The following is a 68,586-nucleotide window of genomic DNA, read 5'->3' on the forward strand; positions in this document are numbered from 1 at the left end:
AAGTGTGAAAATGTCATTTCAATTGGAATTTCTCTCAGAGCTGCTAAAAATGTTGTTGACCAGGCTTGTAGGGATTTTCACCTAACCCTTGAAGAACAACTATATTGCAACTATATTTTAGATTTGTCAATAATATTTAAATTTGAATTAATAGAAATATTTATATAAATAGCAGATTTATTTTTTCAGTCTGTCTTCTCTGCACTTTGTGTTTTGTATTTTGCTGCTGTTAACAGTGAAACTTCCCCATAGTGGGATCAATAAATAAATAAAGTCTTATCTAATCTTATCTGGTGTGATTTGATCTGATCTGATCTGATCTGGTCTGGTCTGATCTGATCTAATCTAATCTGATCTGGTCTTGTCTTATCTTAACAAGGTGAAATATGCTGAGGTTACTTTATTTTCTTTACCACAAACTGAAAAATCTTAACTTTTAAAATGATCAAATATCATATGTGTAAAACGTGGCACAATTCAGTTGGCTTTTCCATTCATATTTTTTCCTATGTTAGGTTATATGGGGCAGAGCAGAAGGGGCAGAAGGGGCAGGACTACAGATGATGGTTCAGTGGATCGTGTCCAAATTGCCCTTAAGCGCACATGCAGACACAAATCTTATGAATTGAATCTTCAAAGATGCCAACAGACCACATTACAGTATTTTCCAAGTTGTTTTGTTGTAAAAACAATGGGACATTTTGTCATTTCATCTTCTTCCCCTTTGATTCATAGAACATTGTTTGTCCATATATTCATAGCATCTGTATGAAGTTTACACAAGAGCCTGCAGTCATTCTGTACAAGCAGGTGTCTTGATTTTACAAATGGAGGACATCTTTCTCAAACCGCTTGACTGGGTTTAGTCATAACAATGAAAATTGGGAGCTATATATATTCTCTGTTGAGTCCTAACTGTTTTTTCTCGTGGCTCATTTATTTTCAAATCGACTGCAAAATCTATTTCGTTGGTTGATGGGTGTGCATTCAAATGATTCACTGCTGATCCTATCTCATTCTCTTCCTTTGCCTTTTCAGTGCTTGGACCTGGACTGGAATGTCTTGTGTAATGTGTGAGCCATATGACAGTTATTTATCAAATAGCAGAACACTCATCCCACTATCTGGGCTTTGAATCAGACCACAGAGACCAGACAAAATCCAGCTCCTGGTTCCTCCCTGATGCTACAGCCCAGATTTTCTGTTTATGTCTTGGAATTGCAGCACCATTAAAAGTTTCCCAAGACTTTTATCAGTACATTAACAACAAAAAAAACATATTATGAAAAGTATTTTTTTTATTAAACATATAAAATAATCACTTCTTAAATGACCAAACTAACTACAAATTTAGACCAACATTCTCTTCTCATCAGGACATACAGCATAAATGGTTAAAATAAATATTTATCTGACTTGTTTAGTTTGACTGCTGATAAAAAAGGCACACTAATGTGAAGGATGTATAACAGGATAAAGACACTTTTCACACTACAGTGGCATAACAGACTAGTGAGGATGATAACTAGAAAGATTACAGATTTTCTACTTTCCAGTACGTAGACAAAACAATGGCCTGTACAAAGTGCATTAGTTATACTTTTGGCATTTGGCTGGATAAGCTCACATATAACGTCTGCTGGAATGAAAATGGCTTACATTTGGATGCAGAAATAATGCTGCTACTTTACAATAAATTTAATGATTCATAATTAGGATATTAATCATCACACTTTACCAATCATTACTAAGCTTTTATAACACATTAAAAAATAAGGCAAATAAAAATCTGTAGCTTATCAATTTGTGAGCCCCATACACCTTTACAATTAAGCGTTAGCTCTAATTGGATATTTTGCTTTGTCCTCATCAGCAAGCATTTATACCTGTCAGCTTCATCTGATCTGGTAATAACAACCAGCACATACACTACAACACTGGCAATACTAGGTTTTATACCTCACAATAAGACTCCCCTTTGCAACTTACAGAGAAATTATTCAATTTTACATTTTAAACAGTGCAATTAGGTTCACTTTTGCTGTTTATAAAGATTAGTAATTCACAAACAAATGTTTTATCATGCTGAGGGACAAGGCAAAATAAGGTAAGGAATAATAATTCTTGATTACACTGTTCAAACTTAATCAATAACCTAATTATGAAGCATTTATAATATTTATGGTAGACTTGTTGCAAAGTTGCATTGAAATAACTGATCCACATTTCAACACTGTGACTTTTCTTTGCAAGCAGGTAGCATGAGAAAACACCAAGAAATGGAGTGAAACATATTCTTGAACATTATACAAATACAACAGGCTTAAAATAATATATTTTTACATAATGAAACCATGACATTTGTATATGTTGGTTGTTTATATACAGATTAGTTTTAGGTAGCAATAAAGCATACAACGCTGAAGTTTTGAGTCATTAAAGTGAATCTACAGGCAGCACCTGAACGCCAGTTGGCAATCCAACAGAGCACGAAGATATAAAAATCATTCAGCTCTCCTGAAAGTCTCATGAATTCTTTTGACCATCACACATGTGGCCAACATCATATGGAGGGAGAGTGAAGGAAAGCTGCCAGAAAAACAATGTCCTTCAACACTTCAGCTGTGGGAACAGGTACGATTGTTATAGTCTTTAATAAACACAGAAGCAGCTGTACAGTGCAGATCCCAGCACCAGTAACACCAGCTGTACAAGCTGCTCTGTCCCGCTCACTGCTAACTGGACTTGCTTGCTGTTAAAACCTGAGCGATAGCGGTGTGAGGGCTGTGACTCCCCCCCACTGCAAAGCACCAAGGGGGCCTGAAAGGAAGTAGGCCTCCTCTGCGGTCGGTCAGGGCTGGAACCATCAGTCGGCCTCTCTCCGATGAGCAGCAGCGGGTGTTTCCTGTGGTTCAGCTCAGTCTTGAAGAGCTCATATTCTTTATGCGGCAGCTTGATGCCCAATACCGTGCACCCATCTGTGGGAGTCAGGTCCTGTTCCACCCCGACCTCCCAGCCCCCTGCCCGCCCACACTTTCCTGGCCTCGTCCCATTCAGCAGCTTTACTGTGGGCTGGTCCAAAGCTGTGACTCCCACCTGGGTGACCTTGAAAACAAACTCAGTGGCTCCTGAAACCTTGGCGGAGGGGTTTCCCTGAGCGTAGTGTCCAGATGCTCTCAAGGTGAAAGTGGGCTGAGAACAGGCAGCGTCCAAGTAGTGGTGGTAGACGCCCTCCCACGAGTGTTGATCAGGGTCGAAGGTGAAGTCTCGGGTGAGGAAGAGGATTGTTGGACGAGTTTCACAGCGTTGACTGACCCAGCGGCCAGCCAGAGCCAGAGAGGGTACAGGTCCACGGGGCAACACAGGGGGGCGCTGCTCTGATGACCGGTACACCAGGGCACACACTGGACAAGGGTGGATATGATGCTGTAAAGAACAACAGACAGGTAGTATTAACTCGCTTACTTTACAAAACCAGTAGTCCAAGAAGATCTGCTGTTATAAAGATGTAATATACAAAAACAGTTTTCTTAGGTGAAGTACTATTTCATGAACATATTAGTAAATTTTTTTTGGGAAATTTTAACTCACTCAAGGTACATTTTTAAAGAAATATTAAATGCAAACTAAGCAGAAATGGAGACACTATTCTAGATTTGTTGTGGCAGATCAGCTGCATCAGTATCTTCCTAGATACTACGATAAAGTGCTAAAACTTGGCAGGAAGTACAACCAAGTGTGGATTGATGAGGATATCAAATATCTTGACTTCATCCATAATCACTCTATATCTTCTTTATCAGACACAACCTTCTACAACTGTTCTTGTAGCCTCTGACAACATTATGCAACCTAGTTTTTTTTTTTTTTTTTTTGCCCCACACCAGTTTATTGAAATGCATATAATTGTCATTTTATTTTACTGAGCCCTAAAATCCCCCACAAGACAATATGATGAATATGTCAGGACGAACTACTCAAAACATAGCATTAACAGTGTTCATGTTTTTAAAAGTAAACTCAAATCCTATTTTTTTTAGTTGAGCTTTTAATTAAACTCTTACTTTTTAACATTGTTTTACTCTGTTGCTTTTATTTTTATTTCTATTGGCAACTGTGGGACAGTGGGGGGTTTGATGTAAAGGACTTTCCATACATCTAACATGTATGAAAAGTGCTATACAAATAAAGTTTGATTGATTGATTGATTGATTGATTGATTATTTCAGGCCTGTTAACTAATGCACTGGTTGATTGAATTCCACACATTTTGATGGAGGAGTTCAGGACTAATGTGAGGTTAGAGCCTTCTACTTTACATCAATGCAAAAGCAGCAGGAAGGTGATTGCAAAAGGACTGAAAGACTCACAACAACCAATAGTACTGACATGTGCAGAAGCAGTGGGGGTCCCCAAACTCAAATTCTACTTAGGGTCCTGTAAAGGCTTAAATTGGTTCTGGAAGGAAAACTAATGCTCGGTTATTCTCTGTTATTGTAATATCTTTCAACCTATTTTCAGAAGGTTGGGATGAAACAGACACTGAGCAACAACTGTTTAAATCAGGAGTGTCAAACTCATTTTAGTTCAGGGGCCACATTCGCCCCAATTTGATCTCAAGTGGGCCAGACCAGTAAAATAGTAACAGTGAAAAAAGCAAAATTATATTATGATCAGGTTTACATCTACAAAGTTTTATTAAAAATCTGAATAACATGAACAACTTGAATTGTCTTAAGAAAAACAAGTGCAATTTCAACAATATTATGCCTCAGTTTATCAGTTTATCATTTACACGCGTTCATTACAATTGCACAAAACATTGAGTAACAGGCAGAATATTGGTAAAATTGCATTTACTTTTCTTAACACATTTCCATTTGTTCATATTTGTTTAGATTATTCACATTTTTTGTAAAAATATAGTTTGGTAATGTAAACATTTTCATGCAATTTTACTTTTTTTTACACTGAAAAAAACCAGAGAAAATTTGGGGTTGTCATTATTTATAGGTTATAATGATAATATTTTACTGGTTCTGATCCACTTGAAATCTAATTGGACTGTATGTGTCTGTATGAGGAACCTGAATTAAAATGATTTTGACACCACTGATTGTTAATATCTTCAGTGTAATTTTTGCATTTCACAAATTCATTCTATGGGCCAGATTGGACCCTTTGGCAGGCCAGATTTGGCCCCCGGGCCACATATTTGACACTTGTGGTTTAAATATTACTGTGTACAGTGCTCATTACTGTAGATCGAACTTCTAACTTCCTTACCCTAAGTATTTTAAACTTTCACTGTTATTTTTGTCTCAGTTCTGGTTAATGAAATGTATATTTGTAAAATGTCTCACCATGGCGTTCTGCAGTGGCTGCTGGTATCCTGTAGGTCTGTGGTGAGTCCTCTGTGTCCACTCAGTGTGAATGTCCCCTAAGAATAACTCTTGGACCTTCCCTTCATGGCCACGATGTTGTGTCTCCACTCGTATTAGACCCATTTCCATCATAGAGAATCCCAGTGCTGCCAGACACCCCCTCCCCGCCCTGGTGTTGTACAGCTCATACAGCTTTCCCGGCACCATTCGGCCCAAGGTCAGACCCACGCAGGACGGAGGCAGCCGGGAAACCAACCTCTGCTTGGCTGCCAAACTGTGGACCACAATGCCCACCTTGCTGATGTGGTGTTCCGCCTCAGTACCACCACGAGTGATCCAGGAGGCTTGGCGAAGGCGAAGCTTCCCTCTGGTCATCAGGGAGTAGGCTGGGTCCTCGCAGCCGCTGTCGGTGTAGTAGTGTTGCAAGGCCTGGAAGTGACGGGTGGGGTGGAACGTGTAGGAACGAGTGAGGAACTCTGGACCGGGCCGAACTTCACATCTAAACACAGATAGAGAGGATGAAGTGGTTAATATCTTGTAGAAGTAGGGATAGATGCCGTATTCCTATGTAATAGTTATGTCAGGGGTGCCAAAACCGGCCCACCAAAGGTTCCAACCCAGTCAGTGGGATGAATTTACAAAGTGCAAAAATTACACTGAAGATAATAACGGTCAAGGACAGGGGTGTCAAACTCATTTTAGTTCACGGGCCAGATTCAGCTAAATTTGAACTGCAGTGAGCTGAACCAGTAAAATAACATAATAATATATAAATAATGTCAACTCCAAACTTTTCTCTATGTTTTAGAGTGAAAAAAGTTCATTTACATTATGAAAAGTTCATTTACAAACTATCCTTTCAAACAATGTGAATGACATGAACAAACTGAAAAAATAAGTGTAATTTTAACAATATTCTGCCTCAGTTTATCATTTACACATGTACATTGTAACTTACAGATCACAGTGGATCTACAAATACACACAACATTTAATAACAGACAGAATACTGGTAAAATTGCACTTACTTCGCTTAAGACATTTCGGGTTATTCACATTTTTTGCAAAATTATACTTTGTTTTAGTGTAAATACATGAAAATATTTACATTTGCAAAGAGGAACATTTGGAGTTGTCATTATTTATACGTTATTAGGAGAGTATTTGACTGGTCCCATCCACTTGAGATTGAATTGGTCTGAATGTGGGACCTGAACTAAAAGGATTGTTAAAATATTCAGTGTAATTTTTGCATTTCACAAATTCATCCCAAGGGCCGGACTGGACCCTTTGGCGGGCTGGATTTGGCCCCCGGGCCGCATGTTTGACACCTGTGGTCAAGGATGTCAGACTCGTTTTAGTTCAGGTTCCACATATTGACCAATTGTGATCTTAAGTAAAATAATAGTACAATAACCTATAAATACCGACTCCAGATTTTGTACTTGGTTTAACCCATAAAGACCCGAAGAGCCACTGACGACCAAAACCATCTACTAATGTAAAATATTTAATACCTGTTTATCCACTAATTCTGTCAATTCATATAAATAATTGGAGCAAAATGCAGTTTGTAATCTTTTCATGGTCATCAGATATAACCCATTTGGACGTTTAGAGGCTCTGTAGTGAACGTGGAAACACTGTCATCTTCTACAGCATTGATTCACCAGTAAAACCTACGGAGTTTGATAAATGACAGTGGTTGTGGACACTAGTTTTTACATTCAGTTGTTGATATCTTTGCTGAAAAAGTCAGGAAAATACCTGATTTTCATGGGAAAAAAAAAGCAAAACACAGAGGATAATATAATAAATGGTGATAAATAACTTTAAAAAAAGGTTAGATAGAGAGAAAAATTTATTTGGGAAGTGGCATAAAAGTAGCACTGGGTCTTTATGAGTTAATGTGAAAAAAAATAACAAAAATAAGTTATGCCTATAAATAATGACAACTCCAAATTTTTCTCTTTGTTTTAGTGCCAAAAATAAGGATAAATTATGAAAATACTGACATTAACAAACTATCCTTTAGCAATATATTGTGAAAAACCTGAACAAATATTAACAACCTGAAATGTCTGAAGAAAAGTAAGTGCAATTTTAACAATATTCTGCCTGTTATTAAATTTTTTGTGCCTTTGGAGATCTGATCCATGATAAATGATATAAATGGTAAGTTGAGTCATAATAGTGTTAAAATTGCACTAATGTTTTAAAAAAGAAATTTCATTTTTTTCAGGTTATTCCCATTCTTTTTTCTTTGGATAGTTCGTAAGCGGAAATATTTTCATAATTTAATGTTACTAAATTAGACCATTTTGAAATTGTCATTATTTTTTAGGTTATTATACTTTTATTTTACTGGTCTGGCTCACTTGAGATCCAATTGGGCTGAATGTGGCCTCAGAACTAAAATGAGTTTGACACCTCTGGTATAAGTTAAGGCACAATTTAGTTTCCTACCATAAACAGAGTTGTGTTTAGGTCTAGTGGGCCTCAGATCTATAGAGGCAGGTTGGAATCGAAGTCCATTGAACACTGACCATTTCAAACATACTGGAGCCAAGTGCTTTATTGGACCAGAGTGTGACATTCAATGGAATCTATTTGAAGACCTGCTGTTGCTTTTGGCTGCTCCCTTTATTAGTCAAATTTTTTTTTTTTTTTATTTATTTATTTATTTATTTTTACACGTTTTTTGTTTATTTATTTTTTTTGTATGTTTTTTTATTTTTTATTTTTGTATGCTTTTTTTTATTTTTTTTTATTTTTTTTGTTTGATTTTTTGTTTTTTTCTCTTTTTTTTTTTTTTTTTTTACTTTTTTTTAAAAAAAAATTTGTATGTTTTTTATTTTTTATTTTTTAGTCTTTTTCGTTTGTTTTTGCTTTTTAAATTGTGTTTCATTTTCTACATTTTTTTTAATGTTTTTTTTTTAATTTTTTGTATTTTTTTTATTCTTTTTGTTTGTTTTTTGTTTTAATTTTTTAAATTGTTTTTCATTTTCTAATTTTTTTTCTTTTTTCTTTTCTTTTTTTTTTTTAAATTTTCTATGTTTTTTATTATTATTATTATTATTATTTTTTTTTTTTTTTAATTTTTTGTATGTTTTTTTTCTACTTTTTCCCACCACCACCCCCAAATCATCTACTTCCATCTGACCCTGTCCCCTGAATCTTCCCCTTGCACATCAACTACCTACATGTCCTTCTAATTGCAGACACAGACTATAATATTCATAACTATGTTTTCATTCACTGCTGTGCTCCAGACTAGTACATGTCCAAATGTTAAGTCTCTACCTCTGGCTGCATCTGCTTTGGTTTAAATTGCATGACAGTTACCGAGATCATATCATGAACATGTGCAAATGTCTGAGCAGGAGATTAATTGAAGTTACAGAACAGAACTAGAAGCACTCGGAGAGCGCAGACCTCCGCCAAGGCTGATCAGTGGCCCCCCCCGTGGGCCCCCCCACCCCTGATCACCACCAAAATTTAATCATTTCTTCCTTATCCCATTTCCAACAAACCCTGAAAATTTCATCCAAATCTGTCCATAACTTTTTGAGTTATGTTGCACACTAACGGACAGACAAACAAACAAACAAACAAACAAACAAACAAACAAACAAACAGACAGACAGACAGACAGACAGACAGACAGACAAACAAACAAGCAAACAAACAAACAAACAAACAAACCCTGGCAAAAACATAACCTCCCTGGCGGAGGTAATTACATGACTTGATTTCCATATTATTGGGATCCTTATAACAGTCAGCCATGTGTTAACTTTGTTTATCTTTGTTGACATCGTTTTTGTCAAATCGAAGTGAATGGATGTATGATTATTAGTTTGCCGGTTGTGTTACTCTTACAGTTACACAGTCAGTAATTGTTAATTGCAAACTCCAATATATATAATGTAAGATGGATTTGGAGTCGAAGTCTGCATCACTGGAGTCAAAGATGTCAGCCTACGAGAAGCAGACGGAGATGTTGATTGAGTACTTGAGTACTGGGCAGTATCCCGCTGGACTCGACAAAGCTCAGAAATGGAATATTAGAAACCAAGTCAAGAACTGTTTCCTGGACAGCTGCTACAATAGTAATCGCCATTACTAGAGTACTACTACAACTGCAAGTACTACAGTAACTACTGTAGTGAATTTCACTTTATTTGGATATTCAAAACTACATTGTTAATGGGGGTAAATATGATACGGGTGTAAAACCAGCACACTGCGCGGTGTACCAAATTTACCCACGTACTGCACATGTGCCAAAATACCAGAAGTACAAAAATAATACAGGGGTAAAATTGTATGTGACACCAGTTTTCTGACTGCGACTGTGTCCAGGCAGGTTGAAGCATAGTAGCTAATGCACATGGTCACATGATCAGGTCAATCAAGATATGCCCTAACAGATATTATATCCTGCATTTTATATGAACGTGAGTTTTATTAGGAAAAGTGTATAGTGTTCTAATTATGATGAAATATATTGAAGCATTAAAAATATTTTTTATAAGTAATTTTTTTTTTTTTTATCAATTACTAGAAATTTCAGGCGATCCCATTTGAATTCCAGGTGACCCCAAAACACTGGATTAAACTGTTCTGTTAAGGTTCTACATGTGTAGACAAAGACAATAGTTTTAACCGTATTTTACTTCATGTTGTGTTTTCACAATGTTGGTGTGGACATACTGGACTAAAATGTTCCAAATAGCATTCAATAATAAAATTTAAATCACTGACTTTAATATCAACTATATCTAAGTATTATTTGTGTTTCAACCACCTAATGAAGCGCTTTTCTGAACTGAGTATTTACAGTACTTTTCATGGCATGGTTTGCAGTAGAATAACATCAAACCATTTGCAGCATGAGAGCCATATAAAAAAAGAAGGAAATACATAAGACCAGGATAAAATTAACCCTTTCATGCATAGTGGTCACCACAGTGGACAGTTATTCTACAGCTGTTCTCTTATCGTATTTTCAAGGATTTTATTGTTTTAGTTCCCTATCAACCAACACAGTGGATGTTTATGCATCATCCCATACACTGCAATTCATACCATTACTGTAGCTTTGCTGTTCTTGATAAACCTGATCTGCACTAACATATTTGAGTGTAAATCAGGTGCTTGTTATTGTTGTTAGACTGTCATTAACATTAAGTTTTTATGTTTTTTTTTTTTTTTGTATATAATCTCCATAAAGTGATTAATAACTAGTATTAGAGTTTGTTAAAATGTGACAAAACATCAGATTAACAACATTTTAAAAATTATTTCATAGTTTTCACACAGTTTATCAATAAATACATGTTTCTTTGCTTAAAAAGATTAAACACATGGTGTCCAGCTGAGTAGACATTTTTGCAACTCCATGAAAAATTGGTTCATAAAAAACAATTTCAATTTCATTATTTTTTTCATGCCTAAAGAGGAATAAAAACTCAGGAAAAAAAAAAAAATCAATTAAGGTTCTCATATTTCATGCATGAAAGGGTTAAAGTTCAGGCAGATTCCAGACTCTTCTGATGGGTAAAAGCTGACCTTGTTGACACCCAGGTGCCGTCCAGCGTTGGGGGGAGATCTGCTGTGATTCTTGCTCTGTCCTGTAGGTGGCTGTACTGACAGTGAGGCTCCCACTGCAGACTCTCACTGAGGTTGGAGGAGGAAGTGAAGGGGCCTGTGGGCACTTCCCATAGTTTACTACCAGTCCCAGCTGCAAACACAGCTAAAGAGGAGGGAAAAGTTGAAAACCAGTGAGAAGATAATCACAGTTATGCATACTTAGTTTTAAACAAAGAAGCTCCATTACATTTAATTTATATTTCCAGGCTCTGGACCCGATAAATACAGATTATACTCTCTTCTGGGATGATTATTGGCCTCCTTCATCAGAAAATGAAGGGAATAACACAGCCATGAGGGAACAGTCACATCGTCTCACTGTTACATCTAAACACAATTCTGGTTGACTGCAAGCTGTTTCAGGGCTGTAATTTTGGTAAATTTTCCATGTAATGAGTGGTGAGACGGTGCTATAGAAACCATACATAGCTGTGAATCAGGACATTGGCCACGATGCAGACAGTTTTGGCTTGTCGCTCCTGCAGCTGCAGCACAATGCTTTTGTTTTGCTTAAAGGCAGGAGGTGTGTGTGTTGGCGATGTTGTGTTTGTGTGCACATCATCACCTGCACAAGTGGATTTACTTTGTGTATATACAGTTCTGTCATTGTGATAAAGCAAACAGTGGGTCAGTGACAGCAGCAGGCCCAATGAGCCAAAAACATCTGTAGATAATATGATTCAAAAAACACTTATGATGATAAATGGACCTGCTTGTATTTTCCCCAAACGCTGACAGTTAAATTAATCTAAATGAAAGCATTATTCATTCTATAACATTTATTGATCTGACATATGCACACCTGTAGCCTTTCTGCCTGTCATTGATCATAACTGCTTTTTTTTTTTTTTTGCTTTATCTACGTGTTGCCACAAACATGTGTGTTATTGAGAAGGAAAGGCTAAGTGTGCTGATCTGGTTTCAACTGAGACAAAGGCGAGAGAAATTTTCTGATTGCACCCTCATGGTTGCAATGTGAGGAAGGCCACTGGGGTCTGAGCAATGTGTGTGTATGTGGATTATTTTGTGCATGAAAATTATAGCTTCACTTTCCTCCTCCCAAAACAAATGTCAAAAAGCAAGAAGGGTGAGTTCTCACAGACTCCTTCATATCCTTTTCACTCGGTGAATCCAACTTGTTTTTGCCTCAGTTTCTTTTTTCTCTTTCCTGTATTCCCTCTTGCTCTTCTTTATCCCTGAGCTCTCACATTCTTCCTTGTACTTTCTCAACTTTCACAGGGTCATCTGTGTTAGACAGCTTTATGTTTGTAGTCCCAGTCCACTTTTTCTCCTCTGACTTTAGATGCACATGGGGAGCTCATCACCTGTTGAGCCTTCAGCTGAACTGGGAGTTTGCTGTGGAGGCATTGACTTTTAAGACCCCAGTTGAGCCACAGTTGAGTTTGTTCACTCAAAGCTGAGCAGTTGCAGGAAAATGGGGACTTTGTGTGGAAAGAGTGTGACGTTAAGTTGCCAGTGGATTTTTCTGTTTAAGGGTCCAACATGGAGCTTGAATGATCAGGGTTTATTAACCTTGTTAGTGTCAGATGGAGGATATTTTTTGTTCCCTTTTTTCTTGGAATGCTTCCCATATGCTGACCACAACCACAGACATGTGTTCAGCGCAGTCATTTCCTAGCATCCTTTCACCTGATGTACACACAGACACAAACACACACATCTGTAGAGCTTGGACAGCCTCAGACCACAAAACCAGATTAAAGCTCAATGCACATTTCTCCTTCTTGGAGCAGTCTGTCAGTTTGTTGATATGATTAATACTTCTTTTTCCTGTCACAGGCTTTGAAACATGTTTGCAATTTTCCCCATGCGGTGATGTGTTTGTTTATGCTTTGTGTCACTGCAGCTGGCGAGGGAACCCGGTCAGTCCAACCCAGCTGTGCTCCCACGGGAGAACACGAAGCAGAAATACTAATCAGGATTAATTAATTTCCACTGCTTCTTGCGAGTCATCCAATAGGTCTGTTTTATGTTAGTCGCCCTTTGTAGCTGCATGCAACATGTTGCCTAAGTGGTTCCTCACATACGGCACACGGTGAATGGACAGAGAGTCCCAGTATGTGATGTGGAGTCATTTGGGTTTCTATATTTGAGTTACTGTTTTTGCCAAAGCCTTTCTATAGAGTGTTTCTTGAGGTCACTTGTCATTCAGCCCCTTTCCCTCTCTCGGATCTCATTCCAGTCGGGCATATGGTTGCATTTACTGAAAGAGTACTCATAAAAGCAGAGCTTAGTAAAACAAAATTGCTCATCGTGGGGTTTTAAGTATTCTTCTACAAAAGAACCTATTCCAACCACAATTGAGGCGATGTTGTAATACATATGATAATATCCAACCCCCATCTCAATTTGGGGGAGATGGGGGACTATTTTAGTTGATTCATTTCCTACACAGGCAGTCAAATATCATTAGTTTTACCTTGCAATAGGTCCCATTGATTTATTTTTTTCCGCTGCACTCTTTAAAACTCCCCCTTTATGCAGCCCACACCTCCCTGTTACAGTATATTTCTTCATGCATCTTTCAAAACAGATTCCACGTATTTTTACCCATAAAACTGTGTTTAAAATGATTTAAAGCCCTTTTTTTCTCCTCTCATTCTCACAGTCGGTCTGCTCTGGTACGGTGAGACTAATGTTAGCATCAAGCACTGGCTGAAAGCAACTTTTTTTTTTTTTGCTTAACTACTGTCCTTAAGAACAAAATTTGAGAAAATTGACCTTTTCCTTTTCTGATACTTGATACTCCAACTTTATTGCATATCAGTGGGGAATATTAAACTTTTTTTTCTACACTTGTCCAGTAGCTTTTGTTCCTTCATACTTTCTTTTTACACACTCGTTCATTAGTTAATAAGTATTTACCTAATTCAATCTAAGTAAAGTAGTGTATCAAGTAAAATGAAATGTAACTTTAACTTAATGGATACTTTTCATCAGAAATGATGGCAACATCAGGTCCTACAAATTATTGTTTTTTTTGTTTTTTGTTTTTTTTAAAGAGTGATATAGGGTATCCATATTCCTAAACAGAGAACTTTCGGCCCTGCATCAGGATACTTAAATGGTACTCGAAGTTTACTCAAAGATGCCTTTGAACTTTAATATATTTAAAGCAGGTCTCCTCTGTATGGACAGAACATTCAGGTATATAACAAAACAAACCCCTGAAAGCTCCAGACAGGATGTGAAAAGAGGACCTGTCCAGGCAAAAGAGGATGTTCAGTTACCCTGTGATAATATAACAAACCATTTGAATACATCACATTGTTGTGAAGCCAGTGGATTCCACCCTTTTCAGCTTCTGACATCTTACAAAAATCCTCTGACTCACAGTGCAGAGTTTAGGTTTTTGAGATGTTAACACCTCCACAAAATAGTTATTTTTTCCCTTCCCACATGATTTCACTTCAATAAATATTTGAATCTTCCAGCATCTCACCATGAATCAGAGATTTCAGAGAAAAACTCAGTAAACAAAACTTCGATTTCTCTTATTTCCTATTAATCACTTGATGAGACTTCAGATTTATTTGGTGTCCCTCTAGTACACAGGTGTCAAACATGTGACCCAGGGGCCAAAACCGGCCCGTCAAAGGGTCCAATTTGGTCCCTGGGATGAATTTGTGAAATGCAGAAATTACACTGACGATATTAACAATCAAGGATGTTAGAATCATTTTAGGTCAATTCAATCTCAAGTGGGTCAGACCAGTAAAATACTATCATAATAACCTATAAATGATGAAAATTACAAATTTTTCTCTTTGTTGTAGTGTAAAAAAAAAAAAAAATTACACAAAAATGTTTACATTTACAGACTAGCCTTTACCCAAACATGTGAATAACCTGAAATTTCTTAAGAGAAGTATGTGGAATTTTAAAAATATTCTCCCTGTTATTAAATGTTTTGTGTATTTGTAGATCCACTGTGATCTGTAAGTTGTGATTCACATGTATAAATGATAAACTAAGGCGTAATATTGTTAAAATTGCACTTGTTCATGTTGTGTTCGAGTACGGTTTGTAGATATAAACATTTTCTTTACGGAATTTAACTTTTTTCACTCAAAAACAGAGAAAAAAAACTTTGGAGTTGACATTATTTATAAGTTCTTATCCTATTATTTATATTATTTTACTGGTCCGGCCCACTTTAGATCATATTAGGCTGAATGTGGACCCTGAACTAAAATGAGTTTGACACCCCTGCTCTAGTAAAAGTGGATATAAATGAGTTTAAACTAACTCCATCTGCCTCATCTCCAAAAGTAAAATACTGTGTCAACACTGATGCTTTACTATTAATGATATAATGATGCCACATATCAGTCAGAGGGACCAGACCAGGGCTTTTATAGAAAATACATTAATTTCACTTTGCTGCAAATGCTTATTTACTTGAATAGAATTTTCCATGCAGGTGAGTAGTATATTTCCATTGCTGTGCTGACCAGCTGAACTAAACATGGCCAGATCTTGACTTAGAAGCCCACAGAGACTACACTCATCCCATTTATCCTCATGCAGTGTCATCATTCTACCACAAGAGGTCAGCGCCGCAGCCTGTGACCTGTGTGTGGTCTGGATGGTCAGTTTGTCATCAGCACCGACACACCACTGCCACCAGGCCTCACTTCAACTGACTGATGGCCGGCCAAAGTAATCTACCTGGCTTTGAGCTCCTATATTCATCCTGTATCCGCACGCAAACATGCATGCACGCACACGCTCACAGAAACACACTGCACACATTGATTTTCAAGGCAGAAGGGATACCATTTATAAAGGACCTCCGGGCTTCACTCTGTTTGTTTGTTTGCATTTGTGATTACGGTTTGGCAGCCTTCACTCTCGTCTCTCATGTCTCATCCACAGAGCCAAAGTCAAAATACAGTTTTATGTACTTCTTTATTTAGAGCTATCCTGCAAAAACAAAAATCAGATCCAGGCACTTTTGATTCAGGGTTTGCTGGGGGATTCAAGCGCTTACATTTAAGTCAATCCTCTTTCATTACAGAGAGAGGTCTTTGTTAGGCTCTATTACCTCTTTTATTAAGGATTTTAAGGAGAATCACTAAAGCTGCCAAAGAGGAAGGTGTAAGAAAATACCAGTTTTTCCTCAGGGAAAATGTTGCCGGTCCAAAATTAATCTGTCCATGTTCCAGTGTTTTCAGTTCCTACTCATATGTTTCCCTTTTTTTAACTGCACCCTAGCCACATTTTTTTTTTCAGTGTGACACTCCATCACCCTCTCACCTCTCTTTGCCTCAACGCCACAGAACAAAACCCTCCAAACTGTCCCTGAAGTGCCAATGCCCCGCTGCCCTTCCTCCTGATTACCGCTCCCCTCCCCTCATGAAAAAGCCACAATGTTAACGGCTCATTTCTCCTGGATAGATTTTAGATTCCTTCCTTCTTTCTGTCTTTGTTTCATTTTTTTCCCCTTATGACTCAATGGTTGATGAGGTGAATCAAGTTGGTCAAAAGATGAGGGGTTAGAGGAGGATGGGGAGACTCTCCCTCCTATACTGGATGATAAGATTACTGACATGACCTGAGCATGTGTGTGTGTTTTGTTTTTTTTTTGCTGTATTTAACAGGTGTGAGCAGAAATATTCCTCATATTTAACAGACTGCACAACATTACTCATAGATATCAGCTGCTTTGTCCAGTTGAATTGTGCTGCAGATCTTAACCAGGCATCCTGAAACAGATACCTGCTACATTTTTGACTGCTGTGATGCAACAACTATGTATCTGCATTACCTGCGTCTGATTGGCAGATTCAGTAAAATGTCATATAGCTCCCTTGTTTTTGTTTTATTATCAACAGGTATTTTAGAGAATTGTTTAGTTTAATTCCGCAAATGAGGGAAAACGCTAGCGTGGCTCCGTTCAATATGACCAAGTCTGCATAACAAGTTTAAAGCTCACTAGTTAACACATTTGCTCTAGTATTTATTAATTTTCTTTCAGGTCAAAACTTTAAATTGGAGTTTTATGTCTACACTGTAAAAAAAATCCTGTTGTTTTTACGGAAAAAAACTGGTAGCTATGGTTACCAGAACAATACTGTAAAAAACACATCCAATTGTAAACATATTTACGGAGTAACATGTAGATTTAACATTTTAAATATGTATATTTAACACTGGATTTAAATGGTAAATGGACTGCACTTATTTAGCACATTTTCTACACCTTCATGGTGTCCAAAGCACTTTCCAAAGCCACCAGGCCCTACTGGGAGCAATTTAGGGTTCAATGTCTTCCATGGACACTTTAACATATGGACAGTCTGAGCCAGGATTTGAACCACCAACCCTTTGGTTATTGGCCGCTCTACCAACTCTACCAACCCATTTATTTACAAGTTTAAATGTTAAATTGTTAAATGTTTACTTTTTAAATAACTTTTTTTATTAAAAACAAAAAAACAAATAGGCCATTATTTCATCATTATGGTCTTGCAATTTAAACGGCATCACATTGTTTTTCAATTTAGTTTTATTTTCTAAAAACAATAGAAATACATCATTTCTACATATAAATCTGGTTTTGTTCACATACTCTTCCTGTAAGAACCACAGCTATATTTGATTTAATTGTTAACACAAAAATCTTTTCAAATAAACAACTTTGCATTGTATTGTCATTTACAGTTTTTTTATGTTGCAATTTTGTAACTTTTTAGTGTTTATTCTACGGTCATTTTTTACAGTGTAAGTATTCTATGAGTTGGATAAGCACTGTTACCTATGACAAAAGTTTGCTAAATAGCTGATGCTTTAAATTATCATATTTTGAGGAAAATTATAATCAACCAGTTTGCATTGCCTTAAACATAGTAAGTTAATGTATTTAAAATGAAATCCTGAAAATTTCTTTATTCGTAATAATGACTAAAGTTAAGAACAATTATATCCTCAATCATCATCATCATCATCATCATCATCATCATCATCATCATCATCATCAATTATGATAAGATTTAGGACCAATATTTTACTGTCATGTTGGGAAAGGAAATAAAGCGGCCAACTCTGATCACAACTATTAATTAGTACAAAAGCATCGCAGAGTGATCCAGTTCTTTTATATTTGGTGTTATATTGGTGTTAAATTGGTTCTATAGTGTAGAATTGTCAAAATGATCAAATTCTTTTACATCTTGGAGTTCTGGACAGCTGTGGCATTGTGAATGCCCAGTGGTCATCTGATAACTTTGTGGTAACTTCAGAAAACACAGCCTCCTGCCAAATAAAGTCTGGAATGTAAACATAAAGAAAAAAAAAAAAGTGACATGTCATGCAAGATAAATTTTGGTTTTTGTTTCCATGATCAGATATGACATGGTACAGATACTGAGCCATGAAGGTGATGGGAGGCAGATTTTCTTACATTGGGACAGTGTCGGCCAGGTCTTATCTTCTTGATTTCAGTGTCTGAACTAAGTCGAACTTCATATTTTATCCATAAAAACCCAGTGCTACTTTTATGTCAGTTCCCAATTTTTTTTCTCTCTATTTAACCTTTCCTAATTGATCTATTACCATTTATTGCAATATTATTTTCTTTATTTTGCATTTTTTCAGTGTAAGTCAGGTATTTTCCTTTATTGAATTCATTGATCATGTAGATTTTCATTAAAGCTCAGATTAAAGTTGAGGTTTATTTTATTAGAAACAGAGAAAACTGAGGGAAAAGTGACTTTTTCAGTCAAATCTTTCATTAAGTGAACATAAACCAAGTGTCTCCATCCACTGCCATTTGTCAAACTCCATGGGTTTTACTGGTGAATCGTTGTTGTAGAAGATGACAGTGTTTCCATGTTCACTACGAAGCCTCTGAACGTCCAAATGGGTCATATCTGATGACCATGAACAGATGGTAAACTGTATTTTACACCAATTATTTACATATATTGATAGGATTAGTGGATCAACAGGTATTAAATAGTTTAGATCAGTAGATGCTTTTGGTCGCCAGTGGATCTTTGGGTCTTTATGGGTTAACAGATGTTAGATTTATTTAACGCTTAGCAGGAAATTTCAGATTTCCCAAAGTACTCATCTAATATGCAAAGCTGTAGGACTTTTACATTCACTAAGTATCAATGCATGTATTGTTTTTAATCCTCTTTAATGTTTGTGGACCAGTAGTGGACCAGAACTATTATTCTTTACAGTATAAAAAAACATGCATTACCAACTGTGAAAGGCAAAATGCAAACAGTTTAGAACACGGGTGTCAAACATGCGGCCCGGGGGCCAAAACTGGCCCGCCAAAAGGTCCAATCTGGCCCCCAGCATGATTTTATGGAGTGCAAAAATTACACTGAAGATATTAACAGTCAAGGGTGTTGAACTTGTTTTAGCCCAATGTGATCTAAAGTAAAATAATAGTCTAGTAACCCTTACAATAAAATGTGAACAACCTGAAAATTAAGTACAATTTTAATGTCCACATGTACTGTGTGAAAACTGTATGATGTCTTATATTTGGGCTGTGCATTATCTTGTTCTTCACTGCAAATTTCGAAGAAAAGGGTTCTATGGTGGCGCACCAGTTGCAGCGGCCCAATGTCCCTTGAAATCTCGTTTGATGTACTCTGTGCTGTATGTACACTGTGCTGTCAAACGACAATAAAGAAATCTGCAATCTGTAATTAAGTACAATTTTAATAATATTCTGTCTGTTACTAAATGTTTTGTGGATTTGTAGATCCAATTTGTGAGTTGTGTTAATAAGTTGATACACAATATTGTAAACATTCTTATTTTAGTTACACATTCCAAACTTCAAAATTTCAGCAATATTATGTTTGTGTAACATTGTGTGTAATGCATATGTACAAGTAAGACTGTTAAAATTTAGCTTATTTTTCTTAACAAATTAACATTTTTTCTGATTTTTCACATCTTTTTTGTTAAAAGATAGTTTGTAAATGTAAATATTTTCATAATTTAATGTTTTTTATTGCACAAAAAAGGAAGAGAAAAACTTGGAGTTGTCATTATTTATAGGTTTTTATGCTATTATTTTAATGGTTTGGCCCACTTGATATCAAATTGGGCTGAATGTGGCCCCTGAACTAAAATGAGTTTGACACCCCTGGTTTAGAACTTGGTTTAGCCCAGATCTGCCTCCTGCCTCTGCTTCCCCCTCTCCTCCATCCTTGTCACTAAAGTCAGGTGAAGGTCAGGCTGATGTAGAGGTTTTTTCAAAGAACACAAAGTTTGTTGTGTTATTCTAACCCTTAGTCCCCCTTCCTTTTTGGGGCTTTAACCCCATCTCATAGCAGTCTCCCGGACCTCTGTCCCCAGGGCAGCGCATGGACAACCACTGTTGTCTTTTCATCATTGTGTAAACTGGTTAATCCAGCGGCCTCGTTTATTTAGACAAGGGATCTGCAGGGGTTTGCCCAGTGGATGTTACCGCCAGTTCGACTGTAGTTAGCGTTAGCGCAGAGCAACAACTCACAGACTGTTCCACTGCAGCGCTCACCTTCATTATAAAAAGCAGTCGTCACATCACACCAAACCTCTCTTCCTCTCGCTGAATTTTACAAGTTTACGTACCACATAAACAAATTAAACCGTTGTATTTTGAGTTGTAAGACAGTAGACAGTAAAGATTAAAGAGGATCCCTGATTATAATAACACCTGACATGCATTGTGGTGTCTCTCCTCAGTGGACAGCCAAGGCAGTCATGATGTACGTAGATAGCACACAAGGGAAGTTGATGGTCCGTTGATGTTTTAGAGCTGAGATTACATCGGTTTCACCTTTATCCAAAAACTTGGTTTGGAGACGCTTTGGGAGATCCGGTCGGTGGCTGTTTCACATACTTTGAGAGAGTTTCAAGTTGGAAAGAGACAATTTCAGACTGAAACTGCATCCAGGATTTTAATTTAAATAAATACTATCTTGGTTTTTTCTGTTTTGACAGAACAGTCAAATGCAGAAATAGGATTTCAAATGTTTCCGTCCAGTGATCCAAACTGGGTGTTCTGCAGATATTAATTGCGGTACACAACAAATCAGTCATTTTTTATTTTTCCTGAAAAAGAATTTGGAGTTTTAAAGTTGCAATTTTGGTTTGATACTGCTTTTTTGCTTTATCAATGTATTATTTTGAGAGTTTTTCCTCTGGCATGTATGTGTGGAATTGGTTCAGAATAAAGCCAGTTTTAACCTCTCTGAAAAGAAACTGATTTTGGAAATTCCACCTCACAGAATTGACATTACATCTGTTTAAATATGTCTGACTACACATTTCATTTTCCAAAAGAATGTCTCCTTAGTACATTAATTTCTAATTTGTCTTCTGTTCCGTCTGAAAGCAGCTCTGCCCCTTATGGCATCAGTTTAGGGCCAGCGACTCAACCTCGCCTGTCTCCTCCACTAGACTTGAGAAGTGCAAAAGAAAAACAGTTCACAGATACCAGTCTACCATTAAAGCGTCTGAAAATGGGAGGGGTGGGGGGTTAGTGCTGAGGTGTTGGATGATGATAATTACAAGCAGGCAGATGCCCCCTCCTGTCTGCGTCCCAACACCCGTCACCCTAACCAGCACTGATGGTCAAAACCTAGCGCTTCCGCCGGCGAGGCTGTGCCTGCTGGACAATCAGCTCTGCTCAGCAGCCTGAGGTAAGGTTGGTAATGGCTGTCTCCTGTTATTCTAACCATTAACATAATGGCAACATTAGTTCCAGGGCCACGCTTCCCTGCTCCTAGGGAACCATTGTTTAAAGGCACCAGCCAGAGCCCTGTTTAAGACTCCTCCAGCGGCCATGGATCCGTCTGATGCTTTGAAGACCCACATAGCAGGACAGAGCGAACACAGACCACCTATTCATGAACCTAATATCAGCATAGGTTGTGTTTTTACTTTTCCAAAGTGCTGATATAAATGTTGAACTTTGCAAATCACTTGAATTGTGACAAATTGCTTAAGAACTTCCATATAATTAGCAGTTTGTCTGATCTAATCCTTTCCTTTTTGTTTCTGAGGCCTGCTACACGTTGTTTAAGCTAAATCCCCAAGTGTTCAGCTGATTTCTCACGAGAGCGAATTTATTTGATTGCTTTATTGCCCATAAAGCTTTACATTGAAGGAGAACATCCTCTGAAATCTTTTGAGATTACATTTCAACTGCTTACATGCCAACAAGTTATAATAAGTTCAAATGTTTAATTCCTCCACAGACCATGTGATTAACCCCCTCTGTAATCAGTTTAAGGGTTTAATCATTTCAATCAAAATTAATCTTTTTTCAAGAGTTTCATTATACTTAGCTTTAGGCTTTAATTCTGAATTTATTTAAGGGGGAGTGTGTTCCATCTCATGGCACACAAATCTATAAAATTCTGAGAGTATCCTTGAAGGCAAACTACAAAATCTAAAAATAGATGGATAGAAAAACACACTGGCATCCTGCAGACACTGCGTAAACCCACCTTGCCAGAACCACAGCAACCAGACTCCCCTCAACAGGTGACTGAGAGGTCCGCTTGACATGTTTCCTGCTTCCGCACACTTCATTCACACACTGTGCTCAGAAAACAAACTTTGATCCTTGGGAAATCCAAGAAACAGAGAGGCTTCTGTCAACGGGAGGCGATCATGTAGGATATCACCATGACACGAGCGCATATAAAATGTCCAGTAATCCCTCAGAAGAAATCTCCTGTATGGCCACTTTTTTTTTTTCTTTCTTTCTTTCCCCTCTCTTCTTATACTTCTACCTCCTCTGCTTTGCTTCCATGGTCTGATAGGAAAAGTCCTCAGCTGGAGCACTCACTTCAAGCAACTTCTCCACACTGGTGCTTCCCTTTAGTTGGTGAGAGACAGAAAGTACTCTCTCTCTCTTTCTCTCTGTTGCTGTCTCTCTCCACCCCCCTCTCTCTCTCTCTCAATCACACACCGTTGCCTCAGTGCTGTGGAGAGCTGCTGCTTCCACTCTATGCATATGTGCATGCAAGTATTTTGTGAGTGTGTGTGTGCACTTCAGTCCGGCTCTTATAGTTTTTAGCCGAGAGGAGGGAGGAAAAAAAAAAGGGGGATGGAGGGAGGGCAGAGATAGAGAAAGTTTTAAGTCTAAGTGTATGTGCGTGAGAGAGTGAGTGAGTGGGTGGAGGAGGGGATTTGAGCTCCAAACTTCCTAAAGTAAAAGCTCTTGGGAGCTTTTAGAGTAAGGTGCAAAAGGGCAGTGATGAATAGGAGCTGGAGCCGCAAAGTTACCCCACATGTAAATAAAACATCCACAATGGATCATGTTTAAGAATTTTCAAAACATTACGAATGGTAACAGTGGGATAGAAGTATTCACATCCTTTACTTCAGAAAAAGCACAAGTAAATTAATGTAAAAAAAATAAAATAAAATAATGCATTGTAGAAGTAGAAGTAAAAGTACTGTTCTGGTTCCTCTGACTGATATATTTTTTATAAACAACGTTGGATTATTAATACTGGAGCATCATTGTAGTTGCAGCATGTTTTTGTTGTAGCTACAAAAAGGTGGAGCTACTTTATATCCAGTTTTATAAACGGGGATCCCAGATATATCTGAATGTTTGTCACATGATTCATGGGAGAAAAGGGAAGAAAAAACAAACTCCTGATACAGATATTTGTCTTTAGATTTGGACTTAGACATAAATTGGTATTCAGTGAAGCTCTTAGAGATACATAGATGAACTGTGAACTGACTACACACTGATCTTTGTAAGATGTTATGAGACAAAAAGATTGCAAACTAAAGTTGTCAAATAAATACAACGGAGTGAAGAGTGAAAATACAAAGTAGCAGAAAATGAAAATACTTGGTCTACAAAGTTAGTACTTAAGCAAAGTATAAATGTGCATATTTGTGGTAGATTCTGAGCTGAGAAACTTCTCAGGAGTTTCTTTCCAATGTTATTATTTTCTTTAATCAGTAACTTCCATGAAAACACGCACGCCTAAATTCACCCCAGTTTGCCCGCTGACCACCGTGTCAGGCAAACTGGTAAATGAAATCCCCAAATTTACATTAAGTTGTGATTTTAGCGCTATAGAAATATCTCTTTTTATGGTCTTCACTGAAGCTCCATACATTATGTTTACACTGGGTGAAATATTCTTGCTCAGGACTCATGTTTTCATAGCTGCACCAGTCCTTCAAACAGAAACATGTCTGCGTTTCATGTGCATCATTTTCTTCACGTTATGAACATCCTGACATATTTGACAAGCATTTATTAAAAGAAGTTTCTGTGGTTTTGAACAATGTTTGCCTGCACAGTGTGACTTTGCGTTGATGGTCGCAGGACAGTAGGATTAAGGAGGTTCAGAATGTCAACAGCAACATGTCTAAATGTTCCCGTTCCTCTGGATAATTCACAGACCTTACTTTGTACAGTTTTCATTGGAACAACATTGTACCAAAGAAATATTCCCAATGAAAACTGTTGACAGTGAGCCCTGTGGCTTATTGACAGTAATAGGAACACTGTTTCTGGGAAAAGATGCTCTATTAAGATGTGTAAATGCATTTTTTATGCTGTGAGCCCAACAAACACATTTACCATTTCACTCCATTTTATTTGGAACAAAGCCAATAGACAAACACCATCTTAGAGACAAAACGTCAACACTTTTGTATATAAAACCAGATGCGTATAACATCTTTAAATGCCACAAAAGGTCAGTGAGAAAGAAGAAACATATTTTTGCCATTTGTGTCAACTGACCTGCTAAACTGACATGAATTTCCTCGTTGAACAGCATGAAATGTTCAAACCCGTAGCAGCTACACAAACCCATATCACACCCCATTAGAAAGGCACATGAACACACAAACGCTCCAGTCACACTGATTCATAGGCTCTGCGTACACTGTACATGTGGTTTGAGTGCACTGTTGACACTGTTGACCGCTGCAGAGGTAAAGAAGGGTTTCAAAGCGCCTGCCAAGACAGAGTTGGCAGCACATCTACGACGGGTGGGCTGACCAGAGCCCTGGCACGCAGATGGGGTGCGTACACTCCCGACACCATCACACACAGTCAGTAGCCAATACAGTTGGGCTGAGCAATTTTACCACCAGTGCTGTGTTTTATATGGCAGATTTGTAATGCATCATCTTGCTTATATTAACATTTTCTTGCCAATTGTCAGTTCGCCTAAATCTGTTTTCTTTAGCCGTGCAGTATGTTCAAAGCATCTGCCTACATTTACTCACAAGAGGCTCGGTTTGCCATGTTCCCAAGATCACAAAGCACTACACAGATGAATAATCCTATCCTTCCTACTATATATAGCACATTCTGTGTCCGTCCGCCTGATCGATGTCTGATCAATGTTGCAGCACAGGAGGGTGTTTGTAGATAGATAGATAGATAGATAGATAGATAGATAGATAGATAGATAGATAGATAGATAGATAGATAGATAGATAGATAGATAGATAGATAGATAGATAGATAGATAGATAGATAGATTTACTTTATTAATCCCCTAGGGGAAATTCAGAATACAAAATGCGGTCACCGCTCCACAAACACAGCCATTACACATCAACACGCAATAAATAAATAAATGCAGAGTATAAGTAGCTGTGAATAACTTAGATTAAAAAAAAGTAGACTTAAAAGACAAGATGTACGGGTTTTCCTCAGCCTTCACCGGCCCGATCGCTGCCAAACTCGTCAAATGAATAGAAACATTACCTGACTATCTACTATTCACAATTTTATGTCCATATTCAAATGTTGTGAGGTATGCTGGGTGATTTTAACAGGGTCCCAGCTCACCGCAGAACGGGTCCCAGCTAACCTCGGACCGGGTCCCAGCTCACCACAGACAGGGTCTGAGCTCACCTCGGACTGGGTCCCAGCTCACCGCGGACCAAGTCTGAGCTCACCACAGACCCGATTGCCACCAAACTCGCCAAATGAATAGAAACATTACGTGACTATCTACTATTCACAATTTTATGTCCATATTCAAATGTTGTGAGGTATGCTGGGCGATTTTAGCCTCTCATGCTACTGTACAATGACAGCACAGGTACAATGCCGCTAGTGGAAGTACAATTCAAGTTTTTATAACAGTTTTCAATAATAATAATAACATTACTTATTGGGTAAATTGCTGATATCCAGGAAGTGGGAAGCAGGTGATATTTAAAAAAGAATTATTTTTGGGCGAGAAATATTAGCAGCTGTATCAGATATATCAGAACAATATCAGAACAATTGCCCAACAATACGAGCACAATGTACTTTAATGATAAGCTGTATAGTTCTGTCTCTGCCTCTATAAAAGATTTAGTGTGAATTGATGTCATTGTGTCTTGTTTGGTCACGTTTACCTTCATGAAAAACATTCCAGCTTTGGCTTTAAAATGGACAACATTCTAACATGGCTAGTGAAAATGAATATTCTGCTAAAATTCTCATTTACACGCAGCCATGTATTATTGTGATTAACAGCAGGATTTCCTCACTGCCAACTTGTTTGACTGTATAAATGTAGCCTTCATCTTCTTGAACTAGTTGACACTGCTATATTTGCACAAATCCAGACACCTTTCACTGTGCTTAAAAGTTGGTGTGTTTCTCTTTCTGACCAGAAATGTATGCTTTTTATTGCATGCATCTCTATATGGCACTCTTGCAAATTGTTGGTTAGTTGGTGTACAACAGGAAAGATGTTGCAAAAAGGTGCAAAAACCTCATCTCAAATGCATCCTATGACACTGCTGTTTACCTGTCCAAAAATGTTCCCTAAAGGTGGAATAATATTCCATGTGTCTTATTCAGAAAATGCTACATTCAGAGTAAGGATGCTTCTTACATAACCTGTGCCAAATTCAGGATATTGTTATATTCAAAGTTAAGTATGTCTTTAAACGTTAAATACAAGCAACAGCAGCACCTCTGGCTACTTTATCAGATCTCGGCCACAACACAAGTTTCATTGGACAGTCCCATTCTCGCCATTGCGCATCACAGCTATTATTTCAGGAAGGCCTAATCCCACTGTTGATCAATGCCTCTGGCAAAGTGCTAACTTGCTGTGACAGACCCCACAGAGAGCACAGAGGAGGGAGGACAGACACCGGCCATCTCTTATCCCAGATCTGACAGCTGGCTCCCTCAGGAAGACACTGCCTGGGGTGTCAGCAGCTTTGATCCACTCAGGGTCCTGTCTGGAATGCGTGCGCACACACACACACACACACACACACACACACACACACACACACACACACACACACACACACACGAACTGACTATCACTGACTGCACTCTGATGTACGTGCATGTATACATTTTCTCACCCTCACTCCCTTTTTAGTCTTTCCTGTCTCTAATAAACAGAGTCTTACATCCACACACTCAGACTCAGACTCACACACATGCACAAACACAAACTGCTGAGCTTGGCCCGCTGGCACACAACTGCAGGAGCTGGCATCAGTGCTTAAAAACACACAGTCATCGTTATTTTATAATCAAATAATTTCTCAATCCTGTAACTAATACCTTTCCACCGACCATAAGCTATCAACCTCGGTGGGCTATGTGTGTGGTGTGTGTTTGCTTGGGCACATATCCTACACGTCAACACACACATATGCTTAGAGTACACGCACAGACACACACACATATGCTTTTTTTATTAATCACATATACATTCACATGGATTGCATTTTCACACATCACTTTAGACTGAGTTCATTTTTACTGGTCATTTCGTCAGGAGTGAGGCAGCGTCTCCATGAGCTAACAGCTCCCCCAGTAGGACTAAAGTACATTTGCATCAAATACTCTGCTCCTCTGAAGTCTAGCAGTCACATGTTTACTTTGTCGTCTGGTCTGTAAAACCAGTCCCTGTAAAGGAAATCTGTGCTTGGATGTCTGCTGCAGTGTGTGTCTTCCTGACATGCAGTAACACACAGGGTGAAGCTACTGCAGATAGCACCCTGCTCTTTAATCATCACACATTCACATCACTCCCTCTTATCTACAAGATGTACAACTCTTAACACACAGCCAGAAAAATAAAGATACCCACATCAGTTGCACAGTATCCACTGCCCTTTTCTCTTGAAGTTTGACTGTGTTGAATGGTAAAAACCTGAGTGCACCAGCGCCAGCGTTGCTCCATCTGTCACCCGAAGCCAAACAATATAGATCACACTTAAGAGACTTTGGGTGTGTTGACAGTGCTGGGTGGTGCAACCAGGTGAGGTCTGTTAAACTGTGTTTTGATGTTTCCTAAATGTGCTGATGAGAAGATAGGCACAGTCTTTGAATCTTATGCTGTAATCCCAACCCGCTGCAGATGTTTAAACATGTTACAGAGTAAGCAAAAGGAGGAATGTCATCACGTCTGCCATCAGTATTGTGACTTGAATATGAAACACATACTGTATTTCATACTTTTGTGTACAGCCACCAAGTACAACAGTAGTTTTTTAAAGAACTTGAACTGGGTTCACCCAAAGTCCTCGCAGCACAGGTGTGAGCAAATACAGTCAGTGGATCAAACTGGAGTCAGAACATGGCACAGGTGCTGCAGCTTGAGTTATAACTTATCCTGTGCTTTATAATGAACAAACATTGCTCTATTTTGGTGACAAGTTTCAATGAATTCATTTTTAGTTTATGTTTTTTATGTTAGTGATTTGTCACAATGTATCATATGATTACCTTTCATTTTCAGTGGAAAGCAGCAAAAACGAAAATACATAAATTAATAATAATAATAATAATAATAATAATAATAATAATAATAATAATAATATTTAAAAATCTAGATTTAAATTAAGCAAAGCTCTTATGACACTTATGTCTGTTTAGTAAATGCAAGTTTCAGTTGCAAACTGAAAATGCAAGAACAATTGATACTGACAAAGTTGTTGAATTATGGTATCATCAAGTTTTCTTCTTCAAACAGAAACTCATATCTTATTTTGGCTGTCAAATACCACAGTGTCTTACAATTTTCACATGCTGCATCATCTGATAGCTTACATTATAGCTCTGTTTGATTAGCTCTATTTTTAGACATATAACAGCCGCAGTAAAACCACAAATCACTTCTGGTTTTTGCATGGTTTGTTTTGTCAAAATCTGCATGAAAGATCTGTTTGGAATTGTCAAAACAAGATCAAAACTGTCACAGTTTAGTCTGAATAGTGAATCAACAAATGGTAACTTAACAAAGATAATAATATCACATAATAACTTTATACCTTTATAAGTACTGAGTACATAGCACACATTTCTCTTTCTTTGAGAAAAACTTAAAGCAATTTGGCCAAATAATACAAGATTTAATTTAACAAAACCAGTCTATTCTCTAACTATTTAACTCACACTTTAATTTGGGGAACAATATAATAGTACAACAGAAACAAATTTAACTTGTGTAGATTAAAACCAAAACTTACATTGAACCTTTCTTAGTTATTATGTAGTTTTACATTTAATAACAATCATTTAAAGTTAAACCCTGATGTGAATGTTAATCTCTGATGGTGCAATGCAGCCTTGAAATAATACTGAGCCTCAGTTCAGATTTTTAAGGCTCTGATTCAGAGTCTTGTGAAAAGCTTGAACAAACACTCATGTTGGTAATACGCAGTCATACACCTTCATATAAAACATATAGTATCCTTTGCCTTTGGGACCACAGTGGCAATTATTTCTTCCTCTGGCTCATTTCAAACTACAACATTGGTCAAATGATGTGAACACATTCATTAAAAAACAGAAGAAAACCACCATGAAGAGGATGGCACTTGAGGTCTGACATTACTCATTTATAGGCTCTAAATAAGACATTATGCTAATATTTTTTTTACAAAATAACAAGGCATAAATCTGTGTAATGGTGTGTCGTAGCACTACAATGTCTAGAAAGTACTGTAAATGTCTGGTAATTACTGAGTGAAAGAGATTTACGTCATTGGTTGTGTGGAAATGACAACAACAACAAGTTCAAACTTGACAGTGTTGATTCTGTTGAATGTCTGGAGCTGCTCCTTTCTGCTCAACTCCAGAAACTAAACCTTATATTGTTCAGTGTTTCAGTACAATACAGTATTATGAGTTGACTCTTACTTCTATCTCCCACTTTATATTTACAACATCAAGCTGCTATCTACTCTGTCATCTGCTTTTTTTAACTTATATTTTGGGCAAAACAATTTGTGGCATCTCCTTTCATGTAATGTCAAAAATAGTAGTGACAGATTTAATGGATTTGCATATTTTCACTTTGGGAATGAGGCAAAAAAGCCCTTCTATCTTGACATTAAATGATCACTCAGAGTGGCACTACAGAGGCACAATGAGGCGATTATAGAGCTGTCAGTCTTTCAGTCGCTAATAAGAAGCTTGTTTGTAGTAGACTTCTTTGTGGTGCCAAACAATTGCCCTTTAAACTCTCCAATACTCTCACTCACTCATCCAGGACTCCAGAACTTCATATAGAGCAGCTGTAGAGCCGTATGTTGGTTTTCCACACTGATCTGTCATCATATAGATTTGGAGGTCACAGCCAACCTCACTATACGGTTAAGAGGATTCCTCAGAGATTTGTCAATAATATTCCTGCTTGTTGACATCCTTATACAGTATGTACACAAAAGAAACAGAAACATGCATTCATAGTGTCTATCAATCAAACACAGTTCCACAGGAGCACACACACACACTTAACACATAACGCAAACACAGACGCAAAGAGAAACACTGGCAGCTGAGACACAGATAGAGTGGTTAAATGTTTGTGTGTTGGAGCAAAGTGTCTCATGACACTGACAGTGAGAGCCAGATGGAGTGTCTCTGGCAGATATTTACACTCTGGGAAAAGCTGAGTAAATATTCAGAAGCACTGATCACTAGCAGATGATTATCAGACACAGGATTATTTATACCCTGGCTGCAGGTTACCATAAAATCTTCACTGTCAGTCAAAATCTGCAAATGCTCCATCTAGATCAGTGAAAAAATGACTTGTTTACAGGTCATATATTTTTTCATATTCATCTAAAGTGTTATGAATATATGTTAAATTGAGAGGGGAAAATCATCTATTCATGACAATCCTGGTTCATATTACATTAAACTTACAGATAGTTTTGTTTTTAATCAGTATTTAAACCTACATGTGACATTTCCTATCTTATTAAGTTGCATATTTAAATTGTATCTAAAAATTTTCCAACAATGGCAAGATTTCTTTTCATTTGTAATTTTATTGCATGTAACAGCTGGTTTCATTTTTCTGCCTGCATGGTATCAATAATGTTTACTTAACTTGTGACAAAGAGGCAAGGACTCAAAAGTATGACTCAGACAGATGGAAAATCAGGTCAGGTCTCTTTATTCAAAAATGTTAAGACGTGGAGCGGCTCCCGGCATCTTGTAACTATTTCATTACAATGAAAGAACATTAATGTACTACATGTTACTAAATGTTAAGTGAATGAAACTTTAATAGACTGACTCATCTATAAAGTTATGTTCTACCTGAGTTATGTCACATAGATTTTTTCTACAATGTTGGAGGAAACTACAACTCCCATGATGCCACAGTACTTCCCCATGTTTACTCCTGTGTGTTTTATTTTTGTTTTGACTGTGGGGCGTCTTGCAGCAGAAATTCCATCCAGTGTCTTGAAATTGTCATAATGAGCCTTAGATAATAAAATCCCACTCTGCAAACCCCAAAGAGCATCTTAGTTCGATGCTTTGGCTTTATCATAAAAACATCCTAATTGGAGCTGTTCTCATTTCCATGTCCCCATGTCCAAGAAGATAATAACACAACACACCGCTGTAGCCACACAGAACAGCACATGACACAATAGTGGTTGAGCTGTTTGTATTTGGTTTTCCAAACTTTAAGTGTGTCGATTTGACTCACTGTTTGACAAGAGCAGCAAATCAATGTATCTAAGAATTACTGCGGATTCTTAAGATTACATAAAATCTTTTAAAACAATCAGCTGTAGTTTCTCCATATCAGACCTGTCATGCAACATATGAAGACTCTAGTCCCTGAGCTATTGTGAAGGCTCTATGTCCGGCATCATCTTTATCAATTTTTTTCAAACATCTTCTCCGATGAAACTACTGGTCGGATTCATGTCAAATTTTTATGTGCACCTTTACTTATAATGGGCCATATTTTGATGAGTTATAACATGGAAATGGTTAGAGATATTAATATATTTACTATTGAGCACTGATAGGAAGTCACACATGGACTTTCATTTAATTAGTTGAGTTCTCCTCCAGTGAAAGTACCACCCACTTCTATTGGAAGATTGATGTGCTGTATCAAGACCACAGGACTCTAACATAGTGGAAGAACCTGATAACCTGCAAATTCAACATGTTATTGATTGCTGTTAGAACATACCAGTGAGCTACAGGGACGTTGGTCTGATTTTTCTTCATGTGTACTGTGCTGTAAATATTTTAGGTGCAATGCTGCACATAAAGGATGAAGAGGTGGAAACTTTACAGGGGTTTTCTGCTTTATCACCATCTTCACTCTCGTAATCTCATGGCATGTCACACATCTCTGGTATTACTTCTATATCTTGTTGGCTGAAGGAGAGATAGCATCACGGCCCTCTAGTATAAGAATGTGCTACCTTAAAAATGAGACCACCCCTCTTCTGAAGTTTGCTCTAAAGCCTCCCAGGCTGCTGTTCTTGAACATATAATCATCATATCTCAAGTTGCATTAAGTCTCTGTAAAATAGCAGAGATACATTATCATGTATGCAGCACTGTAACTGAATACAAGTGTTTCTTATTAGTTTAATGTTTAAATGAGCCTGTGCCTGCATGAACATGTGTTTCAATTTATGCATGTGAGGTTTTCTTGATTTATGCAGCTTTGCACACACACTTTGCAATGTCATCGTCCCCAAAATGGAAAATCAAGTCAAGTTGTGTGCACACACATTCATGTAGTGTGTCCAAATTGTAATTTAGATAAAGCATTGCAGCAAAAGTAATTTAATTACTGCAAAATACGATTCAGCACTGCTGCTATATTAGGTGCTTTGGCAGGGGGCTGTGAAGGTGAAAAAAATAAGTATGAGGGATGAGTCTGGCTATGTTTTGCAAGAATTTCATACATACTCTATGAATGCAGTCTTACTTTATCCATTTAAGTGAATTAAAACTTGACAGAGCCAAAGGTGAGGGGTCACGGCTGTGACAGATGTGGGCAGGAGTCACATCTGGTCGGTGCGGCGTACAAAATGGAGCTAATGGGGTGAGAGGGTGAAGGTTTGAGGCTGGCAGATGTCAGCAGAGGCTGAGACTGTTATTGACATAGCTGCCATCTTAGGTCTTCTTTTCATCCGTCAGCCGGAATTGACCGAGGATCCCCACTGCTTTGTAATATGAGCCAGATGATGGATCTCCTGCCATAGGGAATGTGCGGGCATGTGTAGAAAGAAAACACTTGAACAAACACACGTGTACGCTCGCTCTTTTGCACACATGCGCAAAGCACACTTGCACACATTAGCGCCAGGTTCTGTTGCTGCTGTCATCTGCCATTTGGATCCATATCAGTTGCCTCCCCAAATCTGCCCACATATTATTTTACTTGACCTCAGCCGGCAGAAGAGATTTTGGCTGGGCTGCAAATGGGATCCTGACATGCAAAAGTCATGTTGGATTATATCCACAGGCCGAGTGAGACCTTTCACAGCCTAACTTGAGATGTTGACACCACCCACCCACCGCCTCTGATGATTTATGAGCGATGTAAGACGTAATCATCACATTCTTTCAGCATCAACCTCCCGTGAAAGAACGTAAGTGGATCATTATGTAACACACGCAGCACATTTTTAGATATTTAAAATAGTTCATCCCCAAAACGACGTGCATCTGGGGTTTTCTTGATTTATTCCGCTTGGCACACACATTTTCCAGCTTTAGCAATGCTGTTCACATCAAGTGGTAAATCAAACACACCTCAAGTATTTAAAGTGACCCAGGTCAGCTACTATTGTGTCTCATATCCTCCACTTTATAGCTGGATTCTGTGCATAAAAAATGAGCAGAAACACAGAGCCAGGGCGGGACACAGCAGCAGTGGTCTCATGACTTGTCACATTCCACTGGAGGTCTCTGCAAGGGCTTCTGGTCCCAGTACGGGAGATTAGAGAAAGACATGAGGAGGCCAGCTGAGGTGAGAGCTGATCCCAACCACAGATAGCACCTCGAAGGCCAACAGCAGCAGTTTCACTACCTATGATGGTGGTCTGTTGGGAAAGTTAAGGACTCAAAATCACCAGCGTTCATTAAGCCACTAGTTAATAAAACAGAAGATGAAGGACTGAAACAGCACTGTATTTAAAGCTAAACTAATGAATATTCCTCTTAATATAGAGCGAATGACTGCAACAAATGTTTATGCAAATTAGGTGTCAAATTTTTACCAATTTGTCAGAGCTACAAAACATTGTATTTACTGTCAGTACAGCATTTTTAGGTGCACTCTCATCATCATCATCATCATCATCGTCGTCGTCGTCATCATCATCATCATCATCACATGAACCTTGAATCAGCTGAAAAAATATAAATCAATCTTAAAGTTTCTACTCATAAGGAAAGAGTGATATAAAAGAGAGAAAGAAATAAAGAAACCTCAGAGGTGAAAGAAGTAAAGTCAGGTCTCACTCAAGTAAACTTAACCCTTTCACGCATGAATTATGAGAACTTCAGTCAAGATTTTTTTCTTGAGTGGTTTTATTCCTCCTTAGGCACGAAAAAAACAATGTGATCGAGTTCTTTTCATGTAGTTACAAAAATGTCCACTCAGCTACACCATGCATTTAATTTTTGAAGCAAAGAAACATGTATTTAAAACCCAATATCAGAAAGTGATATGAAAACAATGAAATAAAAACATTTTAAATGCTGCTAATCTAATGTTTTCTCACATTTTAACATATTATATAACTACTGTTTACTCACTGCAAAAAACAAAACAAAAACTCTGTTAGTTACAGTCTAACAATTAATTGATTTACACTCAAATGTTACTGCAGATTAGTTTTATCAAGAACAGCAAAGTTACAGTAATGATATGAATTGAAGTGTATGGGATGGTGCATAACCATCCACTGTGTCTGCTGATAAGGAACTAAAACAACAAAACCCATGAATATATAAAAGAACAGCTGTAGAATTACTGTCCACTGTAGTGACCAGTATGCATGAAAGGGTTCAAAATATCACATCAGGTAAGTATTCTAATATAGGTTAATGTCTTGAATTCACTGCATTCCTTCTTAAAAGTATCATCAATGAACTACACAGTATTTTAAAGTAGCAAAACTAAAATTAGTCCTGATGCAGAATCCTTTTCAATCCAATGAAACTTTATTCAGTGCTTTAAAACAACCACAGAACCTCAAAGTGCTGTACAGTGAAAAAAAAAAACAAAACAAAAAAAAACAAAAACATAGTGAATAAAATACATAAAGCATAATAAAACATAATAAGGATTATATGTAAGACCATTTTAATATTGCAGTTTGTCAGTGTTGAAGAAAAGTTTTGTTTTATACACTCTGATAATATTGCATCATAGTATGTCAGCATGATATAATATATATGATTTTATGTAATAAGTAAGAAGTACCTACTAGTCAGTGGAGTGTGGAGTGGAGTTCAAATATTTGGCTCTGAAATGGAATAAAATTGAAGTATAGAGCACCATGAAATAAATGTTCACTTAAGCACTGACTTCTTGTCAAGTGCTGCATTCATTATAAAGTTTTACTAATCATATGCAAGACACTTAAGCTCCAGAGTATTTTGCTGATTAATTAGTAGCTTTATATTGGTAAAGGTGACATCAGATCTTCCAACAAATAGTTTTTATGTATCCCAAGATTCAACCTGAAATTAAAGGAGGACTGTGTATGAGTTTGTGCTCAGAAGCTGTGAAATACACTGTGACTAGAAACCAGTTGAAAATTTTCCATTAGTTTAACTTAAAACCCACTTTTATACTCTGACCTTTTTCTTGTATGAGTACATTTTCCATAGATACTTTACTTATTTGATTAGGCTTTATGTAATGCCATTGATTTTAAAGTAACCAGTACATTTTAGCAGTAATTACACTTTACATGTACTTAATTATGTTCCAGAAAATAGACACAATCACCTCTAAAACATGTATTCAATGTACGTTGGTCCACGTCTGCTGGTTGTGTAAATAGGCAATGACTTTCGAGGATATTTTAGTATGTGACAAGTTTATGAAATGATTAAGCTGCAAATATTGTGCTTATAGATAATTCGTTATACTGGGCAAAAATGCAAATACTCCTACTAAGTTGAAATCTTTATAATTACAAGTACACCCGGAATAGTTTAAAAGCAGCTAAATAGTTAAATGATTAACATCAAGGTTATTATCATTAATGAAAACTAACGAAATGACAAAAACTAGAATTGAAAAAACATTTTTGTTAACTGAAATAAATAAAAAATATAATTAAAAGAAAAAAATGATAACTAACTGAAACTGTATTGTGTCCTTACAAAACTAACTAACACATATAAAAATTACGGCTAAAATTTCCTTAGTTTTCGTCTTTATCAATGTCGTATTGATACGAAATTGATTTATTTCGCCCGAGCAATTTTAGCTAGCGGCACCATACGACACTTCACGGTCCGTCACTTGTTGTCACTTGTGGTTTACAGTCGTCTTCTCATCCCCGCTCTACCTGGAGACTAAAGTTGGGAGAAAGCAGCAGAGTCCTGCCTGGGATTTATTTGAATACGACGGTGAAGAAGATAAAAGATATAAAGAAACTAAAACTAAACTAAAACTAAGCATTTAGAAAAAAATTAAAACTAATAAAAACTAGCAAACCTGCTCTAAAAACGAATTAAAACTAACTGAATTAGAGAAAAAAAACTCAAAACTAAACAAAACTAAACTATAATGAAAAATCCAAAACTATTAGAACCTTGATTAACATTCATTCATTCATTACAATTCCAATATACAATATAACAGCATGACCATGAATGTGACACTTCATTTACAACATTTCTACAAGAGCTATTTATTAGTTAATAGTGATAAATGACAACATATGATTTGTTTGTTCTATGAATCACTTATTTGGCTCCAAGAACAGAAATAGTACTGTAAATCAGCTGAGATTGGACTACAGCCAAGCAACACACGGACATTTTCCTGCACACAGTCTGATTCCTTATTTACTGTGGATTGTCTCATATCCACAGAACAGCTACTTTGTATTGTGTACGCTTATCTGTATGTTTCCATTCACAGTGTCACCAGTGAAGTAAGAGCCTGTTGACAGTCACTGTAGGGGCAAGTGTGAGGCTGACGAGTTATATGATCACTTAACACCAGGAGGTTTGCACTAAAATAGGCTCCGTTTTCCTCTTCATCGTCTCCTGATCCCCCGCCTTTTTTTGTAGCTAAAATTAGTTTTCTTGAGGGAATCTAATCTAATCTAATCTAATCTAATCTAAATATTACCTGTAGCAATATGCTCACCGTTGCAATATAAAGCTTGTCATTAACTCACAAAAAACTAAAAATTTAATAATGAATCTAAAATGTTTAATAACTTTAGAACCACTATCAATGTATCAATGTATTTAAAAAATTAAAGTAAAAGCTTTTCATGGTCATCAGAAATGACCCATTTAGATGTTCAGAGGCTCTATTATGAATGTGGAAACACTGTCATCTTCTAAAACATTGATTCACCAGTAAAACCCATGGAGTCTGACAAATAGTTTTTATGTTCAGTTAATGCAGTGTTTCTCAAAAAGTGGGGCGGATCCCCCCGGGGGGGCGCGAGGGCTTGCCGGGGGGGCATGGGATCATTCCTAGGTGTTTATTTTTTCTTCAGGTTTGAACATGTAGCAGGTGGAACTAATGTTTTGGCGTTGGAGCACCCTGGACTCATTTTAGGGACGTACAACAAATAAATCTACTGCCATGATGATCTGTCACTGGACTAGACAAAGAGTTTAGATTTGGAGAGTGGACAAGGACTGGACTGGAAAAGAAAAATGTGCAATGTTTCTGCTTTTGCACAGTTTGTACAGTTTGCACTTTGATGTTCTCAGATGTGCAACGTAAACAGGCTCATTGCAGCCATTGATATTGTTAAAATGTTCATCTTTGTTACCAAAATGTGTTTCTTGTTCTACAAAAAAAAGTACCTTACTGTCATAGTTGTAAGATAATTACACATTTCCTATTTTTATTTTGAAAAATAATGTCTCAGGGAGCAGTCTTGTTGAGTTCATTTGTCTTGTTCAATCAAAAATCGACGTTATTTTTAATTTGCACAAAAAATTATTTAAGGAAAAGTAAATAATAAATAAAAGTAATAATTGCACCACAGGTACAATGTTGTTGGGGTTGAGGGGGGCTTGGAGTTTTTTCATGCTCCAAAGGGGGGCCCGACAGAAAAAGACTGAGAACCACTGAGTTAATGATATATTTTGTTGAAAAAGTCCCTTTTTCTTCAGTTTTCTCTGCTTTGATATAATAACCTTTGAATTTGCTCTGAACTTTTATGAACATCTACATGATCATTGAATTAAATATAGAAAAATACCTGGTTTTCACTGAAAAATACAAATCACGGAGATAATTTTATAATAAATGGTCATAAATCACTTGGGAAAGATAAAAAAAAATCATTTGGAAGTTGTGACAAAAATAGCTGTGGATCTTTAAGAGATAACATCGATGATTACTAGAAAAATCACTTGTCACTTGATCACTCTTGTTCCAAATGTTCCATAATGCAGCAGTAAATTTTATCTGCATGTACTGTTTTTCTTATCCCTTGTAGAACTGTGATTCAGTCAAATTTGTGGATTAATCAGCAACATCAATGAGACATTTACTTGAAAGCAACACGGACATCTTTACCTTTAACCCTGTAAAGGTAAATCATTGACAGAAGATTCCAGTTCTTTGAAACTGGAGCCTTTATTGGTCCTTCTGAACAACCAAAAAACATGTTTTCAAATATCAATTTCCATTTATGAGTTTGAATTTTGTATCATATTTGATACATCGGGTCTCAATGCTCAAATATTATTATTTCTGAACAAACAAAAACATAATATAACACAAACATGTCTAACAAATTGGTAATTCCTTTTCAAAATTGGCAAAGTTCTGCCTCCTTCCTCATTAATGACAATCTTGTAGTGTCACTGGAAAGGCTCCTGGTGAACAAATTCCTCCCCCCTGGTGGATTATCTGTGTATTACATGTATCTAATTTTTTACATCAGGTTTTTCAAGAAAAAAAATCACACTGATCCTGTAGATGGCTTCAAAACTCATGTATTAAATATGATAGGTTCGGCGTTCTAGGGTTAAAGTTACTTGCTGGATTTCACTGACAGAATTCAGTGGAAAATGTTTGCCTGCAGCCTCCCACTCACCTTCAGTAGATCAGCAGTTTTTATTCAGCTTCACAGCTTGAGTCAAAGCAGTTCTTGAGCGTTCAAAACAAAACCTCACCATCCGCTACTCAACGGCTGAAGAGGAGCAAAAAAACAACTGCTACCTATTGGAGGTCACCTGAGAGGAACAGAAACACGGCAAATGCATCATGTTTGTATCATTCTTTTTTGTTACACACCTTCAAAAGAAGCAGAGAGGAAGGAAGTTTTCATCTTAAAGCACCCACTGAATCTCATGTCAGATGGTAATCGTCATTGCCTTCAATTAGTGCCACTCAAAGTCTGTAATTATTTTGAGATATTGATGCTGATAGATCTGTAGAGTGAGTGGAGGCATGAGGAGAGGGAAGGATAAGGACAGCCAGGTGAGGCCAGGAAAGACAGCGTGTGTAAGGGAAAGCTCTGAATGTTGTTCTCTCTAATTTGGAACCTGCAGACAGGTGCTTGGCAGGGCCGACCCGGGTGTGAGAGGAGAACGAGGCGGGAACGAAGAAGACCTTCAGAGGGGATCAAAGAAGGTCACGCTACTCCTCACCCCACCGCCCCCGCTCGCTCTCCTTTTCCACTGATCTGGAAACGATAGATTTCATTCCTGCTTTCACTCCTGAAGAGAGGAAGTGGAGTCAGATTACTGAGGTGGGGCAGAGGGATGTGATGTGGAACTAAGACCAGAGACCAGGGCCTGTCTGGATAGTCCCGACACTCAAAAACTGAACTAATGTCACATGTGGAAACCAGGAGATGAATTCATGTTCAGGTTCTATAATTTCACATTTCATTAGCCTCATAGCATAATTAGCTAAGTCATACACTTTAAGGACAAAAGTATTGGGACACATTGAATTCAGGTGTTCTTTTTTAACTAAGTGTGGGATACAAAACAATAATGGAAAGAGTCATAAAATAAAACAAATATCATAATATAGATTTATATTGTGATAAATATTATATTGATAATTAATATTGATGTTTATACCTCAAATCATTACGAACAGGACATCTTACAGCTGTAGCCCTGATGTGTTCCGATATTTTTGTCCATGTAGTTTGTAAACATCAATGTTTCCTCACAGTTTAATGGGAGATTTTTCTTCCTAAGTGAGATGTGAAGAAAGTAGACGGTTATTCATGGTAGAAATTTATTATTTACAATCAAAAATATTTTAGAAATTTAGAGGTAGAACATTTAAAATCATAGTCATAGATTAAAAAAAAGCAAAACAAAATCAGTGTTAAGAGACATTAAGTAAAAACCTTATCTAAGGCATTTTAGAAGCAAAGATAATTTAAACAAAACAAACCATTCGTTTGTTTGTTTGTTTGTTTGTTCATTCATTCATTTTCTAAACCCGCTTTATCCTCACCAGGGTCACAGGGGTCGCTGGAGCCTATCCCAGCTACTTCTGGGCGAAAGCAGGGTACACCCTTGACATGTTGCCAGTTCATCGCAGGGCAAACTAACCAATGCAATGATATTTATCGAAATATAAAACTATAATATGACATTTGTCATTATTGTTTAGTACCCCAGACCTCTGTTAAAAAAAGAAACACCTGAATTCATGTCCCAAAACTTTTGTCCATATAGTGTATGACTTATGCAATTATGCTATGAAGCAAACGACTTCCTGATTTTATTTTTCTTGTTATTTATGTGACCTTACATTGTCTTCTGTTATACCTTTATTCATCATTTTCAGACTGCTTACAGTAATGTTTTCAGTTTAATTTAGTTTATTTTGAATATGCAATAGAAATAAACAAAACAGTCATACTTAAATGGCTAGAAATAAAAACAGATATTAAGAAAACATGAAAATTTATAACAACATTTAATGATTTCATTCACATATTCGAAAAGCAGTGGAAAGAAATATGAATTTATTTAATCCCACTCCTTCTTCGCATAACAGTTAATTACTTAGCTTCCTACCAGCATAAAAATGTACAAAAAATTCATTTCCTTGGATCTTTTTGTAATTTGTTGATTGTAATTGTCATTTTTTCACATTATAGATCATTTTGAGAGTAACTAATACCTAACCCCTCATAATAAATATGTAATTAAATTGTAGTTCAGCAACTCATCAAAAATATGGGCTGCATCTGCTCATATTCTTTTCATTAAAAACTTTCATCCTTGTGCTTTGTCTCTTTTAGCTGTGCACAAATACTTTCTTTTGGCAGGTTTTCAGACAGTGCTGTTAGAGCAAACCTGAACACAGCACCATGACGACAGGATAGCCTCAAGGGTCTTTCTCTAAGTCTGCACAGTTATTTGACAGTATCAGAGCTGTAGTCTGCATAAGAGTTGCATAATTTCTCTTCACTCCACTTGCCCGTTTTTTTTTTTTTTTTTTAATTACTGTTGAGCATCGTCACGTGTCTTCTCGATACTTCCCAGAACTGTCCCTCGACGGGTCTGGCCAGTGTGTGCTCTCAGTTTGAGCATCGTCTTAGATTGCTTGTCTTGTTTGAACTGGACCGCCTCGTTTTTGCCAGAGTGGGTGGTCGTGTTGTTAGATAAGACCGCTTTGTCAGTGTGGAAACCCAACAGTATTTAAAATCAAAACATTCCTGTGTTAACTATTCTACTAAAAGTCTGAAAGTAATCTGTCTTGAACACCAGTTGATGTTTACACCGTCAGGTTTCAATTGATGCTTTTAGGACTTCTCAGTTTTATTGTCCAGATTAAAACAACTGTTAGAAAAGTAAGAAAGGTAATCAAATCCAGTAAGTTACTTTACTTTTTTCAGCAGTTAAATTATATCACTAGCCACTTTTACACAGAGATCCTGGAAATTAGGTGAGATGGTGATCCTTTTTTCCGCCATTGACCGATTTCTACAGCCAAGCCAAAGGAGTAACAGAGGTGAGACAGGCTGGACTTTTACAAAGTGGACCTGCGTTCCAGAATCAAAGGGGTGGTGATGCAACGCAGTGTATAGTGTGACGTTAACTTGAACGTTGGAAATACCCTGAGCATAATGGTGTTGCTAACCTCTCCAGAGTCTGAACCATCTTTCACCGTTCCACAAATGTTAGCATGGATAGAGTCCTCCACCCTGGGGCGCCGATAAAGGGGGGTAAACATGACAAATTCATGGGGCCCAGTGTTCGTGGGGGGCCAATAGAGTAGTGGAGGGGACCCAGTGGATATTGAAGTAGTGAAAATTTCGTGTAAAATCCGCTGTAGAAGAGAGGTGTGGAAGTCGGGAGGTGAACGGTGAATGCATGTTAAGTTTCGTTTTCATTTTCGTGTTATCATGAGTAACGTTGTTTCTTGAGCACACACAGTGGCTCTGACAGATGGATTCTGGAGGGTCTACAACGATTATGTTTTCATGGGGCCCATGAGTGATGGAGGCGCCCCTGCCTCCACCTGAAGCGACGACAGTTCACGGATCTCCAGTTCGACATCTTTCTGGTCGCATTGACACGTTTGTTTACAGTGGATGGCCTGCGCTCATTTTTAAATCCTCCCGGCACGGGGGTCGCACATACAATACATCATCAAAACGACACCTTGGTTGCGGAACGACAGGTGTTCCTTTTATATAGTGTTCCAGAATCATGATTCCACCTTTATCATGGCTCTGTTACTGCCTCCAGAGGCGTTACAAAGCCACAATAAAGGTGGGACCAAATGATCCCACCATTTCGTTTACACAGACGTCGTTCTGGAATAAAGGCGAAATTTTCCCGTAACAGAAGTGCTGTATAAAAGGGTCTACTGACATACTCTGTTAAAGTTGGAATAATTGCATTTTCGGACACATTCCTTTTTTTTATTCCTATTTATACACTTCAGTAATCACCTTTGACCTGGTGCAATGGTTACATACTGAGTCCCAGTTACATTTTATTTATCAAGAATAAATCACATTGTCACAATCATTTCATGAGAAGAGGTAAAATTATTTTATTCCAACTTTATGGACAACAGTGTATAAGATGCTGGAGCAGAAATGAAGGGAAACCATTGGAAAATAAGCACCTTTCTTCTGCAGCTCTCCACTCTCTGTCCAAATCAGAAGACTAATTATAAACTTAGATGGTCTGTTGCTATTTCATGCTTCTGAGGAAAAGTGAAGGTACTTTATGTATACATTTATCTATGCATTTCCTCCTCTGTACTTCACTAAAGTCTACATCTTAAGGTAAATTTGCTCTAGTGTGTTTGCAGAATTCTTCTTTCCTCTTAGACCATTTGAAATGCAATACTCTGAAAGATAATTAAGGAATTCACCCTGCAGTCATAAATATACAAATCACAGTAATTGTTGACGCATTGCACTGATGACAGTAGTGATTAGACACCACTTTGTTAGAACCTGCCCTGGGGATTCAGATGAAGATGAGCAACTTATCCAACCCTGACACATTTCCACTGACGTGGAAGCTAAAATGTTGATCACTGGGCATCGTTCCTGGTTAATAATACATTATATAAACCTCTCGGGCTATCCTGCAGATTCTGTTACCTATCAAAATCCTATTTGTCCTCACCATCTCTAGGATTACAAGTTCTTGAGCATATGTCTTCTGCTATGTGCATTAAAGCTGTTTTTACCAATACTGTTCTTTCCATGTGCTCTGTATGTTTGTTCCAGCCTCCACACCACACTGTACAACTTCAACCTAACAATAGGCATCTTATTTCAAGGCTTTATGGTATTTAATTTATGTAGACACCTCTGCATAGCCATAATTCCCATCTGTGGAGTCTTTATAGAGCTGTTGGACGATGTATATTTATGACTCCAGTCCCTTTATGATTTCTCTACTGTAAAGGAATAACGGCCCGGCGAGTAGAGGTGGAGCCCGGAGCCATTATTTACTGTGGTGTTGTACCTCTGGAGACACGCAGCCGTGATACGGGACAGGAGGCATGCTGGAATTAAATTACACTTGAAATTTAGTGATCTTTCAAAAGAATGGGCTCCCTTGTTGGATAGGTTTACCTATGTTTCGGCAATGGAGTTCCCCCTTTGGAAATGGCTGCAGGGGTAAATGGTAAAAACAGTTCAGAGGGAGCAAGTGAAAAATTCCAAATTAAGTGTAGAGGTGGTTTGTGGGCGCAGTGTGCGGTTGACATGTTGGCTCCTGCGTTTGGGCTCCAAAAGACCCTGCTGTAGGTTTGGTTAAAGAGGGAATGGCTGATGTCTAATTACCTGTTGAGATGTGGTTTGGATTGAAGCAGCTCCCGTGACAGAGCGTCTTTCTTTTTGATGAGGAAATTATAGTCTGCAGTGAGGCTCATATTCTCTTGATTTGCATCTTGAGGTCTTCACCTGCTCAACGCTTTCCTGTGCGCTTGAATTATGTGGTGCAAGAAATTTCCCCTCATCATCATCAGAAGAAGAAGAAGAAGAAGAGGAAGAAGAAGAAGAAGTGCTTTGATATATTTGTAGAGCCTGAAGGAATAGATTTCGAACTTTGAATTCCTACATAACAAATATTTTAATTGCATTTCAGAACAACAGGCCTTACAGTCTAGCCTTGCCAGCCATCCGGTTTTCTCAGTATATTCAGTACTGAGAAAACAGCCTGGAATTGGGCCAGTCGTTGTGAAATATGCACAGTCTATTCTATACCGACCAATCACAAGTGTTGGGGGCCAGTATTTTGCAATGCGACTTCTTTTTGTCGCGAGTCAAAGTCAGTTCCAAGTCCGCAAATTTCTTTACAACTGTTGTCGGTTGTTTACTTGATTCAAAAATAAGGATTGAATTACAGATTATACCCTGTATTCTTAAGTTTCTCTAACAAAACTGTCACGTCCATCTTATCTGTGATTGGTTTATCCTGTGCCTGTGAGTCCCGCCTTCACATTTAGATTCAAACAACGCGATTCCAGATGGATTTCCCATTGAGAAAGACAGCTGGCTGGCCAGGCTACTTACAGTCATCTTCAAGATGATTACAATTTCATTTGCAGTGTGGGTCCAGAGGTGAAATATTCACAATGTAAATATATTGTGACTGTATTTAAATGATGTTTCAGGTATATGCATTTTCTAACAACTTTTTATTATTACTACCTGCATTTTAACACAAATATCTTTGTACTTGTACTCCTTAGATGTTCACATTAGTCTTGTTATTATACATGTGGGTAATTAATCATTGCATTTTACTTTGCAGCTTTTTGTGATTTCCCAACATAAAGACTGACATCACCCTAAATGGATGGAACAACAGAGAGGTCAAGTCCTACCCAAAGTCTAAGGCAAGAGATGTAATCCCTGTTGGAACTGTGCCACCATTTACAAATATGATGAGATCATAAAGTGCCTTCTATTTTTGTGTGGAATGACTCAGTGGACTGCATTACTCATTGTACGTGATACACCTCACCAACAAGCAGTTGTTAACTTGGCTTATGTCACCTTGTTCTTTGAGAGAAAGGTGAACAAGTATTTGAAAAATATTAAAAGAGGTGAAAATCATGACAGTCTGGTCATGTTGAAGCTGCAAAGACTTCTTCAAAAACTCTGGACAGATCATGGCATGAGACAGTTATGACTTCTAGGTGTGTAATATTTGCATTTAAGTATTTTCACAGTCTGATACTTCCACAGTTTTACCATAAAAACTTTGACTTTCTTGATGTGTAAAATTATTTTTTACAGTTTGCATGTTCTCCCCGTGTCTGTGTGGGTTCTCTCTGGGTACTCTGGCTTCCTCCCACCATCCAAAGACATGTACAAGGTTAATTGGTTAATCTAAATTGCCCATAGGTGTGAATGTGAGAGTGACTGTTTGTCTCTATATACGATGAACTGGCGACTCGTCCAGGTTGTACCCCGCCTTCGCCCCTATGTAGCTGGGATAGGCTCCAAGTGACCCCCATGACCTTAGTGAGGATAAAGCAGGTTCAGAAAATGAATGAATGAATAAACATTGACAAACTTCATATGGGTAAATGATGCATGAGGAGATAAAAAAAAAATTACATGTTTCCAACTACTTGACTGTAATACAATTTTTGCGAAATTCATGTCTCATAGGGCAGGACTCTATACAATACATCCATTTATTTATTCATCGTGCATTTCACACACAACAAACATAACAAGGTAAAAACAATCCAAAAGATGCAAGAAAACAGATCACACAGGAAAAGGAGACTGGGTTTCAAAACAGTATGTCACAATGTTTAGAATTCTGACACTAATACCAAAAATGAATTTCCACATTGGAGCAAGTTAAAGTTCATTAATTTCAGTTTTATTTTAAAATTGAAATATTTTAACAGTATTCATGCTGTTATAGTATGATTTAAGGGCATCCTACTTTTCCCTCACTTTTACTGCAAAAAAAGGAGTTGAGGCAGGTCTTCCAATTCTTTCACTCCTTCCTCCTTTTTTCATCTCATTCCCTTGTCTTTTCTCAATCTGACCATGCATTGAATTTAATATCAGTTCAGTCTTATTTATAGAGCCCAAAATCACAATAAAGTCGCCTCACAGGGCTTGTTGAATTGTTGAATTGATAAAAAAAAAAAAAAAAAAAAAAAAAAAAAACACAATGAAAATAAACAGTCAATTAATTGTGGTGTCAAAAAATCAGTATTTCAATCAGAAGTATTCAATTTGTATTCAAAAGTATTTAACCTGTATTTGTTTGCATGCCAGAAGTTATTCTTAGTGTAATGTGTGGATTGTACCAGAGTAGCTGACTTTTTTTTTCCTGGGAGACCCACAAAAGAACGAACACATGAAGCCATCAAAAGAACACGTGAAATTGTGGAAAGTTACAAGACGGTTCGGGCAGAAAGAACATGTGAGCTCGTGGAAAGTTTCAGCAAATGTGGTGTACAAAAGAAGTACATGTGAGTGGAAATTTTGGACATTCTGTGAAATAATTTACATTTTCTGGGAAAAGTTTCATATTAATATATGATAAATAAATACTGGGAATTAGTTGTATATGTATATTTTCTGACCAATCCTGACAGACACCAAAAAACCATACCCTATCGGAGACAAGCTAAAAAAGGAGGTTTCTGACGTGAGTAAATTAATGTTCAAAATATAATAAAAAATGGGTATGGTTTGTAGCTAAACCCAACCTACTTCTGACAATATAAAAACGGTCTCACAGGGCGAAAAGTCAGTTGCTTCTGCAGATGTCAGCTCAGTGTTTATTTTTTGTGAGAATGGACACTTCATGCAGCTCGAATTCTGCTCGATCTCCGATTTTTGCCTTGACTCTGTGTGCATTTATTCAACGGAGCTTCACAACCTAGACAGAGCTATAAAGATATAAGTTTCTGAAATATAGTGTGGAAGAATTTCAAAAGGGACCAAAGACATCTACCACCTGCAGCAGTAAATTTTTCACGACATAATCAGTTAGTAAACAATTGGTGACTCAAATGGATAAGTGTTTCGGGCATCACCTGTCCTTAGACCTTCCTTCTCTGCAAGGAAAAACTCCAAAAAACCCAGTGGGACAAAGAGAAACCTCAGGGAGAACCACAGTGAAGGTCAGATCCACTCCCATTGACAGACAAGGTGTAGATGAGACCAGGACTGACGGACATTCATTTGCTGATGTAATTCCAGTCTGTAGGGGTGCACTGAAGCTAAATCTCTCTTTATACGTTTGTGTCTCTTCTTTATTTTACTGTTTCACTCCAGCCTCCAAACTCAAACTGAACACATCAAACTCATGATCAAATTAAATATATATGCTTCTCCTGCTGAGTCTGAGTGGTTAAAATGCCAGTTTGGATGATGTCTGAACCTTCTGATTACTCTTTTGTCTGTAATTTTCAAAAACATTTATATTTAACTGAAGAATTGGTGTACTTTTGCCACCTCTGGTAAATTCCGGTGACATTTTGTTGAGGTATGTTTGAAGCAGAGGCGATTTCTCATAGACTGCAAGGGAAGCTTGGCTTCCCCTAAAATTACGAAAAATAAATGGTTAAATATGTACGGTTGTGCTTACGTTTCATTAACTACAAATGTGTTAGAACAGGTTCATCTCACAGATGAGTTTGTTCAGAATCAGCTTTATCACAAATCAACGGACTCGATGTTGTTCACTTCTCATGCATTCCCGTTGCACTGTTTTCCGTAGACGCTCGGTGTCCATGCACTTCAATGGGACTTCATGGAACAGTTTTTTTCATTGCCTCAAAACTGGATGGTAATTGGATAAATGCCATGATTTTGTCCCGCCCACGGACGCTCGATGTCTCTGGGGGTGAATGGAGCAGACCTCAGCTGGACGCTGGGATTCCACGTGCTGATTGGAGGATCAGTCGAAAGGCTGAATCCTGTTTAACTGACAGCTATTTTGAGATCTACTCCTTCACTTGACAGAGTTCAGTTTAATACTGTCGCACATTCTGCTGTGAAATTGAGAAACCACTATGAAATTTATTTCTTGCACTGTAAATACAACACACTCATTGTACTTCCTTGTTTCAATTTAACATAATTTCAACGTTTTCTTGTTTCAGTTACATAATTTAATAATTTCTTGTTGGAGTTTGATATCATTTTGTAGATAGTTAAATCAATCATACTGTTGGCTCGGTTGGAGTGAACTAGCTATCTAGCAAGGTGCACATGATGGCAGACAATGCTAATGGAACGGAGGGCCAAATTTATGTTTAAATAACTTGACGATTTTTTTGATGTAAGCCAACAATGAGCTTCCCCTCTCTGAAGGACGAGCAGCTGCCACTGGTTTGAAGGAGTAAACCAGTGATGAGATCAAACAGCCTGAACTTGTGGGTGTTTTTGGGTCAGTGTGTGTCGTCTGAGAGGCAAAGAGGGCAGATACAGGACCGGGGGATTATCAGGCTGCCCTTGATAACACACAGGTGGCTGATCTTAGAGCTTAGAGTCTGACGCTGACCCCCCAATCCACTACTTCCTACTCTGCACACAGACACACAACTATACAAACACAACTCCTGTCCAGGGAGTTGCAATATCATGGCTGAGCTCAAGTTTCTGTCTGGGTGCACAGCCCTCTGCATTGCGGACAGTTAGGAATGGGATGAAATAGATAGTTGATGTAATATTCTGCCAGTTCGTACAGAGGTGAGGGGGCAGGGTAATTGATGGGGGGCTTTGTTGTTTGAGGGTTACGTCTGCTGCCACAGGATTCTTGTTTGATTTACAGTTTAACAACCTATTGCTACAGAATGAATAATGTTGTTATAGAGGGGAAAAAAAGTGGGGGAAAAAAGAATTTTATAGCACAAACAAAATAAGCTATCAGTCTCTCTGCCTCTGTGCAGCACATTCTTAAGTGACAACAATTCATCTTCAATTTCACACTGGAGTTTTCCTGTATAAGACCCCCATAAAGTTCTGGAGTGAACTAAAACTCTCCATGGTTGCTGTTGGTATTAGCAGTGGGGGCTAGAGAGAGATGGAGTTGACATTTATGGATGAGGTTTTCCACCATCTCTACTATCAGGTTTTAAGAGTTGTTACTAGCAGAGAGCCCCCTCCTCCTCCCTCCTCGAGCAGCGTTAAGGGCCGAGTGCAGGGACTCCACTGACAGGATCTGGGGTGGCTGCACTGTATTCACCAAGGCTTTTGTAAACGGCGGCTGTGATGTGCACATCCATCACGGCCCGGCAGCATGCTGGGCTTCAGGATGGGGGTGCATTCGTTAAACTGACACGACCAGAGGGATGTGGGGAGAGAGGGGAGGGGAACAGAGGGGTCAGGATTAGAGGAGCAGGGCAGAGCAAGTCGGGGTCAAGATTAGGGTGTCATGGTGGAGTGGACGATGGAGACGAGAGGGGGCCGGTGGCAGTTCAAGATAAGGAGATTTTGGTGGGCTTTAGGGGATAAGGCTCCATGGTAGAGGGTCTGCCACTGAAGAAATCTCAAGTCTTTGCATTATTATTAGTGGATTTAGAGAACAAGGCTTTGTGTGAATGACGGAGATGTTTCTCAACAAAACAGCGTGAAGTGAGGAAGCAGGATGTAAACACTTAAAGTAAGAGTACGAGTGCCAGTAAATCCAGCAGTTTTCAGTTTTAAATGTGTATTATGTTCTTTTTCACTTTTTTGACAGTTTTTTTTTTTTTTGTCTAAAACCTGTGAGAATTATGATGTCTGATTTTAATGAGGAAATTTAAAGTTCTAAAACAATTCAAATGTATGTTAAAAGTTAATTAAAAGTTCTCTTACATATGTTTAGATTTAGTTTGTTTTACTGAATACTTTTCCACACATTGAAAATAGTCACTGGTGAACAAAATCCCCTAAAATGTTTAATAACACTAATCCTATCAATACATTTAAATAATCCAGGTAAATGGCAGTTTCTCAGCTTTTCATTGACATCAGAAATGAACCATTTTGACGTTCAGAGGCTCCATAGTGAACATGGAAACATTATGTTCTGCAACACTGATTCAACAATAAAACCCAAATAGTTGGCAAATGACAGTGGTTCAAGATATTTGTTTTTATGTTCAGTTAATGACACACAGTGTTTTGTTGAAAAATCCACTTTTGCTTCGGTTTTATTAGTTCTGTTTTTAATAACCTTTGAATTTTCTCTAGTCTTCTAGGTTTACAAAATCCCTATATGTTTCCTTCTGTACTAAGTCTCTAGATACAACATCATAATATTTACATAATAATTTACGTGATTTTCTTCTTTTTTAAAAAACTTAAAATACAATAAATAACAAGTCAAAAGTAACACAATGAAAATAGTATGGAAATATGCAAAATAACCATTTTAATCAATCAAATCAGTGTAATAAAGCTTTTTCCACATTGTTTATTCTGAAATAGGTTAAATTTAATCAATAAATGATTTGAATATTTGTTGAAAACTACCCTGTTTGTTAAATAAATGTTATTATTTATTCAGTGTCATCCCAGTCTGTTGCCCTTGCATGACCAGAGGTCAGCATATTGCAGTTGTTTTTTTTATTGCTTAGGCACCCCCCTTTGAAACAATTTCTGCAAAACTCTACACAGTAACCACAAAACTTCACACCAAACCAACAAAACAGGATACTGCTCTTGCAAAAGCAGATAATTCAATTGCAAAACTCATAAAAGTCAAAACTAAAAAAAGACATTGTATTTTTTGTGGCAATCCAAAACTCACAAACTGGCCTTTGAATAAATACACAAAGTCCAGACGACACACTGATAACATCAGTGAAATCCACCAGTGGCTTTATTTGACTTTTTCTGTGCGCAGGACAGAACACTTCACATCAAAGTTTTATGATGAAGTTGTATACAAACTTGTAAAATATGAATTTGTACTTCCATTGTAACACAACAGTCAAAATATGAAAATATTCTGAATTTAAAACAACAAAAATTAATCCTTTATAACACAAAAGTGGTTTTGTCGTAGTGATCCATCATCAATACAAGAAGGCTTATGTAACTAATGAATATTTGCTAGATTTATTTGAAAGACCTATGTTTGTTTTGTACATGCATTCTGCAAAACATACACAAGTACATAATCTTGTTGGGTCAGTGTTTCATTGGACTTGCTACTGAATGCTTGACCTTTGACCTTTTCCCCTTAACCCTTTATAGGGCACTCATATAAATACTCTGAAATTCAAAGTGTGTTACTAGAGGACATAACAAGACTAGGGATGTCCTATATTGGCTTTTTTGCCAAAAACCGATATGCCGATACTGTCCAACCCTTAATTTCTGATTCCGATATCTACCGATACCGCTGCCGATATATGTGGGATATTAAACTAATTTTAGGTAACATCACATATCTCCTGTCATGGAATTAACACATCATGCCTAATTTTACTGTGATGCCCCATTGGCTTCATTCTCAAATGCAACAAGGCTTTTAAAATGTAAACACTGTCTGTGCAAAGAATACATACTTCAACTTAACTCTTTCCCCGCCAGAGCATTTTCCAGTGAGTTGGTAGCCAGCGCCAGCCTTTTTGGTCATTTTCACTAATCTTTGGAGGCTGACTGAAAATGTTGTGTTAGGTGTTTGATCTGTAAATAATTATATGGACATGTAGTTATTTATCTATGTATGAATTTATGTATTTATTTATTTATTTCATACTAAAGCCAAATCCAACAGTGTCTTACCTGTGTCCCTGCTGACATTATACAGCTGAATCTGTTCTGTGTCCTCAGTCTGAATCTGAACTCACTCTAACAGATGAACACTAGCTGTCCTTTGTCTTGTCCCATGTCTGTGTTTGTCTTCTCCTTGAATGTCCTCTATAAATGTCTCTTTTCTCTTCCTCCTGTCTGTCATTTTCTCCGTGTTGCTCCGTGCCCCCCCCGCCATCTCTGTGTCGGACCTGAGCCGCTCCGTGTTTCCCGTGTTCCGTGTCCGTCTCCCTCACCTTCTGTTTCTCCGTTCCTGTCTCTAAATGGTTCTTCTGTAGCTCCATCATATATTGAATTGTCAGACTCTGTCTCCATAATCATCTTTAAGGCTTTTGAAACTGCGCGCGGTTCCTGCACAGTCTGCATTTCCTCATTCAGTGACTGCCGCTGGATGCGTTGCCATGGGATACGGAGACTCCAGTGCGAAAACGTTAAACCCGGTCCGTCATTTTTCCGAAAAAGCTGCTTAATTGTTTGTTTTTGGACTAAGGAAAGTAATTCACACGATCCGCAACAGCTTCAACTCCAGTATAACAGTGAAAACACGGAGTGACGGAAAATCTCGTCATTGGTCAAGAAAGAGTTAAGTTGTAGAAAAAATGCCATATTTATTTATTTATTTTCTCTCCCTCCCTCCATGAGTCTATTACAGTGTGGCAACTCTACTGTACAATTTTGAAAACTGCACATTTCTTTCAGCTACAAACAATGCTTCATTTACGCATCAGTAAATGCTGGTGAAATCAAGGCATTATTTTATCAGTTTTGTCACAACGGGGGAAAAGAGAGGACTCAAGTGCACGGTACTGAAGGGAAAAAATTTAAAGTTTATTTAACAAAAAATGAAAACAACACAACGAAAAAACCTAACACCAACTAAAGCAAAAACAGAGTCCATAAAAAACATACAAAACCTGGGTCAGAGTCCTTGGATAAGATGAGTGAATGTCCGGGTTATGGAATGGAAAGAGATGGACCAGCGCTGCATGGCTGCAAACCAAAGCCTTAAATAGGCCAGAGGTAATTGGCTGCAGCCATGCAGCGCCAGCAGGTGAATCAGATGAATATAATTAGGAAAAAGAGAAACTGAGGGTCATACATGCACAGACCATGACCAAAAGGGAGGAGCTGAAAGTCACACAGGCACAGATCCTGACAGTTTTAATGATAGGCAAAAAAACCGATACCGATATTCACCGATTTTACATTTTTATGCCAATATGGAGCCGATAATATCGGTGGGCCGATATTATTGGACATCCCTACACAAGACTTTATTATTTTTGTGAAATTTTGTATTATTATGTAGAAAATCAAGGTTAATGAAGTTACCATATTTGGTTCCTTATCCAAAAGTGGCAAAAAAATAATAAAAAAAATCCAAGAAGTATATATATAAAAGATTCAAGAGAAACACATGTAATGCTAAAGGAACATGTATTTCAGAACATTCCTTTTAGAACATTAGACCAACATAAGTGCTGATCCAGACACCTGTCCACATCCACATGATCCCTTTGAACGTCATTCCTTACATTAGTGCCACTACTTCATGGTACCTAACAAAGTAGGCACACTCACTGTCCATGCAGAGGTGGACCTTACAGACCCTGTAGACCACATTGGACCTGAGATTGTTGACTCACTGTCCTCACTGTAACTGTTGCTGTCACTGTCTTGTAATGTATGTGAAAATTACCAAAAATAGTCACTTGCCCAATAAAGGGTTAACCAGTGAGTCTGTTTACAGCAGTTCACCCCAATGAAACAATGACTTGTTTAACTCTAGGGAGAATAATCAGGTTGTTTTCTTTCAGAAGCAGCAGTTTCTGAGTTGACTGTTTTATAATCTGATCAAATGTGGCTGATTATCAGTGAAGGTATGTGACAAAATATTAGTTTTGCATTTTGGCTAAACCACCTTTAAGCAGTAAGACACACAAGTCTGACTTTTCACATGCAAACAATGATTGGAAAAAATGATTGTTTTGTGTGTCGCCTCCTTTCTTCTGGGCCACCACCCTGTAATCTGGGTTTACCAGTGTGGACGTGGGGAGGGGCTCAGAAGGGAAGAGTGATGCTGACAAAGAACATCAAAGCAATGAGAGGAAGGGGGGAGATGAGGAGAGAGGGAAAACAGAGATTAGGTTGATGGAGAAGAGAAAGAATAGGTCAGGAGCAGGGCTGCATGGAAAGCATGACAAGAGAACAACGGGTCGGAGTTAATTATCGTGTTTTTAGACCTTATCAGACTCTGGCATGTAGACATTATTGTCTGCGTGATGGGAACTCAGACATCACTGCGTTTAGGATGAGTACAGATAAAGATTTTCCAAACACAATACTGAAAGTTAACAGTGATTCAGGCTGATAGGGAGTGCAGAGGCCTTTATAATCCTCAGGGACCGCTGCTTTATCACAAATACCATCTGAGAGCCTGTGGGTAGTCCACTGTGTCACTCACAGTCAGTCAGACTCAGTCAAGCTTTTCCGCAGCAGATTCACTAGACGACTTGGGGCCAAACCCTCCAATCACACATAATGATTTCCATTTGTTAGCTGGAGGCAGAGGGAGAAGTTTTGTCTACCTCGACGCACATCATCTCCCTTGACAGAGCCTGAAAAACATGAGCCCTCTTCCATTTTTAATGCCTTGAACCAATAAACATGTGTTTGTGACCCAGTAACAACCCATAAATATAATAATATGCAGTTGCTTTGGCAATGATAGAGATGTTGTACCACAAATAAGATCAGGAAATACACTCTTAAAGACAGTTGTGTAATTTCCACAGAGACTAATGAAAAAGCTCCATTAAAATAATTGGAGAGGAGAGGAAGGATTATTATAACTTACAAAATCTAAAATTAACACAGGCAATGAATATTATTTTGTCAACAGAAATATAAATGAAAACAATTTTTAAGGGTACAAGTGGTGCCAGGCACAACAAAGCCCACCCCTCGCACGTATTGTAACTTATTTTGGCATGGATCCAGCTGATGTCATCATGTATATGTGTGTGGTGATGTCAGCATATCAATTGCCTCTATATATGTGGCAAGTTTAAAGTAAATTAAAACAAAATTAATGTTTTTATAGACATTTGAAATTTTGCCCATTATAAGTAAATAGGAGAAAAAATTAGAACTTTGACCAACCTTCCCCAAAATGTAACTGGCAATCTATAAACCAAATTTGGTATGAATTCAACAAATAGTTTTGCTGCCACCGAAATGTGATATTTTTCCCATTATAAGTAAATGGGGGGAAAAAAAAGATAAAAAAAAAAAAAGAAGAAAAAATCCATTCATAATTTAAACTTTGACCTACGAGGGGGGGCTGAAAAGTTCATAGCCTGACTAAGACGGAGTTATTGCACAGCAATGAAACTTGGCATGCATTAAATTCAACCTCTCCTGATTCTAACTGCATGGTTTCCTTAATAATAATAATAATAATAATAATAATAATAATAATAATAATAATAATAATAATGGATTAGATTTATATAGTGCTTTTCTAGACACCCAAAGCGCTTTACATTATTAACCCATTATTCATTTGCTCTTACATTCACACTCTGGTGGTGGTAAACTACATCTGTAGCCACAGCTGCCCTGGGGCAGGCTGACAGATAAACCCCTTCCAAACCCCTTCCTTCCAGATAAACCCCACATTGGATCAATATTTTAGGACTTTGAAAAGTAGTACTACAGACATTTCATGAAAATGCTTGCTTTTCACCCCTCCCTTGTTCTCACTACCCCTCTTGAATTCAACTTCCCAGTTTTGCACAGCTGATAAAGCTGGAGCATCATCCCCTATAGTAACCATGTCAGCATGAATGTCCTTGGGGGCTAACCCCTTTTTCTGCAGACATTTGATAAGACCACAGTGCCACGGATGGTTCACCAAATGTCTCTGGTACTACTTTTCAAAGTCCTAAATTATTTATCCAGTGTGGGTTTATCTGGAAGGAAACCATGCAGTTAGTATCAGGAGAGGCTGAATTTAATGTATGCCAAGTTTCATTGCTGTGGAATAACTCCTTCTTAGTCAGGCTATGAACTTTTCAGCCCCCCCTCGTACATTTCCCAAAATGTAATGAGATCTATTCTGGGTCACTGGCAATCTATAAACCAAATCTGGTATGAATTCAGCCAATAGTTTTGCTGCTAGAGTGTTAACAAACAGACAAACAAACAAGTAAACAAACCAAACCAAAAACAATACCTCTTGTCTCTCCTTCGGGGGGCGGGACAATAAACATGTACAATGAACAACGCAACAGGAACTAAAGTAAAATAGAACTAGAGGTAAAATCATTTTCATTGCATACATTTTGAATGTCATGGATATAGAAAACTGAAACTGTCAGGGAAAGTTGTATAATTGTACAGTAACAAAGTAATAATACTTCACTACTGTACTCAAGTATGTTTTGGGAGAATTTATACTTTACTGAGTATTTTTTTGTTCTGTTTACTTTCACTTTTACTTCAGTACATTTCCTAAATCAATTGCATACTTCTACTCCCATACATTTTCAATGCACAGTTCATTACTCATTACAAAAAATAAATTAAAGGAAATGTGACGTTTTCACTGCTGAAATTACCGAAAACTGCAACATAGTCAGTAAGGTGATTGTCATTGGGCTTAATTGCGCAAGTGTAAATGACAGTCCACACTCAACCTGTTGGCAATCTGCTGATGTGAGCCGCAGTGTGAGATTGTAAAGTGTACTTATCAAGAGGTTGGCTTATCAAGGGTAAAATGTCATGAGATAACTTCTGTTACAATTTGGTGCTACACTGTAAAAAAAAAAAAACAACCCAGTAATATTCCGGCAGCAGGGGTGCTGAAAAAATTCTGTTAAATAATGGAAAATAACCATTTCATAAAAATACAGTAATTTTCCATAATTAAAATACAGTTTTTTGCCCTAAGTTTACATGAGATTTTGCATATTTTTTTGACTTTTAAATGTTTAATAAAGAATATTTACATGTATTAAAACAATCAAATTACCTATAAATATATATATAAATAATTTTCAATGAGACTAAGTTGTACAATCCACTGATAAAAACTGTATTTGGACAGTTTATCAGCGCTTATACATGTTATACATTCACAAAAATACATTTGTTCAACATTTTTGTTGTGAAAAATCCCGTAATTACACAAGATATTTGTCAATTAACAAACAAGTCTTGTTAAACTTACAGAACAAATACTTCTTTTACTGTGAATTGTCAGTAATTTTATCTGGTTTTATTATTTTTTTTACAGTATTAAACTTTAAATTAACAGTTTAATCTCATAAATAGAGAAGAAATATTTGTGAAATTATGATACATCTGCAAATGTATTTAACTGTATTTTTCTGTGAAAAAACAAAAAAAATTTCTTTTAAAAAATGGAAATTTTCTGGTTATTCACAGTTACAGTTTTTGCATGTTATTTTACATTTGACCTGTAAAATCAAAGTCTATTTTTGTCATTTCATTGATATTTTCCTGAATCTTAAAAATACAGGAAAAATCTTTAAAATTATCTGTAAAAATTCTGTTAAATTATAGATTTTTTTTTACGGTGTATATAAATAAAATTTGAGTTGATTTTAATTACATTTGATGCTCGATGTGACACTTTTGTTCATACCATTCTATTTTGCCCATAGGAATATATAATTTCATATCTGAAAATCTAAATAATTATTATTTAAAAAATAATAACTTAACCCATAAAGACCCAAACAACTACTGGTGATCAAAATCATCTACTGATCTAAAATGTTTAATAAATTGTGAACCGCTAAACCTGTCAATATGTAGAAATATTTCAGGTAAAATACAGTTATTCATCTTTTCATAGTCATCAGATATGACCCATTTGGACGTTCAGAGGCTCTGTAGTGAACGTGGAAACACTGTCATCTTCTACAACACTGATTCACCTGTAAAACCCATGGAGTTGGATCAGTGACAGAGTATGGAAACACTGAACGTTTATGTTCAGTTAATGATATCTTTGCTGAATAAGTCACTTTTACTTCTTTTACTTTCACTCTGAACTTTAATGAACATCTACAGCAGGGGTGTCAAACTCATTTTAGTTCAGGGGCCACATTCAACTAAATTTGATCTGAAGTGGGCCGAACCAGTAAAATAATAACATAATAATATATAAATAATGTCAACTCCGAACTTTTCTCTATGTTTAAGAGCGAAAAAAGTAAATTTATATTATGAAAAGGTTTACATCTACAAACTATCCTCTTAAACAATGTGAATAACATGAACAAACTGAAAAAAAGAATGTAATTTTTAACAATATTCTGCCTCAGTTTTTCATTTTACATATGTACATTATAGCGTACAGATCACAGTGGATCAACAAATACACAAAACATTTAAAATAACAGACAGAATCTTGTTAAAATTGCACTTATTTCTCTTAAGACATTTCAGGTTGTTCATATCTGTTCAGGTTATTCACATTTTTTGTGAAATTATTCTTTGTTTTAGTGGAAATACATGAATATATTTACAATTACAAAGAGAAAAATGTGGAGTTGTCATTATTTATATGTTATTATGATAGTATTTTACTGGTCTGACCCACTTGAGATTGAATTGGTCTGAATGTGGAACCTGAACTAAAATGATTGTTAATATCTTCAATGTAATTTTTGCATTTCATAAATTCATCCCAAGGGCCGGACGGGACCCTTTGGCCCCTGGGCCACATGTTTGACACCTATGATCTACATGATTAGCAAATTAAAAACAGGAAAATACCTGATTTTCACGGAAAAAATGTGAAATTACAAAAGATAATATATAGTAAATGCTGATCAATCGCTTAAGAAACGTTAGAGAGATAAATTCTGAGACTGAGATATGAGATAAAAAATAAAAAAATAAAAAACTAATGGAAATTTCCAAGTCATTGAACTCCAACCTATGAGGAGAGGAGAGGAGAGGAGAGGAGAGGAGAGGAGAGGAGAGGAGAGGAGAGGAGAGGAGAGGAGAGGAGAGGAGAGGAGAGGAGGAGGAGAGGAGAGGAGAGGAGAGGAGAGGAGAGGAGAGGAGAGGAGAGGAGAGGAGAGGAGAGGAGAGGAGAGGAGAGAAGGTTGTAAATCACATTCAGATCTTCAGTTTCACACCCCGCTGGAGCTGGAGCTGAATCCAAACGTCCACATCTAAACATCTGTTATGTTTGGCTGCCGCTGCCTTCATCTCCCCTCCCAGTCGTCTGACCTCTCCGACAAAAAACCTGACTTTTCCTCCCACAAAACACTTTTATCCTCCTCTTGCATACAGATCCTTGACATCAGAGGAGGATGAATATGAAGAGGAGGGTGAGGCCTTATGGGGGGGGGGGGGGCTGCACGTGAAGATTAGGAGGCCACTAATATATGAGCCTCTCTGTGAGAAGAGTCCGCCCTGTGGATACAAGAGCACTGATCGTCACATATTTCTCCAAACACAACAGCGTCTGGCTGTAATATGTGCTTATTATGGATCGTTGTTTTGCTGATTCAGTGATGAGCTCATGCTCCGCTGGCAATAGATTATCTTCCAGTCGGCCTGAAGAGAATCTCAAATTCTAATTTTTCTGGACACACCAAGCTCAGAAAAATCAAGCATCTTTCCAGGAAAAACATTTTTAAAAGTGCCTAAACAGGGCTTTTTATGAAAATGCTTTCCTTGTGGAACATTATATGACTCTGGCCACTTAAATTGTTACAGTCTGGACTTTCTTATTATATATGTGTCTCTTTTAGTTGGTCTTTTCCTGTTTAGATTTGTTTTATCTCTTCCTCTTTCCCTGTGTATTGACTGTTTTTCGTCCCTGTCAGTCTCCCTGTCCGTCTCCAGCACCTTGCTAATCAGCCCTACAGTTGCTCTTTGTCTCCTCGCTGCCCTGTGCTTCTCCAGCCCTGTCAGGCATGTGGTCCAATAATAGCTTGGCCAGGTAGCTCAGCCATGTGGAATTTGACATTGTGTCCCGGGGCATGTCGGGCCCCCGGTGGGAGAGTGTGAGTGGACGGGATGCAGCCAGTGTCAGGGTTTTCCAGAGTGAACAGGGAGCAGCTGTGGAGCCTGGACATGTTTTGTCAAGGGAAATATCACCGTATCAGAGAGAGTTTAAAGGATCAGGCTTTGTCTTGATCTGTGTTAATTATCATGGCCCTGAGGATCGAAACACAACACATTTTAAAAACATAGATCATTATGTTAACATGAAATGTCAGAAGCTGTTGTGTTTTGACCCTCAGGGCCACCATAATAATATACAGTTGGAAATGAACTTATAAAAAGATATGCAATTTATCCATTTAAAAAAATATAATCACCTTTAATCATGTTAAGATGTAATAGTTTAAGGTGTTTTAATGTCTTGCTGCATTGAATGTCTTAAATTTGATTAGCCTGATGGCATGGACCATAGAAATAGGTACTTTTGAATGACAAAAATGTAAAAACAACAGTTGAATTTATCAGTAGACACATATTTCATGCAATGCTTCCCTGTGTGTCGTTTAACAGCTCATCAGAAAGTAACAAATCTGTGCAATCTGATCCCTCAAAATTTATTGGCTAATTATGTCAGGTCAAATTTCCACACAGCAGAGCAGCTCCTGTTTTTGTTTAACTATTACACTTTACTGAATGAATGAATCATTTTTATTATTTCTTCTTTTGTAGTTATTTCAGTAAGTTGTATTTTTCTTACAAAAGACCTATTTCTGTTAATCACACCCAAGCCATTCAATTGTAATTTAATCATTTACCTATTGTAGTTCATTCACTCATAATCATTGTTGCTCTTCCACTCTTGATTGTTTAGAAAACAGTTTCCATTGTCTTTGTTGCACCACAGTGCTTAACTTAACCTTTGATCAACTTTTGTATTGTTCGGAGCTGAGTTATACAGGCAGACTGAATATTACCTTGTTGGTGTTGGTGTTCTGAAAATGCTCTAATATTCAACTGGAGTCTGGCATAGTACTCAAGCATGGAACAGTTGCATTCCATACTCAGATATGGACTCGAGTACGCTGTGTAAAACAACCTGAAAACGCCCTTCTGTCTGCACTGTGCAGTGAATAAAACTCACATGAACCAGCTACAATTTGGACTCTGGAAGATTTCTTCAGCAAAATAATAATGATAATGATAATATAAAGTAGCCAGTTTTTAGGTAGTGCCACAGGCTGATTAATGTGCATCTACCAGTATCGTAACTCAAACTGATAATCACTCCAACCTCCTGTGATTAAAGCCTCTTTTTTCACAGAATTGCACACATTCTTTAAACCTTTCTACAAGCTCAGACAGTTCAAATTATGCTCCACACCCCATGACTGATGGTCTGTAGGTCTGTTAAGGGCCTAAATGTCCACTCTGCCCTTTGACATGTTTAGTATTCACCTGAAGTTTCACCTGTTTTGCACAATTACTTTTGTGTAAATACTAAACCGATCTAATAATAATCTAATAATGTTTTGATAAAGATAATGTCTGGTTACATCGCTTTGATGGTCTGGTGTGAACTCTTAACACTCACTTTAAAACTTAACCCATAAGGACCCAGTGTGACTTTTGTGGCAGTTCTCAAATACATTTTTCTCTCTATTTAACCTTTCCCAAGTGATTTATCACCATTTAATATAATATTATTGTCTAACTTTAGCATTTTTTCCAGAGAAAATTATATATTTTCCTATGTTTTATTGACTTATCATGTAGATGTTCATAAAAGCTCAGAGTAAAGTTAAAGGTTAATGTATGAAAACAGAAAAAACTAATGAAAAAGTAACTTTTTAAGTAAAATATCATCATCCACATTCATTACAGAGCCTCTGAATGTCCAAATGGGTCATATCTGATGACCATGAAAAGATGACAAACTTCATTTTACCTGAAATATTTTAACATATTGATAGGCTTAGTGGTTCACAAGTTATTAAACATTTTAGATCAGTAGATGATTTTGGTCAATAGTGGATGTTTGAGTCTTTAAGAATTAAATTAGTTTGGGTTTTTTTTCAGTGTTTGTATGTTATACAAAGTTAAATGTGATATTATCAGTCATATGAATGTTGTCAACAACCAATAAATGCCCTTTTTCACATCACCAAATGAACAGAAAACATCATAAACTGAATACTGTACCTGATGTGGGTTCAGTTTAAACAGAAATATGACATTAGAATCCAGTTTAATGCATGGTCTTTCTGAACAGAAGCAGTGGGCATGGTGCAGGATGATGATGATGATGATGATGATGATGTTGATGATGATGACGATGATGATGATGATGATGATGATGATGTGTTTATGCTCTTATTCCCCTGTAGTGAAATCTTTAAATTAGTTTTAATGCCTCCTACAGACAGGACTGGTGTTCATTTATATAATTTATATATGTAGCGAGAGCTCCGCTTGTTTTGTTCTTTTTTTCTTCCTGTCAAATGACTGTTCCACAAACTTTAATTGTTTTTCATTAATCCTTCAGTCCTGCAATCTAGCCTTACCTGATTCTCATTGATATGTGGAGGAGATCACACCAAAACCAAAAAGAATAGAAATATGAGGACTCTGGTTGCAGTCTTGAAATTAATGACCCTAAAAGACTCTCAGTCTCTGTAAAATCTTGTAGTCTGTGACTTATGGGACAGTATAGATGTGAGAGGGAGTCACAAGTCTTTTCACCGTCTACTAGTATATCACAGCTATTAGGAAGCCACAGTATTAATTCTCTTTTGTCAAAATGATAGAAATGGTTTCTTAATTCTGCAAACTTCCCAAAAGATGACATTACTCTCCCTTGAGCTATACCAGAGTCAAGGTAAGAAATAAAACACACACTCTGCTTATTATAAGATGCTTCCTGCTTGTGATTCAGAGCCATTTGGAGCTTACAAAAACACTCCAGGAATCACACACATCGTAGTGAATATGTTTGCTTACAACAGCCTTATTAACCCTTTCTGCATGAATTATGAGAACCTTAGTCAAGATTTTTTTTTCTGGAGTGTTTTTATACCTCCTTAGGCATAAAAAAAAAATTGCGATCGAGTTTTTTTTTCATGGAGTTACAAAAATGTCCATGCATTTAATTTTTGAAGTAAAGTAAATATGAGAAAATTATTATTGTAAGTGATTTTAATTTACACATTGATAATCAATCAGACTTGTTGGCAACAGAATTTTTAAATATTTTAAATTGTATGGATTTTAAACAACATGTCTCACAACCCACTCACAACAGAGGCCACATACTGGATCTTGTGATCACATATGGAATTTCTGCTGATACTGTCTCTGTTGTGGATGTTGGCCTATCAGATCATTTTTGTGTGTTTTTTAATGTAAGTATTATTGTTCAGCCTCCCCGGTCTGTACAAATTATCAAGAAGCGTTATCTTACTGCTGAAGTGACTTCAAATTTTACCAAGATTTTAATTCAAATTCCTCGCCCTGTTTTACCCTCTTCCTGTGATTTTATTGTTGACAATTTTAATAATAAATTGAAATCTACTCTCGATGCTGTAGCCCCTTTAAAAGTAAAAATGGGTAAAATAAAAAACTGCCCATGGAAAAATGAAAAAACTAAAAATCTCAAGAAAAATTGCAGGAAAGCAGAAAGACAGTGGCGCAAGAATAAAATCACAGTCAATTATGAAATTTACAGGGAGCAACTTAAAAACTACAATAACTGTCTGAAGGAAGAAAGACACTCATATTTTTCCAAACTTATAAATGACAACCGCCATAATCCAAAGGTCCTGTTTTCCACATTTAGCTCGGTAATTAACCCCATCTTCAACAACAGTGCTCCTTCAAATATGCCCAACTGTGATATGTTCTTAAGTCACTTCACCAGTAAAATACAGTCTATTAGGTCAGACCTGCAGCAACCACAGCCAGGCAATGCTTTTATCTCAGATCCACTGGTTTTATCTGCAACTTTGGAGAATTTTGCCCTGGTTGATGCTGAGAGTCTTAACAAAGTCGTTTTACAGTTAAAAACAACCACTTGCTTTTTAGATTCCATTCCCACTTCTCTTTTTAAATTGATTTTTACATTTATCGATGATAATGTTCTTAATATTGTAAATTATTCATTGCAGACAGGGGTCTTTCCTACAGCTCTTAAAACCGCCATGGTCAGACCCCTTCTCAAGAATCATAAACTGGACCCCTCCCTTGGCAGTAACTACAGACCTGTGTCCAACCTGCCGTTTTTAAGTAAAATTTTAGAGAAAATTGTTTTTAACCAGATCAACGATTTTATTAATTCTAACAACATTTTAGAATTTTATCAATCTGGTTTTAGAGCACACCATAGTACAGAGACGGCACTGGTTAAAATTTTAAATGACATTAGATCCAACATGGACAACAAAAAGCTTGTCGTCTTGGTCCTATTGGATCTTACGGCAGCGTTTGACACTGTGGACCACCACATTCTTTTAGACAGATTAAATAACACAGTTGGTCTCTCTGGGTCTGTTTTTAACTAGTTTGAATCATTTTTAACAAACAGGGATTTTTATGTTAGTACTGGGGAACACTCATCAAAAAGGTGCAAAATGGATTGTGGTGTTCCCCAAGGGTCAATTTTAGGTCCAACCCTTTTTAACCTTTATATGCTGCCTCTAGGACAGGTCATCAGGAGACACGGCATTAACTTTCATAGTTATGCTGATGACACTCAACTTTATGTTGCCGTGTCTCCAGATGACCTCAGCCCCATCGACACCCTTTTTAATTGTATTTTAGATATTAAGTCCTGGATGGCAGCAAACTTCCTCCAGCTCAACCAGGGCAAAGCTGAGGTTTTAATTGTTGGTCCTGAGGCTCAGAGGGAGAGGCTCAAAGCTGAGCTCTTAACCCATTCACTCGGCTCCTCTGAGAGGGTTAAAAGTCTGGGTGTTTTACTGGATTGTGAGCTTAGCTTTGAGCCACATATAAGGTCTGTTACCAAAACTGGTTTTTATCATTTAAAAAATATTGCCAGAGTACAACCATTTCTCTCTCGAGCCAGTGCAAAGACTTTGATACATGCTTTTGTCTCAAGTCGAATTGATTACTGTGACGCTCTCCTTTCTGGTCTTCCCAAGAAGACCATTGCACCGCTGCAGCTGCTCCAGAACTCTGCAGCCCGACTGCTGACGAGGACCAGAAAGAGAGAGCATATAACACCAGTGCTCAGGTCTCTGCACTGGCTCCCTGTGAGCTTCAGGATCGATTTTAAAGTGCTTTTATTGGTTTTTAAAACTCTTAATGGTCTTAGCCCTATTTATTTATCTGATTTGCTTTAACATATGAGCCCTCTCGGACCCTCAGGTCCTCAGGTAGTCACCTCTTAACTGTTCCTAAGATCCACACTAAGACTCATGGTGAGGCCTCATTCAGCTTTTATGGCCCCAAACTATGGAACAGCCTACCTGAGGTCCTGAGGTCCACTGCGAGTGTTCATATTTTTAAAAGTAAACTTAAAACATATCTTTTTAGGCTAGCTTTTAATTAAACTCTTACTATAAATTTTACTTTGATTGCTTGTATTTTTATTTGCAACTGCGGGACTGTGGGGGGTTTTGTTGTGAAGCACTTTGTGCTACATGTAACATGTATGAAAAGTGCTATAGAAATAAAGTTTGATTGATTGATTGATAAAGAAATATGTATTTAAAACCCAATATCAGAAAGTAAAATGAAAACAATGAAATAAAAACATTTTTAAGGCTGCTAATTTGATGTTTTCTCACATTTTACCATACTCCAATGCTAGTTATTACCTCACATAAGATGCAAAAAACAACTCTTTTTGTCTAACAAATAACAACTGATTTACACTTTAACATGTTACTGCAGATCAGGTTTATCAAGAACAGCAAAGTTATAGTAATGGTATGAATTGCAGTGTATTATGGGATGTTGCATAAGTGTCCACTGTGTTGGCTCATACGGAACTAAAACAACAAAACCTATGAATATACAAGAGAACAGCTGGAGAAGAACTATCCATTGTAGGGGCCACAATGCATGAAAGGGTTAAATAATACTCCATGAATACTTGTTATTCTGTCTATAGATACAGTCCTTGTCTCACAGAACTTGTACTTTTATCGAACCGTCAAATCCAGATTGCACACATACTGTACATACAAAAAGCACATGCTTCAGCCTCCTACACCTCTCCTCATTCACCCTCCCATCTCTCTTCCTCTCTCCCTGAGGACCCCAGCCGGTGGGGGCAGAGTGATTCATGAGCGGAGCGGAAGGAATGCATATGAGCACCACATGTCTTTTCAGTTACATGGTTCCCACACGCTTACACACGCACGCATAGCGACAGGTGCACTGCTGCAGGAGTGTGCAGCGTGGCACTGAAGGAGGTCCTTGTTAACGCTGGCACCTGAGTTTCAGCTGTGCCCTGTCGCCCCGCTGAGACTGTGTGGTCACAGGGTGATATATGGGCGCCTGTATAGAAATAGACATGGCATCATATTTATGCATAAGGGACGGAGCACAGACACACTCTGTATTCTGTTCCAAAGTAAGTACTGATCCTGATATGTCACCATATTCACATTACATAACTACATAGTATCAAAGACCATTTTATTTAGACTTGTCTCAATACCGTGTCTACTTTTTAACTCTTTAAAGGGCAATACTTCGAAACTCTAAATTTCAACCTTGGTGTGTTTTTGGAGGACATAATAAAACTTTATTACTTTTGTGAAATTTTTCAAAACTTTTTATTGTTGTGTAGAAAATCAAGGTCAATGAAGTTACCATATTTGGTTCCTTACTCACAAGTGGCAAAAAAATAAAAACATAAATCAAAAATCCAAGAAGTAAATATAAAATTACAAGAAAAACACATGTAATGTGAAAGGAACATGTATTTTACAGCATTAGAACATCACTTTTAGAACATTACAACAACATAAGACACCTGTCCACATCCACATGATCCCTTTGAACATCATTCCTTACATTAGTACCATTACTTCATGGTACCTTCAAGCAGGTACACTCACTGTTCATGCAGAGGTGGACCTTACAGACCCTGTAGACCTCATTGGACCTGAGATTGTTGCCTTACTGTCCTCATTGTAACTGTTGCTGTCACTGTCTTGTAATGTGTGTGGAAATTACCAAAAATAGTCGCTTGCCTGATAAAGGGTTAAAGCTGAACTTGAACCACCAAGACACTTCATACATAACAAAAAAGTGACTCATTTTGCTCTAACTATGTCATATACACTCTCCCATAACTGAAAGCTTGGAGCAAAACTTTGAATATTACACATGTATATTTACCTCCGCCAAGGAGGTTATGTTTTTGCCAGGGTTTGTTTGTTTGTTTGTTTGTCTGTTTGTTTGTCTGTCCGTTAGTGTGCAACATAACTCAAAAAGTTATGGACAGATTTGGATGAAATTTTCAGGGTTTGTTGGAAATGGGATAAGGAAGAAATGATTAAATTTTGGTGCTGATCGGGGGTGGGGGGGCCCACGGGGGGGGGGCCACTGATCAGCCTTGGCGGAGGTCTGCGCTCTCCGAGTGCTTCTAGTTTCCATTATTTTTGTACAGTTTAATAATGCATTGCAAAAAGAAGTAACATACTGTAGCTCCAAACAAATACAGTTAATCTGAGATTCTGCTCTGTGTGTCACAATGGTTTTGAACTAGATACTGTCCTATACTATCATGCAAAAAAAAAAAAAAAAACATACTATACTCATTTTCACAGCATCCTACCTCTGGAAATCTGCTGTAAGCCTAATGTTAATCCATCTGGTCCTTTGGGATTTTACT

The 68,586-nt window shown here is 37.4% G+C and overlaps 1 protein-coding gene across 1 annotated transcript; it reads right to left on the bottom strand.

The window, feature by feature from the left end:
- Nucleotides 1–1,073: 1,073 nt before the first annotated feature.
- Nucleotides 1,074–23,047, bottom strand: apcdd1l (adenomatosis polyposis coli down-regulated 1-like). The gene is made up of 4 exons (XM_030135500.1): nucleotides 22,529–23,047; nucleotides 10,959–11,142; nucleotides 5,364–5,883; nucleotides 1,074–3,426 (listed from the first exon to the last, which is right to left on the bottom strand). The coding sequence occupies exons 1-4, from the start codon at nucleotides 22,611–22,613 to the stop codon at nucleotides 2,653–2,655; spliced, it is 1,563 nt and encodes a 520-aa protein (XP_029991360.1). The 5' UTR covers nucleotides 22,614–23,047; the 3' UTR covers nucleotides 1,074–2,652.
- Nucleotides 23,048–68,586: the final 45,539 nt, after the last annotated feature.

This window comes from Sphaeramia orbicularis, chromosome 5 (genome assembly GCF_902148855.1).
Source record: "Sphaeramia orbicularis chromosome 5, fSphaOr1.1, whole genome shotgun sequence".
NCBI classification, from domain to species: Eukaryota; Metazoa; Chordata; class Actinopteri; order Kurtiformes; family Apogonidae; genus Sphaeramia; species Sphaeramia orbicularis.

Bases quoted from the DNA above. Each gene is read 5' to 3' on its own strand.
- apcdd1l (XM_030135500.1), bottom strand. From the start codon at position 22,613: ATGAAGTGTGCGGAAGCAGGAAACATGTCAAGCGGACCTCTCAGTCAC. The intron at 11,143-22,528 runs GTGGGTTTACGC...CCTCCTCTTTAG, and splicing joins GTTGCTGTGGTTCTGGCAAG to CTGTGTTTGCAGCTGGGACT. The intron at 3,427-5,363 runs GTGAGACATTTT...TGTTCTTTACAG, and splicing joins AGCCACTGCAGAACGCCATG to CATCATATCCACCCTTGTCC.